Source organism: Chiloscyllium punctatum, chromosome 23 (genome assembly GCF_047496795.1).
Source record: "Chiloscyllium punctatum isolate Juve2018m chromosome 23, sChiPun1.3, whole genome shotgun sequence".
Taxonomy (NCBI): Eukaryota; Metazoa; Chordata; class Chondrichthyes; order Orectolobiformes; family Hemiscylliidae; genus Chiloscyllium; species Chiloscyllium punctatum.
Window position 1 is genome coordinate 7,736,275 of NC_092761.1, and position 68,553 is coordinate 7,804,827.

Genomic DNA, 68,553 nt, shown 5'->3' on the forward strand with positions numbered 1-68,553 from the left:
TTATGGATGTGTTGGGGAGGGAGGGTTTCTTGTGGTTTATGTCACATTTTCCTCGGGAATTCCGACCTTCCCATTTGTTATTCCAGCTCCAATTATTTTCATAAATCCCTGAATACAGGGACACATTTGAAAATCTCACTGGGTCCCTGATCAAACGGGTCCCTTTGCCTCCAGGCTGATGGATAATGGGTTTGTCTTCCTTCCTCACAGTTAACGTAGTGACCATCTACGTCCTGCTTTATAAAGATTGTGGATTGTCTCCATGTGTCAGACGTTACCTGGGGGCCATGGCAGCGGCGGATCTCCTGGTCATTATCCTCGACCTGATCCTGAGACACATTCCCATTGTTTTTCGGGAACAATTTTATTTCCTGGAGTACTCCGTCCCCGTGTGTAATATCCACGGGGTCCTGCTTTATGCAGCCACTGACTGCTCCGTCTGGTTCACCGTCACTTTCACCTTTGATCGGTTTGTGGCCATTTGTTGCCAGAAGCTGAAAAGTAAATATTGCAGTGAGAAAACGGCGGCTGTGGTTCTGGGAGCAGTGACTGTGCTGAGCTGTTTAAAGAACATTTCCTGGTATTTTATGCTCGAGGCTCGGTATTTGCTGGTGAACTTCCCCTGGTTTTGTGATATAACAGACGCTGTTCTATCCTCCAGTGTCTGGATCACATTCGAGTTCCTCCACCACATTCTAACCCCGTGTGTCCCATTTCTCCTGATTCTGCTGCTCAATGTTCTCACCATCAGACACATTTCAGTGACCAGCAGAGCCCGCAGGAGACTCCGCGCTCACACCAATGGGGACGCTCAGTCTGACACAGAAATGAGAAACCGAAAAAAATCCATCATTTTACTGTTTGTGATCTCGGCCAATTTCATCCTGTTATGGTCAATGTTAATGCTGTATTCTATATGGTACCGGATGTGGTATATTGGGTATGAGTCTGTGTATCTCGATTACTTTGTACGGGAATTGGGCTTCATGCTGCAGCTCCTCAGTTGCTGCACAAACACCGCGATTTATGCCGTGACCCAGACTAAGTTCAGGCAGCAGCTGAAGAATGTGCTGAAATATCCCTTCACCCAAATCCATCCATCAATCAAATTCCCTCATTAATCAATCCATCCGGGATTTTCTCATTTCAGTTCAGTGTTTCAGCGATGGAGCAGCCTGTCGCTCTGGTAACAGACTGAGGGTAGCACTGGTTTGTCCATCCTTATCCCACAGGGGGGTAACAGGGAAACATTTCAATGTTTCTCACAACTCAGGGGCCAGTGAGAAAAGGCACCATCCCACTGACTGTACCAACACTTCCATTTGTAACCAATAAAAATGTTGATTAAAGCATGCCGAGCAGCAGAGTGACCGATGATGTGTGTCTTTGTGTTGGAGAAGCTGAGCTGGAGAGAGACACACTCAGCCCCAAGTCCTGGTCCTCAGGGAAGGGGAGGGCACCGCGCCCTGAGCTCAGGAGCTGGGTTTAACTCCCTCTGACACCCCCCCCCATTCCAACCTGGCCTCCCCAATTCCTCACCCCCACTTTTCCTCCTCAATTCTCTCCCTCTCTCCCTTCCTGCACAATCTCTCTTTCTCACCACCTCTCCCTTTCACTCTCTCTGGTCCCCACTCAGACAGCCCCCAACCCCGGTTTCTCCACCTGCCTCCACTATTCTTTCTGCCTCACTCTCCCCTCTCTCTCTCACACCCACAACATGAGTTTATCCACCTGCCTCCATTCTTCTCTCTCCCCCTCACCCTCACTCTCTCTCTCTCTCTCCTGCCGTCTCTATCTCCTTCTCACAATTCTGGCTCTACCCCATTTTCCCCACCTCCCACTTCCCACATCTCTCGATCATCTCACACCCACACGCACCCCCCCTCCCCCCCGCCACAAGCAGACTCACCACCAACCTGCAGTCTCTGGGTCAGAGGGAGAGGGAAGGACCAGGGAGACTGAGTGTGTCAGAGAGAGAGATTAAGGGCGGGACAGAAGGGAGAGAAATTCAGTTAGAGAGAAATGGCTTTTGATGGGGAGAGAGAGAGACCAAGATAGGGGGATCGAGAGTGAGAGAAGATGGAGAGAGAGCGAAGGAGCAGGGAAAGACTGAGAGAGAGAGAGAGAGGGAAGGGAGAGATAAGGTGAGGGAGCGAGGGAGAGAGAGAGAAATAGGGGAGGACATAATGAGAGAGGGGTCAGAGAGAGAGGGGACAGAGAGAGAGGGGGGCAGAGAGAGAGCGAGAGTGAGAGGGGGGCAGAGAGAGAGAGGGGGACAGAGAGAGAGGGAGACAGAGAGAGAGGGGAACAGAGAGAGAGGGGACAGAGAGAGAGGGGGACAGGGGGAGAGAGGGACAGAGAGAGAGGGGGGAGAGAGAGGGTAACAGAGAATGTGGAGGACAGAGAGAGAGGGAGACAGAGAGAGAGGGAGACAAAAAGAGAGGGGGAACAGAGAGAGAGGGGAACAGAGAGAGAGGGGGAAGAGAGAGAGGGGGGCAGAGAGAGAGGGGGTCAGAGAGAGAGGGGGGCAGAGAGAGAGGGGACAGAGAGAGAGGGGGGCAGAGAGAGAGCGAGAGTGAGAGGGGGGCAGAGAGAGAGGGGGACAGAGAGAGAGGGAGACACAGAGAGAGGGGAACAGAGAGAGAGGGGAACAGAGAGAGGGGGGACAGAGAGAGAGGGGGACAGGGGGAGAGAGGGACAGAGAGAGAGGGGGAGAGAGAGGGTAACAGAGAATGTGGAGGACAGAGAGAGAGGGAGACAGAGAGAGAGGGAGACAAAAAGAGAGGGGGAACAGAGAGAGAGGGGAACAGAGAGAGTGGGGGACAGAGAGAGGAGGGACAGAGAGAGAGGGGGACAGAGAGAGCGGGGGACAGAGAGAGAGGGGGACAGAGAGAGAAGGGGACAGAGAGAAAGGGGAACAGAGAGAGAGGGGGGACAGAGAGAGGGGGGCAGAGAGAGAGGGGGGCAGAGAGAGAGAGACAGAGAGAAGGGGACAGAGAGAGGGGACAGAGAGAGAGGGGGACAGAGAGAGAGGGGACAGAGAGAGAGGGGACAGAGAGAGAGAGAGGGGAACGGAGAGAGAGGGGGGCAGAGACAGCGGGGGCAGAGAGAGAGGGGAGCAGAGAGAGAGTGGACGGGGGGGCAGAGAGGGGGACAGAGAGAGGGGGGACAGAGAGAGAGGAGGGAGAGAGAGAGAGGGGGAGAGAGAGGGGGGCAGAGAGAGAGGGGGGCAGAGAGAGAGAGACAGAGAGAAGGGGACAGAGAGAGGGGACAGAGAGAGGGGGACAGAGAGAGAGGGGGCAAAGAGAGAGGGGGGCAGAGAGAGAGGGGGCAGAGAGAGTGGGAGTCAGAGAGAGGAGGGACAGAGAGAGAGGGGACAGAGAGAGAGGGGGACAGAGAGAGAAGGGGACAGAGAGAGAGGCGAACAGAGAGAGAGGGGACAGAGAGAGAGGGGACAGAGAGAGGGGGACAGAGAGAGGGGGCAGAGAGAGCGGGGGCAGAGAGAGGGGGGCAGAGAGAGAGGGACAGAGAGAGTGGGGGACAGAGAGAGAGGGGGGCAGAGAGAGAGGGGGCAGAGAGAGAGAGGTCACAGAGCGAGGGGGGCAGTGAGAGCGCGAGAGGGAGAGGGGAGAGAGAGAGGGGGAGATAGAGAGAGAGGGGAACACAGAGAGAGGGGAACACAGACAGAGTGGGGCAGATAGTGGGGGGGACAGAGAGAGGGGGAGACAGAGAGAGGGGGGACAGAGAGACGGGGGGAAAGGAAGAGAGGGGGGACAGAGAATGTGGGGACAGAGAGAGAGGGATACCCAGAGAGGGGGTCAGAGTGAGGGAAGGATAGAGAGAGAGGGGGACAGATAGAGGGGGCAGAGAGAGAGGGGGACGGGGGGGGGGGGACAGAGAGAGGCGGGGGACAGAGAGAGGGAGGACAGAGAGAGAGGGGGACAGAGAGAGAGGAGGACGGGGGGGACAGAGAGAGGCGGGGGACAGAGAGACGGGGACAGAGAGAGAGGGGGACAGAGAGAGAGGGAGAGAGGCAGACAAAGAGAGAGGGGACAGAGAGAGGGGTGGACAGAGAGGGGAAGGCAGAGAGAGGGGGGACAGTGGAGGGGATAGAGAGGGGGGCAGGGGGGGTCGAATGAGGGGGGTACGGGGCGGGGGGATAGAGAGGGGGGACAGAGAGAGGGCGACAGAGAGAGAAGTGGACAGAGAGAGGGCAGGACAGAGAGAGATGGGACAGAGAGAGAGGGGTCAGAGAGAAGGCGACGGGGGGGACAGTGGGAGAGAGGATGGACAGAGAGAGGGGGGACAGAGAGAGGGGGGACAGAGAGAGGGGGGACAGAGAGAAGGGGTGGAGAGGGAGAGAAGGGGACAAAGAGAGAATGAGGCAGAGAGAGGGGGGTCAGAGAGAGGGTGACAGAAAGAGGGACACAGAGAGTGGGGGAGATAGAGGGGGACAGAGAGAGAGTGAGTAAGATAGAGTGGGACAGAGTGAGTGGCGGTCAGAGAGAGAGGAGGACAGAGAGGGGGCAGAGAGTGAGGGGAACAGAGAGAGGGGAAAAGATAGAGGCAGTTGGGAGGGAGTGGGAGGACAGGGAGAGGGCGACAGAGAGAGGGGCACAGAGAGTGGGGGAGATAGAAGGGGACAGAGAGGGGACAGAGAGAGAGGGGCAGAGAGAGTGGGACAGAGAGAGGGGGTCAGACAGAGGGGGACAGAGAGAGAGGGGAACAGAGAGAGGGGGACAGAGAGAGGGGGACAGAGAGAGGGGGGACAGAGAGAGGGGGAAGTAGAGGGGGTGAAAGAGAGGGGGACAGAAAGAGGGGGAGGTAGAGGAGGTCAGAGAGAGGGGGACATTGGGAGGGGCACATAGAGTGCGGGAGGTAGAGGGGATCAGAGAGGGGGGACAGAAAGAGGGGGAGGTAGAGGAGGTCAGAGAGAGGGGGACATTGGGAGGGGCACAGAGAGTGCGGGTGGTAGATGGGATCAGAGAGGGGGGACAGAGAGAGGGGCACAGAGAAAGGCGCACAGAGAAAAGGGGGCAGAGAGAGGGGGACAGAGAGAAGGGGAGATAGAGGGGGTCAGAGAGAGAGGGACGGAAAAGGCGGAGGTAGAGGGGGTCAGAGAGAGGGGGACAGAGGGGGATAGAGAGTGGGGGACAGAGAATGGGGGTCAGAGAAAGGGGTACAGAGTGGGGGTGAGAGAGGGGGTCAGAGAGTGGGGGTTAGGGGGGACAGAGAGAAAGGGGACAGAGAAAGTGGGGGACAGAGAGGGGGGACAGAGAGGGTGGGGGACAGAGAGAGAGGGGGACAGAGAGAGAGGGACAGAGAGAGGGGGAGTAGAGAGAGTGTGGCAGAGAGAGGCGGACAGAGTGGGGGTGAGAGAGGGGGGACAGAGAGACGGGGTTCAGAGAGAGAGGGGGACAGAAAGAGAGGGGCAGAGAGAGGGAGCAGAGAGAGGGGGCAGAGAGAGGCGGACAGTGTGGGGGTGAGAGAGGGTGGTACAGAGAGAGAGGGGACAGAGAGAGAGGGAGACAGAGAGGGACAGAGAGAGGGGGGAAAGAGGGGGGGACAGAGAGAGGTGGACAGAGAGTGGGGGGACAGAGAGAGGTGGACAGAGAGAGAAGGACAGAGAGAGGGGGACAGAGAGGGGACACAGAGAGAGAGGGGATAAAGAGAGAGGGCGTAGAGAGAGAGGGGGACAGAGAGAGAGGGGGACAGAGAGAGAGGGATACAGAGAGAGAGAGGGGGAAAGAGAGGGTTGGGGGAAGAGAGAGGGGGGACAGTGAGGGGGAGACAGAGAGAGGGGGACAGAGAGAGAGGGACAGTGAGAGGTGGGCAGAGAAAGGGGGGCAGAGAGTGGGGAAAGATAGAGGCGGGTGGGAGGGAGAGGGGGGACAGGGAGAGGGCGACAGAGAGAGGGGCACAGAGAGTGGGGGAGATAGAAGGGGACAGAGAGGGGACAGAGAGAGAAGGGGCAGAGAGAGTGGACAGAGAGAGGGGGTCAGAGAGAGAGGGGGTCAGAGAGAGAAGGGGACAGAGAGAGGGGGAAAGATAGAGGAGGGTGGGAGGGAGTGGGAGGACAGGGAGAGGGCGACAGAGAGAGGGGCACAGAGAGTGGGGGAGATAGAAGGGGACAGAGAGGGGACAGAGAGAGAGGGGCAGAGCGAGTGGGACAGAGAGAGGGGGTCAGACAGAGGGGGACAGAGAGAGAGGGGAACAGAGAGAGAGGGGGACAGAGAGAGAGGGGGACAGAGAGAGGGGGGACAGAGAGAGGGTGAAGTAGAGGGGGTGATAGAGAGGGGGACAGAAAGAGGGGGAGGTAGAGGAGGTCAGAGAGAGGGGGACATTGGGAGGGGCACAGAGAGTGCGGGAGGTAGAGGGGATCAGAGAGGGGGGACAGAAAGAGGGGAGGTAGAGGAGGTCAGAGAGAGGGGGACATTGGGAGGGGCACAGAGAGTGCGGGTGGTAGAGGGGATCAGAGAGGGGGGACAGAGAGAGGGGCACAGAGAAAGGCGCACAGAGAAAAGGGGGCAGAGAGAGGGGCGCAGAGAGAAGGGGAGATAGAGGGGGTCAGAGAGAGGGGGACGGAAAAGGCGGAGGTAGAGGGGGTCAGAGAGAGGGGGACAGAGGGGGACAGAGAGTGGGGGACAGAGAATGGGGTCAGAGAAAGGGGTACAGAGTGGGGGTGAGAGAGGGGGTCAGAGAGTGGGGGTTAGGGGGGACAGAGAGAGAGGGGACAGAGAAAGTGGGGGACAGAGAGGGGGGACAGAGAGGGTGGGGGACAGAGAGAGAGGGGGACAGAGAGAGTGTGGCAGAGAGAGGCGGACAGAGTGGGGGTGAGAGAGGGGGGACAGAGAGACGGGGGACAGAGAGAGAGGAGGACAGAAAGAGAGGGGCAGAGAGAGGGGGCAGAGAGAGGGGGCAGAGAGAGGCGGACAGTGTGGGGGTGAGAGAAGGTGGTACAGAGAGAGAGGGGACAGAGAGAGAGGGAGACAGAGAGGGACAGAGAGAGGGGGGAAAGAGAGGGGGGGACAGAGAGAGGTGGACAGAGAGTGAGGGGACAGAGAGAGGTGGACAGAGAGAGGGGGACAGAGAATGGGAGGACAGAGAGAGAGGGGACAGAGAGAGGGGGACAGAGAGAGGTGGACAGAGAGAGAAGGACAGAGAGAGGGGGACAGAGAGGGGACACAGAGAGAGAGGGGATAAAGAGAGAGGGCGTAGAGAGAGAGGGGGACAGAGAGAGAGGGGGACAGAGAGAGAGGGATACAGAGAGAGAGGGGGGGAAAGAGAGGGTTGGGGAAGAGAGAGGGGGACAGTGAGGGGGAGACAGAGAGAGGGGGACAGAGAGAGAGGGACAGTGAGAGGTGGGCAGAGAAAGGGGGGCAGAGAGTGGGGAAAGATAGAGGCGGGTGGGAGGGAGAGGGGGGACAGGGAAAGGGCGAAGAGAGAGGGGCACAGAGAGTGGGGGAGATAGAAGGGGACAGAGAGGGGACAGAGAGAGAGGAGTAGAGAGAGTGGACAGAGAGAGGCGGTCAGAGAGAGAGGGGGTCAGAGAGAGAAGGGGACAGAGAGAGAAGAGGACAGAAAGAGGGGAGCAGAGAGACAGGGGGGCAGAGAGAGGGGGCAGAGAGATGGAGGAACAGAGAGAGGGAGAAAGAGAGAGGCGGGTGTGAGGGAGAGGGGAACAGAAAGAGGGGCAGGTAGCGGGGGTCAGTGTGTGGGGGACGGAAAGAGAGTGGTACAGAGTGGGGTGAGAGAGGGGGTCAGAGAGTGGGGGAGAGAGAGGGGTACAGAGTGGGGTGGGAGAGGGGTTCAGAGAGTGGGGGGATGGAGATAGTAGGGGACAGAGAGAGTGGGGGACAGAAAGAGAGGGGTACAGAGTGGGGTGAGAGAGGGGGTCAGAGAGTGGGGGAGAGAGAGGGGTACAAAGTGGGGTGGGAGAGGGGATCAGAGAATGAGGGGATGGAGATAGTAGGGGACAGAGAGAGTGGGGAACAGAGAGAGTGGGGGACAGAGAGAGAGGGGGACAGAAAGTGAGTGCGACAGAGCGGGGGGCAGAGAGGGGGGAGAGAGAGAGGGGGAGAGAGTGACAGGGCAGAGAGAGAGGGGGACAGAAAGAGGGGGACAGAGAGAGAGGCAGGTGGGAGAGAGAGAGGTGGTCAGAGACAGGCTGGTGGGATAGAGCGTGCGACAGAGAGAGGGGGGCAGAGAGAGAGAGGGGGCCAAAGAGGGGGGGATAGAGGGAAGCGGATGGGAGATGGGGGGGGCAGCGAGAGGGCGACAGACAGAGTGGGGCAGAGAGCCGGGGTGAGAGAGGCGGGTGGGCGAGAGAGGGGGACAGAGAGAAGGTGACAGACAGATGGAGACGGACAGAGGGGGACAGACGGAGGGGAACAGAGAGAGGCGGGTGGGAAAGAGAGGGGGACAGAGAGGGAGGATCAGAGACAGGGGGACAGAGAGAGGGGGACAGAGAGAGCGTGATAGAGAGAGAGTGTGACAGAGAGAGGGGGACAGAGGGAGGGGGACAAAGAGACGGTGACAGAGAGAGCGTAGAAAGCGGGCGACAGAGTTAGAGGGACAGAGAGAGGGGGGACAGAGAGAGGGGGGACAGAGAGAGGGGGAAGTAGAGGGAGTGAAAGAGAGGGTGACAGAAAGAGGGGGAGGTAGAGGGGGTCAGAGAAAGTGGGGGACAGAGAGAGGGGGGACAAAGAGAGGGGGGACAGAGAGGGGGATAGAGAGAGCGGCACAGAGAAAGGCACACAGAGAAAGGGGGGCATAGAGAGGGGCGCAGAGAGAAGGGGAGATAGAGGGGGTCAGAGAGAGGGGGACGGAAAAGGCAGAGGTAGAGGGGGTCAGAGAGAGGGGGGATAGAGGGGGACAGAGGGTGGAGGACAGAGAATGGGGGTCAGAGAAAAGGGTACAGAGTGGGGGTGAGAGAGGGGTTCAGAGAGTGGGGGGATGGAGGGGGGGCAGAGAGAGAGGGGACAGAGAAAGTGAATTACAGAGAGAGGGGGACAGAGAGGGGGTGAGAGAGGGGGTCAGAGAGTGGGGGGATGGAGCGGGGGTCAGAGAGAGAGAGGGGACAGAGAAAGTGGGGGACAGAGAGAGGCGGACAGAGAGGGTGGGGGACAGAGAGAGAGGGGGACAGAAAGAGAGGGACAGAGAGAGTTGGGCAGAGAGAGGGGGGCAGAGAGAGGCGGACAGAGTGGGGGTGAGGGGGGACAGAGAGAGGGGGGACAGAGAGAGAGTTGGACAGAAAGAGAGGGGCAGAGAGAGAGGGCAGAGAGAGGGGGCTGAGAGAGTCGGACAGTGTGGGGGTGAGAGAGGGGGAGACAGAGAGATGGGGGACAGAGAGAGAGGGAGACAGAGAGGGACAGAGAGAGGGGGGAAAGAGAGGGGGGGACAGAGAGACGAGGACAGAGTGTGGGTGGACAGAGAGAGGGGACAGAGAGAGTTGGACAGAGAGAAGGGGACAGAGAGAGAAGGACAGTGAGTGGGGGACAGAGAGGGGGACAGATAGAGAGGGGATAGAAAGAGAGGGGACAAAGAGAGAGGGCGACAGAGAGAGAGGGGGACAGAGAGAAAGAGGGGGCAAGAGAGGGTTGGGGGAAGAGAGAGGGTGGACAGTGAGGGGGGGGACAGAGAGAGGTGGACAGAGAGAGTGGGACAGCGAGAGCGGGGCAGAGAGAGGGGGGACAGAGAGGGGGGAGACAGAGAAATGGGGTGACAGAGAGAGAGGGGGGACAGAGAGAGGGGGACGGGGGACAGGGAGAGGGGGAAAGAGAGAGGAGGGGACAGAGAGAGGGGACAGAGAAAGGGGGCAGAGAGAGGGGGACAGAGAGTGGGGGACAGAGAGAGGGGGGCAGAGAGAGAAGGACAGAGAGAGGGGGACAGAGAGAGAAGGACAGCGAGAGGGGGGTCAGAGAGAGGGGGACAGAGAGGGGGGGAGACAGAGAAAGGGGGTGACAGAGAGAGAGGGGGGTCAGAGAGAGGGCACAGAGAAAGGGGGCAGAGAGAGAGGGACAGAGATTGGGAGACAGAGAGAGGGTGATAGAGAGCGGAGGACAGAGAGAGGAAGGGGTGTCAGAGAGAGGGGGCAGAGAGGGTGGATAGATAGAGGCAGGACAGGGGGGGGCAGAGAGAGGAGGGCAGAGAGAGGGTGACAGAGAGAGAGGACAGAGAGTGGGGGAGATAGAGGTAGCGAGAGAGAGGGGGACAGAGAGAGAGGGACAGAGAGAGAGGGGGACAGAGAGAGAGGGGACAGAGAGAGGGGGGTAGAGAGAGGGGGACAGAGAGAGCGGGTCAGAGAGAGGGCAACAGAGAGAGGGTGACAGGGAGTGGGGAGATACGGGGGACAGAGAGAGAGGGGTAGAGAGAGTTGGAGAGAGTGAGGGGACAGAGAGAGGGCGACCGAGAGAGGGCGACAGAGAAAGGAGGACAGAGAGTGAGAGGGGAAGAGAGAGAGTGAGGGGACAGAGAGAGGGTGACAGAGATCGGGGGACAGAGAGAGGGGGAGGTAGAGGGCATCACAGAGAGGGGGACAGAAAAAGTCGGAGGTAGAGGGGTTTAGAGGGAGGGGTGATAGAGGGGGACAGAGAGTGGGCGATGGAGAGAGTGGGGGACATAGAGAGGGGGAACAGAGAGGGGGGGGAAAGAGAGAGGGGGGACAGAGAGAGGGGGACAGAGAGAGGGCGAGATAGAGGGGGACAGAGAGAGAGAGGGGGGGAGAGAGAGAGGGGACAGAGAGAGGAAACAGAGAGAGGGGGCAGAGAGTGGGGGACAGAGAGGAGGGGTACAGAGTGGGGGTGAGAGAGGAGTTCAGAGAGTGGGGGATGGAGAGAGTGGGGGACAGAGAGAGAGAGGGGACAGAGAGAGTCGGAAAGTGAGAGGGGCAGAGGGATGGGACAGAGAGAGGTGGACAGAGAGAGAGGGGGACAGAGAGAGAGGGAAAGCGAGACGGGGGGGGCAGAGAGAGGGGGGACAGAGAGGGGGGGAGACAGAGAAAGGGGGTGACAGAGAGAGAGGGGGACAGAGAGTCGGGGACGGGGGACAGAGAGAGGAGGATAGAGAGAGGGGGGGACAGAGAGTGGGGGACAGAGAGAGGAAGGGGTGTCAGAGAGAGGGGGCAGAGAGGGTGGATAGATAGTGGCAGGACAGAGGGGGGGACAGAGAGAGGAGGGGAGAGAGAGGGTGACAGAGAGAGAGGGGGACAGAGAGAGAGGGACAGAGATAGAGGGGGACAGAGAGAGGGGGCAGAGAGAGAGGGGACAGACAGAGAGGGGGTAGGGAGAGGGGGACAGAGAGAGCGGGTCAGAGAGAGAGCAAAAGAGAGAGGGGGACAGGGAGTGGGGAGATACGGGGGACAGAGAGAAAGGGGTAGAGAGAGTTGGAGAGAGTGAGGGGACAGAGAGAGGGCGACAGAGAGAGGGCGACAGAGAAACGTGGATAGAAAGTGAGAGGAGAGCAGAACGAGAGAGAGGGGACAGAGAGAGGGTGACAGAGATGGGGGGACAGAGATACGGCGAGGTAGAGGGGGTTAGAGAGAGGGGTGATAGAGGGAGACAGAGAGTGGGGGGATGGAGAGAGTGGGGGACAGAGAGGGGGGAACAGAGATAGAGGGGGAAAGAGAGAAGGGGGACAGAGAGGGTGGGGGACAGAGAGAGGGTGGGGACAGAGAGAGGGGGGACAGAGAGAGAGGGGCAGAGGGAGGGAGGGAGAGAGAGGGGGACAGAGAGAGGGGGACAGAGAGAGGGCGAGATAGAGGGGGACAGAGAGAGAGGGGGGTACAGAGAGAGGGCGACAGAGAGAGGGGGCAAAGAGTGGGTGACAGAGAGTAGGGGTACAGAGTGGGGGTGATAGAGTAGTTCAGAGAGTGGGGGGATGGAGAGAGTAGGGGACAGAGAGAGAGGGGACATAGAGGGGGGGAATGAGAGAGAGGGACAGAGGGAGGGGGCCAGAGAGAGGGGGACAGGGAGAGGGGGACAGAGAGAGAGGGACAGCGAGAGGGGGGCGCAGAGAGAGGGGGGACAGAGAGGGGGGAGACAGAGAAAGGGGGTGACAGAGAGAGAGGGGGGACAGAGAGAGATGGGACGGGGACAGAGAGAGGGGGATAGAGAGAGGGGGGGACAGAGAGAGGGGACAGAGAAAGGGGTCAGAGAGAGTGGGACAGAGAGTGAGGGACAGAGATAGGGTGATAGAGAGAGGAGGACAGAGAGAGGAAGGGGTGTCAGAGAGAGGGGGCAGAGAGGGTGGATAGATAGAGGCAGGACAGAGGGGGTGGACAGAGAGAGGAGGGCAGAGAGAGGGTGACAGAGAGAGAGAGGACAGAGAGTGGGGGAGATAGAGGTGGCGAGAGAGAGGGGGACAGAGAGAGAGGGACAGAGAGAGAGAGGGGGACAGAGAGAGGGGGGCAGAGAGAGAGGGGGCAGAGAGGAGGGGACAGAAAGAGAGGGGGACAGAGAGAGAGGAGACAGAGAGAGAGGGGACAGAGAGAGAGGGGGTAGGGAGAGGGGGACAGAGAGAGCGGGTCAGAGAGAGGGCAACAGAGAGAGGGGGACAGGGAGTGGGGAGATACGGGGGACAGAGAGAGAGGGGTAGAGAGAGTTCGAGAGAGTGAGCGGACAGAGAGAGGGCGACAGAGAGAGGGCGACAGAGAAACGGGGACAGAGAGTGAGAGGGAACAGAGAGAGAGAGGGAACAGAGAGAGGGTGACAGAGATGGGGGGACAGAGAGAGGGGGAAGTAGAGGGGGTCACAGAGAAGGGGACAGAAAATGTCGGAGGTCGAGGGGGTTAGAGAGAGGGGTGATAGAGGGGGACAGAGAGTGGGGGGATGGAGAGAGTGGGGGACAGTGAGATGGGGAACAGAGAGAGAGGGGGAAAGAGAGAGAGGGGCAGAGGGAGGGGGGCAGAGAGAGTGGGACAGAGAGAGGGGGACAGAGAGAGAGGGACAGCGAGAGGGGGGGCAGAGAGAGTGGGGACAGAGAGGGGGGGACAGAGAAAGGGGGTGACAGAGAGAGAGGGGGACAGAGAGAGGGGGACGGGAGACAGAGAGAGGGGGATAGAGAGAGTGGGGGACAGAGAGAGGGGACAGAGAAAGGGGGCAGAGAGAGGGGGACAGAGAGTGGGGGACAGAGAGAGGGTGATAGAGAGAGGAGGACAGAGAGAGGAAGGGGTGTCAGAGAGATGGGGCAGAGAGGGTGGATAGATAGAGGCAGCACAGAGGGGGGGACAGAGAGAGGAGGGCAGAGAGAGGGTGACAGAGAGAGAGGACAGAGAGTGGGGAGATAGAGGTGGTGAGAGAGAGGGGGAGAGAGAGAGAGGGACAGAGAGAGAGGGGGACAGAGAGATGGGGCAGAGAGAGAGGGGACAGAGAGGAGGGGACAGAGAGAGAGGGGGACAGAGAGAGAGAGGAGACAGAGAGAGAAGGGACAGAGAGAGAGGGGGTAGGGAGTGGGGGACAGAGAGAGCGGGTCAGAGAGAGGGCAACAGAGAGAGGGGGAGAGGGAGTGGGGAGATACGGGGGACAGAGAGAGAGGGGTAGAGAGAGTTGGAGAGAGTGAGGGGACAGAGAGAGGGCGACAGAGAGAGGGCGACCGAGAAAGGGGGACAGAGAGTGAGAGGGGAACAGAGAGAGAGGGAACAGAGAGAGGGTGACAGAGATGGGGGGACAGAGAGAGGGGAGGTAGAGGGGTTCACAGAGAGGGGGACAGAAAAAGTCGGAGGTAGAGGCGGTTAGAGAGAGGGGTGATAGAGGGGGACAGAGAGTGGGGGGATGGAGAGAGTGGGGGACAGAGAGAGGGAGAACAGAGAGAGATGGGGAAAGAGAGAGGGGGACAGAGAGGGTGGGGGACAGAGAGAGGGGGGACAGAGAGAGAGGGGCAGAGGGAGGGAGGCAGAGAGAGGGGGACAGAGAGAGGGCGAGATAGAGGGGGACAGAGAGAGAGAGAGATGGGGACAGAGAGAGGAGGACAGAGAGAGATGGGTCAGAGAGAGGGGGCAGAGCGTGGGGGACAGAGAGGAGGGGTACAGAGTGGGGGTGAGAGAGGAGTTCAGAGAGTGGGGGGATGGAGAGAGTGGGGGACAGAGAGAGAGGGGACAGAGAGAGAGAGGGAGAGAGAGAGAGGGGCAGAGGGAGGGGGGCAGAAAGAGGGGGACAGAGAGAGGGGGATAGAGAGAGGGTGAGATAGAGGGGGACAGAGAGAGGGGTTCAGAGAGAGGCGGGTGGGAGAGAGCGCAGGACAGAGAGAGAGAGGGGGGGACAGAGAGAGGGGGACAGAGAGAGAGGCGGGTGGGAGAGTGCGTGGGACAGAGCGAGAGGGGGACAGAGAGAGAGGGGACAAAGGGGGGACAGAGAGAGTTGCGACAGAGAAGGGGGATAGAGAGAGGGGGATAAAGAGAGGGGGATAGAGAGAGGGGGACAGAAAAAGTCAGAGGTTGAGGGGGTCAGAGAGAGGGGGAGATAGAGGGCGACAGAGTGAGGAGGACAGAGAGAGGGCCACAGAGAGTGGGGGACAGAGAGTGAGGGACAGAGAGAGGGGTATAAAGTGGAGGTGAGAAAGGGGGTCAGAGACTGGGGGGATGGAGAGAGTTGGGGACAGAGAAAGAGGTGACAGGTGATAGACAGGTGGGATAGAGGGAGGGGGACAGAGTGACAGGGGGACAGAGAGAGGGGGCAGAGGGAGGGCGACAGAGAGAGGGGGACAGAGAGAGTAGACAGAGAGAGGCGGGAGGGGAACAAAGAGTGGGTCAGACAGAGTGAGTCAGAGAGAGGGGGACAGAGAGAGGCGGGTGGGATAGAGCGCGGGACAGAGAGAGGGGGGCAGAGAGACCGTGACAGAGAGAGGGTGACAGAGATGGGGGGACAGAGAGAGGGGGAGGTAGAGGGGGTTAGAGAGAGGGGTGATAGAGGGAGACAGAGAGGGGGGGATGGAGAGAGTGGGGGACAGAGAGGGGGGAACAGAGATAGAGGGGGAAAGAGAGAGGGGGACAGAGAGGGTGGGGGACAGAGAGAGGGTGGGGGACAGAGAGAGGGGGGACAGAGAGAGAGGGGCAGAGGGAGGGAGGCAGAGAGAGAGGGACAGAGGGAGGGGGACAGAGAGAGGGCGAGATAGAGGGGGACAGAGAGAGGGGGACAGAGAGAGGGGGCAGAGAGTGGGGGACAGAGAGTAGGGGTACAGAGTGGGGGTGATAGAGCAGTTCAGAGAGTGGGGGGATGGAGAGAGTGGGGGACAGAGAGAGATGGGACATAGAGGGGGAATGAGAGAGAGGGGCCGAGGGAGGGGGGCAGAGAGAGGGGGACAGAGAGAGGGGGACAGAGAGAGAGGTACAGCGAGATGGCGGGGCAGAGAGAGGGGGGACGGAGAGGGGGGAGACAGAAAAAGGGGTTTACAGAGAGAGAGGGGGACAGAGAGAGATGGGACGGGGGACAGAGAGAGGGAGATAGAGAGAGGGGGGGACAGAGAGAGGGGACAGAGAAAGGGGGGCAGAGTTAGGGTGATAGAGAGTGGAGGACAGAGAGAGGAAGGGGTGTCAGAGAGAGGGGGCAGAGAGGGTGGATAGATAGAGGCAGGACAGAGGGGGTGGACAGAGAGAGGAGGGCAGAGAGAGGGTGACAGAGAGAGAGGACAGAGAGTGGGGGAGATAGAGGTGGCGAGAGAGAGGGGGACAGAGAGAGAGGGACAGAGAGAGAGGGGGTCAGAGAGAGGGGGCAGAGAGACGGGGGCAGAGAGGCGGGGACAGAGAGAGGGGGAGATAGAGAGAGAGGAGACAGAGAGAGAGGGGACAGAGAGAGAGGGGGTAGGGAGAGTGGGACAGAGAGAGCGGGTCAGAGAGAGGGCAACAGAGAGAGGGGAACAGGGAGTGGGGAGATACGGGGGACAGAGAGAGAGGGGTAGAGAGAGTTCGAGAGAGTGAGGGGACAGAGAGAGGCGACAGAGAGAGGGCGACAGAGAAACGGGGACAGAGAGTGAGAGGGGAACAGAGAGAGAGAAAGGAACAGAGAGAGGGTGACATAGATGGGGGGGTAGAGAGAGGGGGAAGTAGAGGGGGTCACAGAGAGGGGGACAGAAAAAGTCGGAGGTCGAGGGGGTTAGAGAGAGGGGTGATAGAGGGGGACTGAGAGTGGGGGGATGGAGAGAGGGGGGCAGAGAGAGAGGAGACAGAGAGAGAGGGGACAGAGAGAGAGGGGGTAGGGAGAGGGGGACAGAGAGAGCGGGTCAGAGAGAGGGCAACAGAGAGAGGGGAACAGGGAGTGGGGAGATACGGGGGACAGAGAGAGAGGGGTAGAGAGAGTTCGAGAGAGTGAGGGGACAGAGAGAGGGCGACAGAGAAACGGGGACAGAGTGCGAGAGGGGAACAGAGAGAGAGAGGGAACAGAGAGAGGGTGACAGAGATGGGGGGTAGAGAGAGGGGGAAGTAGAGGGGGTCACAGAGAGGGGGACAGAAAAAGTCGGAGGTCGAGGGGGTTAGAGAGAGGGGTGATAGAGGGGGACTGAGAGTGGGGGGATGTAGAGAGTGGGGGACAGAGAGAGGGGGAACAGAGAGAGAGGGGGAAAGAGAGGGGGGACAGAGAGGGTGGGGGACAGAGAGAGGGGTCAGAGAGAGGGAGGGGTAGAGGGAGGTATGCAGAGAGAGAGGGGGACAGAGAGAGGGGGACAGAGAGATAGCGAGATAGAGGGGGACGGAGAGAGAGAGAGGGGGGGACAGAGAGAGAGGGACAGAGAGATTGGGACAGAGAGAGAGGGGGAAAGAGAGAGAGGGGCAGAGGGAGGGGGCAGAGAGAGTGGGACAGAGAGAGGGGGACAGAGAGAGAGGGACAGCGAGAGGGGGGGCAGAGAGAGTGGGGACAGAGAGGGGGGGACAGAGAAAGGGGGCAGAGAGAGGGGGACAGAGAGTGGGTGACAGAGAGAGGGTGATAGAGAGAGGAGGACAGAGAGAGGAAGGGGTGTCAGAGAGAGGGGGCAGAGAGGGTGGATAGATAGAGGCAGGACAGAGGGGGGGACAGAGAGAGGAGGGCAGAGAGAGGGTGACAGAGAGAGAGAGGACAGAGAGTGGTGGAGATAGAGGTGGCGAGACAGAGGGGGAGAGAGAGAGAGGGACAGAGAGAGAGGGGACAGAGAGATGGGGCAGAGAGAGGGGACAGAGAGGAGGGGACAGAGAGAGAGGGGGACAGAGAAAGGAGACAGAGAGAGAAGGGACAGAGAGAGAGGGGGTAGGGAGTGGGGGACAGAGAGAGCGGGTCAGAGAGAGGGCAACAGAGAGAGGGGGACAGGGAGTGGGGAGATACGGGGGACAGAGAGAGAGGGGTAGAGAGAGTTGCAGAGAGTGAGGGGACAGAGAGAGGGCGACAGAGAGAGGGCGACAGAGAAAGGGGGACAGAGAGTGAGAGGGGAACAGAGAGAGAGAGGGAACAGAGAGAGGGTGACAGAGATGGGGGGACAGAGAGAGGGGGTTAGAGAGAGGGGCGATAGAGGGGGACAGGGAGTGGGGGGATGGAGAGAGTGGGGGACAGAGAGAGGGAGAACAGATAGAGATGGGGAAAGAGAGAGGGGGACAGAGAGGGTGGGGGACAGAGAGAGGGGGGACAGAGAGAGGGGGACGGAGAGAGGGCGAGATAGAGGGGGACAGAGAGAGAGAGAGATGGGGACAGAGAGAGAGGGACACAGAGAGGGGGTCATAGAGAGGGGGCAGAGAGTGGGGGACAGAGAGGAGGGGGACAGAGTGGGGGTGAGAGAGGAGTTCAGAGAGTGGGGGGATGGAGAGAGTGGGGGACAGAGAGAGAGGGGACAGAGAGAGAGGGGGAAAGAGAGAGAGAGGGGCAGAGGGAGGGGGGCAGAAAGAGGGGGACAGAGAGAGGGGGACAGAGAGAGGGGGTCAGAGAGAGGCGGGTGGGAGAGAGCGCGGGACAGAGAGAGAGAGAGGGGGGGACAGAGAGAGGGGGACAGAGAGAGAGGCGGGTGGGAGAGTGGGTGGGACAGAGCGAGAGGGGAACAGAGAGAGAGGGGACAAAGGGGGGGACAGAGAGAGGGGCGACAGAGAGAGGGGGATGGAGAGAGGGGGATAAAGAGAGGGGGACAGAGATAGCGTGACAGAGAGAGAGCGTGACAGAGAGAGAGGGGGACAGAGGGAGGGGGGACAGAGATATGGTGACAGAGAGGGCGTAGAGAGAGTGCGACAGAGTTAATGGGGAGAGAGAGAGGGGGAGTTAGAGAGGGGAAGTGAGAGAGGGAGAGAGAGGGGGGGACAGAGAGAGGGGGACAGAGGGAGGGGGACAGAGAAGGGGCAGTGAGAGGGTGACAGAGAGAGGGAGACAGAGAGAGGAAGGCAGCGAGAGAGGGTGAGAGAGAGACGCAGACAGAGAGAGGGGACATCGAGTGGGGGAGATGGACGGGATCAGAGAGAGGGGGACAGAGAGTGGGTCAGATAGAGGGGGTCAGAGAGGGGATGACAGAGAGAGAGGGACAGAGAGAGTAGGACAGAGAGAGGCGGGTGGGATAGACCGCGGGACAGCGGGGGCAGAGAGAGGGGGACAGAGAGAGAGGCGTGTGCGAGAGAGTGGGTCAGAGAGAAGCGGGTGTGAGGGAGAGTGGGACAGAGAGTGGGTCTGATAGAGGGGGTCAGAGAGAGGGGGGCAGAGAGAGGTGGACAGAGAGAGAGGTGGATAGAGAGAGGGACAGAGAGAGGGGGACAGAGACAGAGGGGGACAGAGAGAGTGGGACAGAGAGACGGGGACAGAGAGAGTGGGACAGAGAGATGGTTACAGAGTGGTGGTGAGAGAGGGGGTCAGAGAGTGGGGGGATGGAGAGTGTGGGGCACAGTGATACAGTGATACAGAGAGGGTGGGGGGCAGAGAGGGACAGGGCAGAGAGAGGGCGAAGAGAGGGGGGACAGAGAGCGGGGGAGAGTGAGCGGGGACAGAGAGAGGGGGACAGACAGACGGGGACAGAGAGAGGGGGGCAGAGAGACGGGGACAGAGAGACGGGACAGAGAGTCGGGGAGATAGAGGGGGTCAGAGAGAGGGCGTCAGAGAGAGAGGGGGACAGAGAGAGAGGGGGACAAAGAGGGGGGATAGAGGGAGACGGGTGGGAGAGAGAGGGGGACAGAGAGAGGGGGACAGAGAGAGGGGGGTCAGAGAGAGGGGGACAGAGAGGGGGACAGAGAGATGGTTACAGAGTGGTGGTGAGAGAGGGGGTCAGAGAGTGGGGGGATGGAGAGAGTGGGGCACAGTGATACAGGGGACAGAGAGGGTGGGGGGCAGAGAGGGTGGGGGGCAGAGAGGGAGGGCGACAGAGAGAGTGGGACAGAGAGTGGGTCAGATAGAGTGGGACAGAGAGAGAGGGACAGAGAGAGGGGGACAGAGAGAGGCGTGTGGGGGACAGAGAGTGGGTCAGACAGAGGGGGGCAGAGAGAGGAGGATAGAGAGTGGGTCAAATAGAGGGGGTCAGAGAGGGGGGGGACAGAGAGAGAGGGACAGAGAGAGGGGGAAAGAGAGAGGCGGGTGGGATAGAGCGAGGGACAGGGGGGGCAGAGAGAGGGGGACAGAGAGAAGTGGGTGGGAGGGAGAGTGGGACAGAGAGTGGGTCTGATAGAGGGGGTCAGAGAGAGAGGCGTGTGCGAGAGAGAGGGGGTCAGAGAGAGGCGGGTTGGATAGAGCGCGGGACAGAGAGGGGGGACAGAGAGAGGGGGACAGAGAGAGAGGCGTGTGCGAGAGAGAGGGGGTCAGAGAGAGGCGGGTGGGAGGGAGAGCGGGACAGAGATAGAGGGGGAGAGAGAGAGGAGGACAAAGAGGGGCGATAGAGGGAGGCGGGTGGGAGAGAGAGGGGGCAGAGAGAGTGGGACCGAGAGAGGGCGACAGACGGGGGGAGAAGAAAGCGGAGGTGAGAGAGAGGCGGGTGGGAGAGGGAGGGTCAGAGAGAGAGGGCGACAGAGAGAGTGGGACAGAGAGTGGGTCAGGAAGAGGGGGTCAGAGAGGGGGGGACAGAGAGAGAGGGACAGAGAGAGGGGGACAGAGAGAGGCGTGTGGGGGACAGAGAGAGGGTCAGACAGAGGGGGGCAGAGAGAGGAGGATAGAGAGTGGGTCAGATAGAGGGGGTCAGAGAGGGGGGGACAGAGAGAGAGGGACAGAGAGAGGGGGACAGAGAGAGGCGGGTGGGATAGAGCGCGGGACAGGGGGGGCAGAGAGAGGGGGACAGAGAGAGAGGCGTGTGCGAGAAAGTGGGTCAGAGAGAAGCGGGTGGGAGGGAGAGTGGGACAGAGAGTGGGTCTGATAGAGGGGGTCAGAGAGAGGGGGACAGAGAGAGGATGACAGAGAGAGAGGGGGACAGAGAGAGGGACAGAGAGAGGGGGACAGAGACAGAGGGGGACAGAGAGAGGGGGACAGAGAGAGGGGGACAGAGAGAGGCGTGTGGGGGACAGAGAGTGGGTCAGACAGAGGGGGTCAGAGAGAGGGGGACAGAGAGGGGGTCAGATAGAGGGCGTCAGAGAGGGGATGACAGAGAGAGAGGGACAGAGAGAGGGGGACAGAGAGAGGCGGGTGGGATAGACCGCGGGACAGCGGGGGCAGAGAGAGGGGGACAGAGAGAGAGGCGTGTGCGAGAGAGTGGGTCAGAGAGAAGCGGGTGTGAGGGAGAGTGGGACAGAGAGTGGGTCTGATAGAGGGGGTCAGAGAGAGGGGGGCAGAGAGAGGTGGACAGAGAGAGAGGGGGATAGAGAGAGGGACAGAGAGAGGGGGACAGAGACAGAGGGGGACAGAGAGAGTGGGACAGAGAGACGGGGACAGAGAGAGTGGGACAGAGAGATGGTTACAGAGTGGTGGTGAGAGAGGGGGTCAGAGTGTGGGGGGATGGAGAGTGTGGGGCACAGTGATACAGGGGACAGAGAGGGTGGGGGGCAGAGAGGGACGGGGCAGAGAGAGGGCGAAGAGAGGGGGGACAGAGAGCGGGGGAGAGTGAGCGGGGACAGAGAGAGGGGGACAGACAGACGGGGACAGAGAGAGGGGGACAGAGAGACGGGGACAGAGAGACGGGACAGAGAGTCGGGGAGATAGAGGGGGTCAGAGAGAGGGCGTCAGAGAGAGAGGGGGACAGAGAGAGAGGGGGACAAAGAGGGGGGATAGAGGGAGACGGGTGGGAGAGAGAGGGGGACAGAGAGAGGGGGACAGAGAGAGGGGGGGACAGAGAGAGGGGGACAGAGAGGGGGACAGAGAGAGTGGGACAGAGAGATGGTTACAGAGTGGTGGTGAGAGAGGGGGTCAGAGAGTGGGGGGATGGAGAGAGTGGGGCACAGTGATACAGGGGACAGAGAGGGTGGGGGGCAGAGAGGGAGGGGGCAGAGAGAGGGCGAAGAGAGGGGGGACAGAGAGCGGGGGAGAGTGAGGGGGGACAGAGAGAGGGGGACAGACAGACGGGGACAGAGATAGGTGGACAGAGAGACGGGGACAGAGAGACGGGGACAGAGAGAGAGGGGGACAAAGAGGGTGGATAGAGGGAGACGGGTGGGAGAGAGAGGGGGACAGAGAGAGGGGGACAGAGAGAGGGGGACAGAGAGAGGGGGGGACAGAGAGAGGGTTGACAGAGAGAGGGGGACAGAGAGAGTGGGACAGAGAGATAGTTACAGAGTGGGGGTGAGTGAGGGGGTCAGAAAGTGGGGGGATGGAGAGAGTGGGGCACAGTGATACAGGGGACAGAGAGGGTGGGGGGCAGAGAGGGAGGGGGCAGAGAGAGGGCGAAGAGAGGGGGGACAGAGAGCGGGGGAGAGTGAGGTGGGACAGAGAGAGGGGGACAGACAGAGGGGGTCTGAGTGAGTGGGACAGAGAGAGGGCCTCAGAGAGAGTGGGACAGATAGAGGGGGGACAGAGAGAGAGGTGGACAGAGAGAGAGGGGGTCAGAGAGACGGGGGACAGAGAGGGGGGTTAGAGAGAGGGGGATAGAGAGAGGAGACAGAGAAAGGAGGGTAGAGAGAGAGGTGGGTGTGAGGCGGAGGAGTCATAGAGAGGCGGGTGGGAGGGAGAGCGGGACAGAGAGAGAGGGAACCGAGAGAGAGGAGAACAAAGAGGGGGGATAGAGGGATGAGGGTCGGAGAGAGGGGGGCAGAGAGAGGTGGACAGAGAGAAGGCGACAGAGAGAGTGGGTCAGATAGAGGGGGGACAGAGAGAGAGGGGGACAGAGAGAGGGGGGACAGAGAGGGGGGGACAGAGAGAGAGGTGGACAGAGAGAGAGGGGAACAGAGAGAGGGGGGACAGAGAGACGGGGGACAGAGAGACGGGGGACAGAGAGATGGGGGACAGAGACACGGGGGGACAGAGAGAGGGGGGACAGAGAGAGGGGTGACAGAGAGAGGGGGGGGACAGAGAGAGAGGGGGACAGAGAGAGAGGAGGACAGACAGGGAGGGGGACAGACAGAGAGGGGGAAAGAGACAGGGGGACAGAGAGAGGGGAACAGAGAGAGGGGGGGATAGAGAAGGACAGAGAGAGGAGGGGTCAGAGAGAGAGCGACAGAGAGTGGGACAGAGAGTGGGTCAGATAGATGGGGTCAGAGAGAGGTGGACAGAGAGAGGGGGATAAAGATAGAGGGGGCACAAAGAGGGCGACAGAGAAAGGGCGACATAGAGACAGGGGGTCAGAGAGAGGCAGTGTCAGAGAGGGGGACAAATAGGATGGACAGAGAGAGAGGGACAGAGAGAGGGGTTCAGAGAGAGAGGGGGGAACAGAGAGAGAGAGAGAGGGGACAGAGAGAGGGGGACAGAGAGAGGGGGGACAGAGGGAGGGGGAGGTAGAGGGGGTCAGAGAGAGGGGTAGTTAAAGGGGGACAGAGATTGGGGCCAGAGAGTGGGGGAAAGAGAGAGGGGTACAGAGTGGGGGTGAGAGAGGGGGTCAGAGGTGGTGGGATGTAGAGAGTGGGGGACAGAGAAGGGGGTACAGAGAGAGTGGGGAACAGAGAGATGGGGACAGAAAGGAGGGACAGAGAGAGAGAGGGGCGGAGAGGGGGGCAGAGAGAGGGAGACAGAGAGAGGGGGACAGAGAGAGGGCGAGATAGAGGGGGACAGAGAGAGGTGGTCAGAGAGAGGCGGACAGAGTGAGGAAGCAGAGAGAGCGGGGGACAGAGTGAGAGGGTCCGAGAGAGTCGGGTGGGAGAGAGCGCGGGACAGAGAGAGAGAGGGGGACAGAGAGAGGGGCACAGAGAGAGAGAGGCGGGTGGGAGAGAGAGGGGGTCAGAGAGAGGTGGGTGGGAGAGGGCGTGGGACAGAGCAAGAGGGGAACAGAGAGAGAGGGGGACAAAGAGGGGGGACAGAGGGAGACATGTGGGAGAGAGAGGGGGACAGAGTGTGGGGGACAGAGAGAGGGGCGACAGAGAGAGGGGCGACAGAGAGAGGGGGGTAGAGAGAGGGGGATAGAGAGAGGGGGACAGAAAAAGTCGGAGGTAGAGGGGGTCAGAGAGAGGGGGAGATAGAGGGCGACAGAGTGAGGAGGACAGAGAGAGGGGGACAGAGTGTGGGGGAAAGAGACTGGAGGACAGAGAGATGGGTATAGAGTGGGGGTGAGAGAGGGGGACAGAGAGAGAGGGGGACAGAGACAGAGGGGGACAGAGAGAGAGGGGGACAGAGAGGGGGGGACAGAAAGAGGGGAACAGAGACGGGTGATAGAGGGAGGGGGACAGAGAGAGAGGGGGACAAAGAGTGGGTCAGAAAGAGGGGGTCAGAGAGAGGGGGACAGAGAGAGGGGGCAGAGGGAGGGGGCAGAGGGAGGGTGACAGAGAGAGTGGGACAGAGAGTGAGGGGGACTGAAAGAGGGCGACAGAGAGAGGGGGACAGAGAGAGGGGGACAGAGAGAGGCGGGTGGGAGAGAGCATGGGAGAGAGAGAGGGGAACAGGGAGACGGGTGGGAGAGAGAGGGGGCAGAGAGTGGGTCAGACAGAGGGGGTCAGAGAGAGTGGGACAGAGAGAGGCGGGTGGGAGAGAGCGCGGGGCAGAGAGAGAGGGGGGGACAGAGAGAGGGGAACAGAGACGGGTGATAGAGGGAGGGGGACAGAGAGAGAGGGGGGCAAAGAGTGGGTCAGACAGAGGGGGTCAGAGAGAGGGGGACAGAGAGAGGGGGCAGAGGGAGGGGGCAGAGGGAGGGTGACAGAGAGAGTGGGACAGAGAGAGGGGGGGACTGAAAGAGGGCGACAGAGAGAGGGGGACAGAGAGAGGGGGACAGAGAGAGGCGGTGGGAGAGAGCATGGGAGAGAGAGAGGGGAACAGGGAGACGGGTGGGAGAGAGATGGGGCAGAGAGTGGGTCAGACAGAGGGGGTCAGAGAGAGTGGGACAGAGAGAGGCGGGTGGGAGAGAGCGCGGGGCAGAGAGAGAGGGGGGGACAGAGAGAGGGGGACAGAGAGAGAGAGAGAGGCGGGTGGGAGAGAGGGGGGCAGGGAGAGTAGGACAGGGAGAGGGCGACAGATGGGGGGGAGAGACCGTGGGAAAGAGAGAGAGGGGGACAGAGAGGGGGGACAAAGAGTGAGTGGGGGACAGAGAGGGACTGGGCAGAGAGAGAGGGACAGAGAGAGGGGGACAGACAGAGGGGAACAGAGGGAGGGGGACAGAGAGAGGTGGACAGAGTGAGTGGGACAGAGAGACGGGGACAGAGAGACGGGGACAGAGAGACGGGGAGATAGAGCGGGACAGAGAGAGGAGGTCAGAGAGAGGCGGGTGGGAGAGAGCATGGGAGAGATAGAGGGGTCAAGGAGACGGGGGCAGAGAGTGGGTCAGAAAGAGGGGGCAGAGAGAGTGGGACAGAGAGAGGGGGGACAGGGGGGGGACAGAGAGAGGGGGACAGAGAGAGAGAGAGAGGCGTGTGGGAGAGAGGGGGGCAGGGAGAGTAGGACAGGGAGATGGCGACAGACGGGGGGGAGAGAGCGTGGGAAAGAGAGAGAGGGGGACAGAGAGGGGGGACAAAGAGTGAGTGGGGGACAGAGAGGGACTGGGCAGAGAGAGGGGGACAGAGAGAGGGGGACAGACAGAGGGGAACAGAGGGAGGGGGACAGAGAGAGGTGGACAGAGTGAGTGGGACAGAGAGACGGGGACAGAGAGACGGGGACAGAGAGACGGGGAGATAGAGCGGGACAGAGAGAGGGGGTCAGAGAGAGGCGGGTGGGAGAGAGCATGGGAGAGAGAGAGGGGTCAAGGAGACGGGGGCAGAGAGTGGGTCAGAAAGAGGGGGCAGAGAGAGTGGGACAGAGAGAGGGGGGACAGGGGGGGGACAGAGAGAGGGCGACAGAGAGAGGGCGACAGAGAAAGGGCGAAAGAGAGAGAGGGGACAGAGAGAGGGGGACAGAGAGAGAGATGGGTGTGAGAGAGAGGGGTGAGGGAGAGGCGGGTGGGAGGGAGAGTGGACAGAGAGAGAGGGGAACAGAGAGAGGGGGGAACAAAGGGGGGGATAGAGGGAGGTGGGTGGGAGAGAGAGGGGGACAGAGAGAGGGCGACAGACAGTGGGGTCAGAGACCGGGGAGAGAGAGAGGCGGGTGGGAGAGATAGGGGGTCACAGAGATGGGGACAGAGAGAGGGGGCAGAGAGAGGGCGACAGAGATAGGGCGACAGAGAGAGCGGGACAGAGAGAGTGGGTCAGATAGAGGGGGGACAGAGAGAGAGGAGGACAGAGATAGAGGGACAGAGAGAGAGGGGGTCAGAGAGAGGGGGTGTCAGAGAGGGGGACAGAGAGGGAAGGACAGAGAGAGAGGCGGGTGGGAGAGAGAGGGGGTCAGAGAGAGAGGCGGGTGGGAGAGTGCGTGGTACAGAGCGAGAGGGGAACAGAGAGAGAGGGGGACAAAGAGGGGGATAGAGGGAGATGGGTTGGAGAGAGAGGGGGACAGAGAGTGGGTCAGACAGAGGTGGACAGAGAAAGGGAGACAGAGAGAGGGGAGAAAGAGAGGAGGACAGAGAGAGGGGGACAGAGTGTGGGGGACAGAGAGTTGGGGACAGAGAGTGGGGGACGGAGAGAGGGGGACAGAGAGAGGGGGACAGAGATTGTGGGACAGAGTGTGTGGGACAGAGAGAGGGGGGGACAGAGAGTGGGGAAGATGGAGGGCGACAGAGAGGGGGACAGAGAGAGGGGGGAAAAAGAGAGGGGGACAGAGAGAGATGGGGACAAAGAGGGGGGAGAGGGAGATGGGTGGGAGAGAGTGGGGGGACAGAGAGTGGGTGAGATAGATGGGGTCAGAGAGAGGGGGACAGAGTGAGTGGGACAGGGAGAGAGGGATAGAGAGAGGGGGTCAGAGAGAGGGGGGTGGGAGAGAGCGCGGGACAGAGAGAGAGAGGGGGACAGAGGGAAAGGGACAGAGAGAGAGGCGGGTGGGAGAGAGAGGGGGTCAGAGAGAGGCGGGTGGGAGGGAGAGGGGGACAGAGAGAGGGCGACAGAGAGAGTGGGCCAGAGAGAGGGGGAACAGAGAAATGGGCGACAGAGAAATGGGGGACAGAGAGAGCGCGACAGAGAGAGTGGGTCAGATAGAGGGGGGACAGAGAGAGAGAGGAGGACAGAGATAGAGGGACAGAGAGAGAGGGGGTCAGAGAGAGGGGGTGTCAGAGAGGGGGACAGAGAGGGAAGGACAGAGAGAGAGGCGGGTGGGAGAGAGAGGGGGTCAGAGAGAGAGGCGGGTGGGAGAGTGCGTGGTACAGAGCGAGAGGGGAACAGAGAGAGAGGGGGACAAAGAGGGGGATAGAGGGAGATGGGTTGGAGAGAGAGGGGGACAGAGAGTGGGTCAGACAGAGGTGGACAGAGAAAGAGGGACAGAGAGAGGGGAGAGGGAGAGCAGGACAGAGAAAGGGGGACAGAGTGTGGGGGACAGAGAGTTGGGGACAGAGAGTGGGGGACGGAGAGAGGGGGACAGAGAGAGGGGGCAGAGATAGGGAGCACAGAGAAGGGGGGACAGAGAGAGGGGGACAGAGAGAGAGAGAGGCGGGTGGGAGAGAGAGGGGGTCCGAGAGAGGGGAATCAGATAGAGCCGGACTGAGAGAGAGGGGGACAGAGAGAGGGGGACAGAGAGAGGGGGAGATAGAGGTGGTCAAAGGGAGGCGAACAGCGAGAGGGACACAGAGAGTGAGAGAGATAGAGGGGGTCAGAGCGAATGGTACAGAGACCGTGGTACAGAGAGTGGGGGAGATAGAGGGGAAAAGAGAGAGGGGGAGGTAGAGCGGGTCAGAGAGAGGGGGACAGAGAGAGGGGCACAGAGAGTGGGAGAGATAGAGGGGGACAGAGAGAGGGGGGTCCGAGGGGGGGACGGGGGGACAGAGGGAGGGGACAGAGAGGGGGACAGAGAGGGGGGACAGAGAGAGGGGGGAACAGTGATGGGGGGACAGAGAGAGGGGGGGACAGAGAGAGGGTGGGAACAGAGAGTTGGGGGGACAGAGGGAGCGGGGAACAGAGAGAGCGCGATAGAGAGAGGGCGACAGAGAGTGGAGGAGATAGAGTAGGTCAGAGAGTGGGGTACAGAGAGAGTGTGACAGAGAGAGAGGGGGACAGAGAGAGGGGGATTAGTGGGGGACAGGGGGAAGGGGACAGAGAGTGGGGGACAGAGAGAGGGGGACAGAGAGAGCGGCACAGAGAGGGGCACAGAGAGTGGGGCACAGAGAGTGGGGGAGATAGAGGGGGACAAAAAGAGGGGGACAAAAAGAGGGGGAGGTAGAGTGCGTCAGAGAGAGGGAGACAGAGAGAGGGGCACAGACAGTAGGGGAGATAGAGGGGGCCAGACCAAAGGCAAGAGAGGTCCAGACAGTGGGAGAGATAGAGGGGGACAGAGAGGGGGACAAAATTAGGGGGAGATAGAGGGCGTCAGAGAGAGAGGTAAGAGTGTGGGGGAGATAGAGGGGGACGGAGAGAGAGAGGGGGGCAGAGGGGGGGTGACAAAGGGAGGGGACGGGGGGGACAGAGGGCAGGGACAGAGAGGGGGGACAGAGAGAGGGTGACAGAGAGAGGGGCACAGAGAGTGGGGGAGATAGAGGGGTTCAGACACAGAGGTGGACAGTGAGAGAGGGGGGCAGAGAAATAGTGACAGAGAGAGGGTGACAGAGAGAGGGGGACAGAGAGAGAGGATGACAGAGAGAGAGGGGGACAGAAAGAGAGGGGGACAGAGAGAGGGCGATAGAGAGAGGGTGACAGAGAGTGGAGGAGATAGAGTAGGTCAGAGAGTGGGGGACAGAGAGAGGGGGATTAGTGGGGGACAGAGGGAAGGGGACAGAATGGTGGACAGATAGGGGGGACAGAGAGAAAAGGGGCAGAGAGAGAGGGGTACAGAGAGAGAGGGGCAGAAAGAGATGGGGCAGACAGAAGGGGACAGAGTGAGGGGGCAGAGAGAGAGAGAGAGTCAGAGAGGGGGACAGAGAGACGGGGATATAGAGGGGGACAGAGAGTGGGGGACAGAGAAAGGAGTACAGAGTGGGGGTGAGAGAGGGAATCAGAAAGATGGGGGCAGAGATAGGGCGACAGAGAGAGGGGGACAGAGAGTGGGGGGGACGGAGAGTGGGGGGGACGGAGAGAGGTGGGGACAGAGAGAGAGGGGAACAGAGAGAGAGGGGGACAGAGAGAGTGGGACAGAGAGATATGGGGACAGAGAGAGCTGTGGACAGAGAGAGAAAAACAGAGAAAGAGGGGGTCAGAGAGAGGCGGGTGGTAGGGAGAGTGGGACAGAGAGAGGGCGACAGAAAGAGGGGGACAGAGAGAGGCGGGTGGGAGAGAGCATGGGAGAGAGAGGGGGGGACAGGGAGAAGGGTGGGAGAGAGAGGGGGCAGAGAGTGGGTCAGACAGAGGGGGTCAGAGAGAATGGGACAGAGAGAGGCGGGTGGGAGAGAGCGCGGGACAGAGAGTGGGGGGGCAGAGAGAGTGGGACAGAGAGAGAGAGAGGCGGGTGGGAGAGAGGGGGCAGGGAGAGTAGGACAGGGAGAGGGCGAGAGACGGGGGGCAGAGAGCGTGGGAAAGAGAGAGAGGGGTCAGAGAGGGGGACAGAGAGTGAATGGGGGACAGAGAGGGACGGGGCAGAGAGAGGGGGACAGACAGAGGGGAACAGAGAGAGGGGGACAGAGATGGGGGACAGAGAGCGGAGGAGAGTGAGAGGGGACAGAGAGAGGGGTACAGAGAGAGGGGGACAGAGTGAGTGGGACAGAGAGACGGGGACAGAGAGACGGGGACAGAGAGACGGGGAGATAGAGCGGAACAGAGAGAGGGGGTCAGAGAGAGGCGGGTGGGAGAGAGCATGGGAGAGAGAGGGGGACAAGGAGACGGGTGGGAGAGAAAGGGGGGAGAGAGTGGGTCAGACAGAGGGGTTCAGAGAAAGTGGGACAGAGAGAGGGGGGGACAGAGAGGGGGGGACAGAGAGAGGGCGACAGAGAGAGGGCGACAGAGAAAGGGCGAAAGAGAGAGAGGGGGACAGAGAGAGGGGGACAGAGAGAGAGGTGGGTGTGAGAGAGAGGGGTCAGAGAGAGGCGGGTGGGAGGGAGTGTGGACAGAGAGAGAGGGGAACAGAGAGAGGGGGGAACAACGGGGGGGATAGAGGGAGGTGGGTGGGAGAGAGAGGGCGACAGAGATAGGGCGACAGAGAGAGGGCGACAGAGAGAGTGGGTCAGATAGAGGGGGGACAGAGAGAGAGGAGGACAGAGAGAGAGGGACAGAGAGAGAGGTGGTCAGAGAGAGGGGGTGTCAGAGAGGGGGACAGAGAGGGGGACAGAGAGAGAGAGGCGGGTGGGAGAGAGAGGGGGTCAGAGAGAGAGGAGGGTGGGAGAGTGCGTGGGACAGAGCGAGAGGGGAACAGAAAGAGAGGGGGACAAAGAGGGGGATAGAGGGAGATGGGTTGGAGAGAGAGGGGGACAGAGAGTGGATCAGACAGAGGTGGACAGAGAAAGGGGGACAGAGAGAGGGGAGAGAGAGAGGAGGACAGAGAGTAGGGGACAGAGAGTGGGGGACGGAGAGAGGGGGACAGAGAGAGTGGGACAGAGAGTGTGGGACAGAGATTGTGGGACAGAGAGAGGGGAGGGAAAGAGAGGGGGGAAGATAGAGGGCGACAGAGAGGGGGACAGAGAGAGGGGGGAAAGAGAGAGGGGGACAGAGAGAGATGGGGACAAAGAGGGGGGAGAGGGAGATGGGTGGGAGAGAGTGGGGGGACAGAGAGTGGGTGAGATAGATGGGGTCAGAGAGAGGGGGACGGAGAGAGTGGGACAGAGAGAGGGGGATAGAGAGAGGGGGTCAGAGAGAGGCGGATGGGAGGGAGAGGGGGACAGAGAGAGGGCGACAGAGAGAGTGGGTCAGAGAGAGGGGAACAGAGAGAGAGGGTGACAGAGAGAGGGGGACAGAGAAATGGGCGACAGAGAAATGGGGGACAGAGTGGGGAGGACAGAGAGAGGGGGGACAGAGAAAGGGGGGACAGAGAGAGAGGGGGACAGAGAGAGAGGGGGACAGAGAGAGAGGCGACAGAGACAGGGGGACAGAGAGAAGGGAACAGAGAGAGGGGGACAGAGAGGAACAGAGAGAGAGGGGGACAGAGAGAGAGGTGGTCAGATAAAGAGCGACAGAGAGAGTTTGGGACAGAGAGAGGGGGGAAAGAGAGTGGGGGGACAGAGAGTGGGGGAGGTAGAGGGGTTCAGAGACAGGGGAACAGAGAGAGAGGGGGACAGTGAGAGGAGGAGGGGGTTCAGAGAGGGTTGGGACAAAGAGGATGGACAGATAGTGGCGGGATAGAGGGGGGGACAGAGAGAGGGGGAACAGCTAGAGGGAGGGAAAGAGAGAGAGGGGGGACTGAGAGATGGTGACAGACAGGTTGCAGAGAGAGGGCGACAGAGAGAGGGGGACAGAGATAGGGGAGAGAGAGAGGGGGAACAGAGAAAGGGGGAGAGAGAGAGAGGGGGAACAGAGAGAGGGGGAGAGAGGGAGGTGGAGAGAGGGAGGGGGAACAGAGAGACGATGACAGAGATGGGGGAGAGAGAGGGGGACAGGGCGAGGAGGGACACAGAGAGGGGGACAGAGGGGGGGGGCAGAGAGACAGTGACAGAGAGGGGGCGGAGAGAGGGCGACATAGAGAGGGGTCAGAGAGAGGGGGGGCAGATAGAGGGGACAGGGAGTGGGGGACAGAGAGAGAGGGGGGACAGAGAGAGGGGGACAGAGAGAGGGGACAGAGAGAATGGGGGACAAAGAGGGGGGATAGAGGGTGATGGGTGGGAGAGAGGGGGTGAAACAGTGGGTCAGACAGTGGGGATCAGAGAGAGGGCGACAGAGAGGGGGACAGAGAGTCGGGGAGAGAGAGGGGGGAGAGAGGGAGGCGGGTGGGAGGGAGAGCGGGTCAGAGAGAGGGGACAGAGGGGGGGCAGAGAGCGGGGGTGAGAGAGAAGCGGGTGGGAGAGAGGGGGTCAGAGAGAGAAGGGGAAAGAGTGAGAGGCGTACAGAGAGGGGGACAGACAGAGAGGGGAAAAGAGTGAGAGGCGTACAGAGACGGGGTCAGAGAGAGGGGGATAGAGAGAGGGGGGACAGAGGGAGGGGGGACAGAGGGAGAGGAACAGAGAGAGGGGGACAGAGAGAGGGGGGACAGAGGGAGGGGGGACAGAGGGAGAGGAACAGAGGGAGGGGGTCAGAGAGAGAGCGGGAGGTCAGAGAGAGGGGGTCAGAGAGAGGGGGACAGAGAGAGAGGGTCAGAGAGAGTTGGGACAGAGAGTGGGGGACAGAGTGAGAGGGACAGAGAGAGAGGGGGACAGAGAGAGGGGGGGAAGAGAGAGGGCGACCGAGAGAGTGTGACAGAGAGAGTGTGCCAGAGAGAGGGGGGAACAGAGAGAGGGGGACAGAAAGAGGGGGAGGTAGAGGGGTTCAGAGAGAGGGGGACAGAGACAGGGGCAGATAGAGGGGGTCAGAGAGAGGGGGACAGAGGGAGGGGCACAGAGAGTGCAGGAGGTAGAGGGAGTCAGAGAGAGGGGGACAGAGATAGGGGCACAGAGAGTGGGGGAGATAGAGGGGGACAGAGAAAGAGGGTATAGAGAGAGAGAGGGGCAGAGAGAGTGGGACAGAGTGAGGGGGGCAGAGAGAGAGGGGAAAGAGAGAGAGGGAATAAGAGAGAGGGGGAGATAGAGGAGGTCAGAGAGAGGGGGTGTCAGAGAGGGGGACAGAGAGGGGGACAGAGAGAGAGAGGCGGGTGGGAGAGAGAGGGGGTCAGAGAGAGAGGAGGGTGGGAGAGTGCGTGGGACAGAGCGAGAGGGGAACAGAAAGAGAGGGGGACAAAGAGGGGGATAGAGGGAGATGGGTTGGAGAGAGAGGGGGACAGAGAGTGGATCAGACAGAGGTGGACAGAGAAAGGGGGACAGAGAGAGGGGAGAGAGAGAGGACAGACTAGGGGACAGAGAGTGGGGGACGGAGAGAGGGGGACAGAGAGAGGGGGACAGAGAGTGTGGGACAGAGAGTGTGGGACAGAGAGAGGGGAGGGAAAGAGAGGGGGGAAGATAGAGGGCGACAGAGAGGGGGACAGAGAGAGGGGGGAAAGAGAGAGGGGGACAGAGAGAGATGGGGACAAAGAGGGGGGAGAGGGAGATGGGTGGGAGAGAGTGGGGGGACAGAGAGTGGGTGAGATAGATGGGGTCAGAGAGAGGGGAACAGAGAGAGAGGGTGACAGAGAGAGGGGGACAGAGAAATGGGCGACAGAGAAATGGGGGACAGAGTGGGGAGGACAGAGAGAGGGGGGACAGAGAAAGGGGGGACAGAGAGAGAGGGGGACAGAGAGAGAGGGGGACAGAGAGAGAGGCGACAGAGACAGGGGGACAGAGAGAAGGGAACAGAGAGAGGGGGACAGAGAGGAACAGAGAGAGAGGGGGACAGAGAGAGATGGGGACAAAGAGGGGGGAGAGGGAGATGGGTGGGAGAGAGTGGGGGGACAGAGAGTGGGTGAGATAGATGGGGTCAGAGAGAGGGGAACAGAGAGAGAGGGTGACAGAGAGAGGGGGACAGAGAAATGGGCGACAGAGAAATGGGGGACAGAGTGGGGAGGACAGAGAGAGGGGGGACAGAGAAAGGGGGGACAGAGAGAGAGGGGGACAGAGAGAGAGGGGGACAGAGAGAGAGGCGACAGAGACAGGGGGACAGAGAGAAGGGAACAGAGAGAGGGGGACAGAGAGGAACAGAGAGAGAGGGGGACAGAGAGAGAGGTGGTCAGATAAAGAGCGACAGAGAGAGTTTGGGACAGAGAGAGGGGGGAAAGAGAGTGGGGGGACAGAGAGTGGGGGAGGTAGAGGGGTTCAGAGACAGGGGAACAGAGAGAGAGGGGGACAGTGAGAGGAGGAGGGGGTTCAGAGAGGGTTGGGACAAAGAGGATGGACAGATAGTGGCGGGATAGAGGGGGGGACAGAGAGAGGGGGAACAGCTAGAGGGAGGGAAAGAGAGAGAGGGGGGACTGAGAGATGGTGACAGACAGGTTGCAGAGAGAGGGCGACAGAGAGAGGGGGACAGAGATAGGGGAGAGAGAGAGGGGGAACAGAGAAAGGGGGAGAGAGAGAGAGGGGGAACAGAGAGAGGGGGAGAGAGGGAGGTGGAGAGAGGGAGGGGGAACAGAGAGACGATGACAGAGATGGGGGAGAGAGAGGGGGACAGGGCGAGGAGGGACACAGAGAGGGGGGACAGAGGGGGGGGGCAGAGAGACAGTGACAGAGAGGGGGCGGAGAGAGGGCGACATAGAGAGGGGTCAGAGAGAGGGGGGGCAGATAGAGGGGACAGGGAGTGGGGGACAGAGAGAGAGGGGGGACAGAGAGAGGGGGACAGAGAGAGGGGACAGAGAGAATGGGGGACAAAGAGGGGGGATAGAGGGTGATGGGTGGGAGAGAGGGGGTGAAACAGTGGGTCAGACAGTGGGGATCAGAGAGAGGGCGACAGAGAGGGGGACAGAGAGTCGGGGAGAGAGAGGGGGGAGAGAGGGAGGCGGGTGGGAGGGAGAGCGGGTCAGAGAGAGAGGACAGAGGGGGGGCAGAGAGCGGGGGTGAGAGAGAAGCGGGTGGGAGAGAGGGGGTCAGAGAGAGAAGGGGAAAGAGTGAGAGGCGTACAGAGAGGGGGACAGACAGAGAGGGGAAAAGAGTGAGAGGCGTACAGAGACGGGGTCAGAGAGAGGGGGATAGAGAGAGGGGGGACAGAGGGAGGGGGGACAGAGGGAGAGGAACAGAGAGAGGGGGACAGAGAGAGGGGGGACAGAGGGAGGGGGGACAGAGGGAGAGGAACAGAGGGAGGGGGTCAGAGAGAGAGCGGGAGGTCAGAGAGAGGGGGTCAGAGAGAGGGGGACAGAGAGAGAGGGTCAGAGAGAGTTGGGACAGAGAGTGGGGGACAGAGTGAGAGGGACAGAGAGAGAGGGGGACAGAGAGAGGGGGGGAAGAGAGAGGGCGACCGAGAGAGGGTGACAGAGAGAGTGTGCCAGAGAGAGGGGGGAACAGAGAGAGGGGGACAGAAAGAGGGGGAGGTAGAGGGGTTCAGAGAGAGGGGGACAGAGACAGGGGCAGATAGAGGGGGTCAGAGAGAGGGGGACAGAGGGAGGGGCACAGAGAGTGCAGGAGGTAGAGGGAGTCAGAGAGAGGGGGACAGAGATAGGGGCACAGAGAGTGGGGGAGATAGAGGGGGACAGAGAAAGAGGGTATAGAGAGAGAGAGGGGCAGAGAGAGTGGGACAGAGTGAGGGGGGCAGAGAGAGAGGGGAAAGAGAGAGAGGGAATAAGAGAGAGGGGGAGATAGAGGAGGTCAGAGAGAGGGGGTGTCAGAGAGGGGGACAGAGAGGGGGACAGAGAGAGAGAGGCGGGTGGGAGAGAGAGGGGGTCAGAGAGAGAGGAGGGTGGGAGAGTGCGTGGGACAAAGCGAGAGGGGAACAGAAAGAGAGGGGGACAAAGAGGGGGATAGAGGGAGATGGGTTGGAGAGAGAGGGGGACAGAGAGTGGATCAGACAGAGGTGGACAGAGAAAGGGGGACAGAGAGAGGGGAGAGAGAGAGGACAGGGAGTAGGGGACAGAGAGTGGGGGACAGAGTGAGAGGGACAGAGAGAGAGGGGGACAGAGAGAGAGGGGGGGAAGAGAGAGGGCGACCGAGAGAGGGTGATAGAGAGAGTGTGCCAGAGAGAGGGGGGAACAGAGAGAGGGGGACAGAAAGAGGGGGACGTAGAGGGGTTCAGAGAGAGGGGGACAGAGACAGGGGCAGATAGAGGGGGTCAGAGAGAGGGGGACAGAGGGAGGGGCACAGAGAGTGCAGGAGGTAGAGGGAGTCAGAGAGAGGGGGACAGAGATAGGGGCACAGAGAGTGGGGGAGATAGAGGGGGACAGAGAAAGAGGGTATAGAGAGAGAGAGGGGCAGAGAGAGTGGGACAGAGTGAGGAGGGCAGAGAGAGAGGGGAAAGAGAGAGAGGGAATAAGAGAGAGGGGGAGATAGAGGAGGTCAGAGAGAGGGGGGACAGAGAGGGGTGGGACAGAGGGGGGGGGAAAGAAAGGGGGTGGGACAGAGGGGGGGGGAAGAGAGGTGGGAACAGAGAGAGAGCGGGGCAGAGATAGAGGGTCAGAGAGAGCTGGGGCAGACAGAGGGAGACAGAGTGAGGGGGGCAGAGTGAGGGCGGCAGAGAGAGAGGGGGCAGAGAGATAGTGAAAAGAGAGTGGGGGACAGAGAGAGGGGTACAGAGTGGGGGAAAGAGAGGGAGTCAGAGACAGGAGGACAGAGAGATTGGGACAGAGAGAGAGGTGGACAGAGAGAGAGGGGGACAGAGAGAGAGGTGGACAGAGAGGGTGGGACAGAGAGAGGAGCACAGAGTGTGGGCGAGATAGCGGGGCTCAGAGAGAGGAGGACATAGAGGTGGACATAGGACGGGGGACAGAAAGGGGGTGGACAGAGAGTTGGGGGGACTGAGAGTGGGGGGGGCAGGAAGGTAGAGAGAAGGGGGCAGAGAGGGGGGGACAGAGAGGGGGGACAGAGAGAGATGGGGACAGAGAGAGGGGGGACAGAGAGAGGGCGACAGAGAGAGTGTCACAGAGAATGGGGGAGATAGAGGGGGTCAGAGAAAGGGGACAGAGAGAGGGTGATATACAGGGGGACTACGAGAGAAGGAGTCAGAGACAGAGGGGTACAGTGAGAGAGGAGGTAAGAGAAGTGGCGACAGAGAGAGGGTGACAGAGAGAGTGGGGGACAGAGAGAGAGGGGGCAGAGAGAGGGCGACAGAGAGAGGGGGACAGAGAGAAAAGGGGGCAGAGAGAGAGGGGGACAGAGAGAGAGGGGAAGATAGAGATGGGGCAGACAGAAGGGGACAAAGTGAGGGGGGCAGAGAGAGAGACGGTCAGAGAGGGGGACAGAGAGACGGGGATATAGAGGGGGACAGAGAGAGTGGGACAGAGAGTGAGGGACAGAGAGAGGAGTACAGAGCGGGGGAGAGAGAGGGAATCAGAGAGATGGGGGCAGAGAGAGGGCGACAGAGAGAGAGGAGGACAGAGAGAGGGGGGGACGGAGAGTTGGGGGGGGACGGAGAGAGGTGGGGACAGAGAGAGAGGGGAACAGAGAGAGAGGGGGACAGAGAGAGTGGGACAGAGAGAGATGGGGACAGAGAGAGCTGTGGACAGAGAGAGAAGGACAGAGTGAGAGGAGGTCAGAGAGAGAGGAGGACAGAGAGAGAGGAGGACAGAGAGAGGCAGGTGGAAGGGAGAGAGGGGCAGAGAGAGGGCGACAGAGAGAGGGGCACCGAGAGTGGGGGAGATAGAGGGGGTCAGAGAGAGGGGGAGACAGACAGTGGGGAGATGGAGAGAGTGTGGGACAGAGGGAGAGAGAGGGGGTCAGAGAGGGGGGCAGGGAGAGACGGAGCAGAGAGAGGGCGAAAGAGAGGGGCGCAGAGAGCGGGGTAGAGATAGAGGGGACAGAGAGAGGGGGACAGAGATAGGGGGACAGAGAGAGGCCGACAGAGAGAGGAGGCAGAGAGCGAGGGGGACAGAGAGAGGGGGACAGATAGAGGGGGACAGAGAGAGAGGCGGTGGGAGAGAGAGGGGGACAGAGAGAGGTGGGTGGGAGAGAGAGGCGGGTGGGAAAGAGAGGGCGACAGAGAGAGGGGGAAAGAGAGAGGGGCACAGAGAGAGGGGGACAGAGAGAGGGGGCACAGAAAGGGGGACACAGAGAGTGGGGCACAGAGAGGGGGGCACAGAGAGGGGGACAGAGAGGGGGACAGAGAGGGGGACTGAGAGAGAGAGGGGGACAGAGAGAGAGAGAGGGAGGAACAGAGAGAGTGGGGGACAGAGCGGGGGGGGAAGAGAGAGGCGGGTGGAAGGGAGAGGAGGGCAGAGAGAGGGCGACAGAGAGAGGAACACAGAGAGGGTGGAGATAGCGTGGCACAGAGAGAGGAGGACAGAGAGAGGGGGCCAGAGAGAGGGAGGGACAGAAAGAGGGGTGTACAGAAAGAGGGGGGACAGAGAGAGGGGGACAGAGGGGGGGGGGACAGAGGGGGGCAGAGAGAGTGGGGGACAGAGAGGGGGGGGACAGAGAGAGAGGGACAGAGAGAGAGAGAGGCGGGTGGGAGAGAGAGGGAGTCAGAGAGATGCTGGTGGGAGAGAGAGGGGGACAGAGAGAGAGGGGGAACTGAGAGAGAGACGGACTGAGAGAGAGGGGGACAGAGAGAGGGGGAAAGAGAAAGGGGAGATAGAGGTTGACAAAGGGAGGGGGACAGAAAGAGTGGCACAGAGAGAGGGGTAAATAGAGGGGTTCAGAGCGAAGGGTACAGAGATAGTGGTACAGCGAGTGGGGGAGATAGAGGGGGACAGAGAGTGGGACAACAAGAGTGGGGGTTGAGGGGGTCAGAGAGAGGGGAGGATAGAGGGGGGCAGAGAGAGAGAGGGGCAGAGAGGGGGACAGAGAGAGTGGGACAGAGAGTGAGGGACAGAGAGAGATGGGGACAGAGAGAGCTGTGGAAAGAGAGAGAAGGACAGAGTGAGAGGAGGTCAGAGAGAGAGGAGGACAGAGAGAGAGGAGGACAGAGAGAGGCAGGTGGAAGGCAGAGAGGGGCAGAGAGATGGCGACAGAGAGACGGGCACCGAGAGTGGGGGAGATAAGGGGGTCAGAGAGAGGGGGAGACAGACAGTGGGGAGATGGAGAGAGTGTGGGACAGAGGGAGAGAGAGGGGTCAGAGAGGGGTGCAGGGAGAGACGGAGCAGAGAGAGGGCGAAAGAGAGGGGCGCAGAGAGCGGGGTAGAAATAGACGGGACAGAGAGAGGGGGACAGAGAGAGGGGGACAGAGAGAGGCCGACAGAGAGAGGAGGCAGAGAGCGAGGGGGACAGAGAGAGGGGGACAGAGAGAGGTGGGTGGGAGAGAGAGGCCGGTGGGAGAGATGGGCGACAGAGAGAGGGGGAAAGAGAGAGGGACAGAGAGGGGGACTGAGAGAGAGAGGGGGACAGAGAGAGAGAGGAACAGAGAGAGTGGGGGACAGAGAGAGAGAGGGGGACAGAGAGAGAGGGGGACAGAGCGGGGGGGGAAGAGAGAGGCGGGTGGAAGGGAGAGGAGGGCAGAGAGAGGGCGACAGAGAGAGGAGCACAGAGAGGGGGGAGATAGCGGGGCACAGAGAGAGGGGGACAGAGAGAGGGGGACAGAGAGAGGGAGGGACAGAAACAGGGGTGGACAGAAAGGGGGGGGCAGAGAGAGGTGGGACAGAGAGAGGGGGGACAGAGGGGGGCAGAGAGAGTGGGGGACAGAGAGGGGGGGACAGAGAGAGAGGTGGGTGGGAGAGAGAGGGAGTCAGAGAGAGGCTGGTGGGAGAGAGAGGGGGACAGAGAGAGGGGGAACAGAGAGAGACGGACTGAGAGAGAGGGGGACAGAGAGAGGGGGACAGAGAAAGGGGAGATAGAGGTTGACAAAGGGAGGGGGACAGAGAGAGTGGCACAGAGAGAGGGGTAGATAGAGGGGTTCAGAGCGAAAGGTACAGAGATAGTGGTACAGCGAGTGGGGGAGATCGAGGGGGACAGAGAGTGGGACAAAAAGAGGGGGGGTTGAGGGGGTCAGAGAGAGGGGAAGATAGAGGGGGACAGAGAGAGAGGTGTAGACGGGGGGGGCAGAGAGAGAGGGGGTACAGAGAGAGTGGCACAGAGAGTGGAGGAGATAGAGGGGGTAAGAGAGAGGCGGACAGAGAGAGGGTGATATAGAGGGGGACAGCAAGAGAAGGGGTCAGAGACAGAGGGGACAGTGAGAGAGAGGGGGGCTGAGAAATGGTGACAGAGAGAGGGTGACAGAGAGAGAGGGGAAAGAGAGAAAGGGGACAGAGAGAGAGAGGGGGGCAGACAGAGGGGGGGACAGAGAGAGAGGGGGTCAGAGGGGTGGAACAGAGGGGGGGACAGAGAGGTGGGGGGACAGAGAGAGCGGGGGGGAGAGAGAGGGCAGAGAGAGGCGGGGAACAGAGAGAGACGGGCACAGAGAGAGAGTGGGACAGAGAGAGGGGGACAGAGAGAGAGGGTAACAGGGAGGGGGACAAAGATGGGGGAAAGAGAGAGGGGGGAAGAGAGAGAGGTGGGTGGAAGGGAGAGGAGGGCAGAGAGAGGGCGACAGAGAGAGAGGCACAGAGAGTGTGGGGAGATAGCGGGGCTCAGAGACAGGGTGACAGAGAGAGAGGGCGATATAGAGTGGGGGACAGAGAGATGGGTACAGAGTGGAAGAGAGAGAGGAGGTCAGAGAGAGGGGGGACAGAGAGAGCCGGACTGAGAGAGTGGGGGGATGGAGAGAGTGGGGGAGAGAGAGAGGGGGGGAGTTAGAGAGAGGGGCAGAGAGTGAGGGAGCAGAGACAGGACGACAGAGTGGGTGGCAGAGAGCAGGGAAGAGAAAGAGGGGACAGAGAGAGTGGGATAGAGAAGGTGGGACAGAGAGTGGGGGGGACAGGGAGTGTGGGGACAGAGAGAGGCGGGGACAGAGAAAGGGGGACAGAGAGAGAGAGAGAGGCGGGTGGGAGAGAGAAGAGTTCCGAGTGAGGCTGGTGGGAGAGAGAGTGGGACAGAGAGAGGGGGGACAGAGAGAGCCGGACTGAGAGAGAGGCGGACAGAGAGAGGGTGATATAGAGGGGGACAGCAAGAGAAGGGGTCAGAGACAGAGGGGACAGTGAGAGAGAGGGGGGCTGAGAAATGGTGACAGAGAGAGGGTGACAGAGAGAGAGGGGAAAGAGAGAAAGGGGACAGAGAGAGAGAGGAGGCAGACAGAGGGGGGGACAGAGAGAGAGGGGGTCAGAGGGGTGGAACAGAGGGGGGGACAGAGAGGTGGGGGGACAGAGAGAGCGGGGGAGAGAGAGAGGGCAGAGAGAGGGGGGAACAGAGAGAGACGGGCACAGAGAGAGAGGGGGCCAGAGAGAGGGGGGATAGAGAGAGGGTGGACAGAGAGAGTGGGACAGAGAGAGGGGGACAGAGAGAGAGGGTAACAGGGAGGGGGACAAAGATGGGGGAAAGAGAGAGGGGGAAGAGAGAGAGGTGGGTGGAAGGGAGAGGAGGGCAGAGAGAGGGCGACAGAGAGAGAGGCACAGAGAGTGTGGGGAGATAGCGGGGCTCAGAGACAGGGTGACAGAGAGAGGGCGATATAGAGTGGGGGACAGAGAGATGGGTACAGAGTGGAAGAGAGAGAGGAGGTCAGAGAGAGGGGGGACAGAGAGAGCCGGACTGAGAGAGTGGGGGGATGGAGAGAGTGGGGGAGAGAGAGAGGGGGGGAGGTAGAGAGAGGGGCAGAGAGTGAGGGAGCAGAGACAGGACGACAGAGTGGGTGGCAGAGAGCGGGGAAGAGAAAGAGGGGACAGAGAGAGTGGGATAGAGAAGGTGGGACAGAGAGTGGGGGGGACAGGGAGTGTGGGGACAGAGAGAGGCGGGGACAGAGAAAGGGGGACAGAGAGAGAGAGAGAGGCGGGTGGGAGAGAGAAGAGTTCCGAGTGAGGCTGATGGGAGAGAGAGTGGGACAGAGAGAGGGGGGACAGAGAGAGCCGGACTGAGAGAGAGGGGGAGAGGGAGAGAGGGAGTGACAGAGAGAGGGGGAGATAGAGGTGGTCAAAGGGAGGTGGACAGAGAGTGTGGCACTCAGAGTGGGGGAGATAGAGGGGGTCAGAGACAGGGGGATAGAGGCAGGGGGATATAGAGGGGGACAGAGAGAGGTGGGACAGAGAGTGGGGGACAAAGAGTGGGGGAGAGACAGTGGGGGGAGACAGTGGGACAGAGAGAGGGGGACAGAGGCAGGGGGGTATAGCGGGGGACAGAGAGCGGGGAACAGAGAGTGGGGGACAAAGAGTGGGGAGAAGGTGAGAGTGGGGGACAGAGAGGGGGGCAGAGAGATGGAGCAGAGAGAGGGCGACAGAGAGGGGTTTCAGAGAGCGGGGGAGAGATAGAGGGGACAGAGATAGGGTGACAGAGAGAGGGGGCAGAGATAGGGAGCACAGAGAGGGGGGGACAGAGAGAGGAGGACATAGAGAGAGAGAGAAGCGGGTGGGAGAGAGAGGGGGTCCGAGAGAGGGGGATCAGATAGAGCCGGACTGAAAGAGAGGGGGACAGAGAGAGGGGGACAGAGAGAGGGGGAGATAGAGGTGGTCAAAGGGAGGTGGACAGAGAGTGTGGCACAGTGAGTGGGGGAGATAGAGGGGGCCAGAGAGAGGGGGACAAAGAGAGGGGCACAGAGAGTGGGGGAGATAGAGGGGGTCAGAGAGAGAGGTGGGGCAGAGAGGGGGGTGACAGAGGGAGGAGACGGGGGGCACAGAGGGCGGGGACAGAGAGAGGGCGACAGAGAGAGGGGCACAGAGAGTGGGGAAGATAGAGGGGGTCAGAGAGAGGGGGATAGATAGAGGGTGATATAGAGGGGGACACCGAGAGAGGGGGTCAGAGAAAGAGGGGCACAGTGAAAGAGAGGGGAAGAGAAATGGCGACAGAGAGAGGGTGACTTAGAGAGAGGGGGACAGAGAGAGAGGTGGACAGAGAGTGGGGGCGTTGGAGGGGGTCAGAGAGAGGGGGTCAAAAAGAGCGGGTCAGAGAGTGCGGGACAGAGAGAGGGGGACAAAGAGAGAGAGGGGGACAGAGATAGAGGTGAAAGAGAGAGGCGGGTGGAAGGGAGAGGGGGCAGAGAGAGGGCGACAGATAGAGAGGCACAGAGAGTGGGGGAGATAGAGGGGATCAGAGAGAGGGGGACAGAGGCAGGGGTATATAGAGGGGGACAAAGAGAGGGGGACAGAGAGTGGGGGACAAAGAGTGGGGAGATGGTGAGAGTGGGGGACAGAGAGGGGGGCAGAGAGACGGAGCAGAGAGAGGGCGACAGAGAGGGGTTTCAGAGAGCGGGGGAGAGATAGAGGGGACAGAGAGAGGGTGACAAAGAGAGGGGGCAGAGATAGGGGTCACAGAGAGAAGGGGCAGAGATAGAGAGCACAGAGAGGGGGGGACAGAGAGAGGGGGACAGAGAGAGAGAGAGGCGGGTGGGAGAGAGACGGGGTCCGAGAGAGGGGGATCAGATAGAGCCGGACTGAGAGAGAGGGGGACAAAGAGAGGGGGACAGAGAGAGGGGAAGATAGAGGTGGTCAAAGGGAGGCGAACAGCGAGAGGGACACAGAGAGTGAGAGATATAGAGGGGGTCAGAGCGAATGGTACAGAGAGAGTGGTACAGAGAGTGGGGGAGATAGAGTGGGAAAGAGAGAGGGGGAGGTAGAGTGGGTCAGAGAGAGGGGGACAGAGAGAGGGGCACAGAGAGTTGGAGACAAAGAGTGGGGAGATGGTGAGAGTGGGGGACAGTGAACGGAGCAGAGAGACGGAGCAGAGAGAGGGCGACAGAGAGGGGTTTCAGAGAGCGGGGGAGAGAGAGAGGGGACAGAGATAGGGTGACAGAGTGAGGGGGCAGAAATAGGGAGCACAGAGAGGGGGGGACAGAGAGAGGGGGACTGAGAGAGGGGGAGATAGAGGTGGTCAAAGGGAGGCGAACAGCGAAAGGAACACAGAGAGTGAGAGAGATAGAGGGGGTCAGCGTGAATGGTACAGATAGAGTGGTACAGAGAGTGGGGGAGATAGAGGGGGAAAGAGAGAGGGGGAGGTAGAGTGGGTCAGAGAGAGGGGGCAGAGAGTGGGGCACAGAGAGTGGGAGAGATAGAGGGGGACAGAGAGAGGGGAGTCAGAGGGGGGGACGGGGGACAGAGGGAGGGGACAGAGAGGGGGGGGACAGAGAGGGGTTACAGAGTGAGGGGGGAACAGAGACAGGGGGGACAGAGAGAGGGCGGGACAGAGAGACGGGGGAACAGAGCTGGGGGGACAGAGAGAGGGGGGACAGAGAGAGGGTGATAGAGAGAGGGCGACAGAGAGGGGAGGAGATAGAATAGGTCAGAGAGTGGGGGACAGAGAGAGGGTGACAGAGAGAGAGGGGGACAGAGAGAGGGGGAATAGTGGGGGGGCAGAGGGAAGGGGACAGAGAGTTGGGGACAGAGAGAGGAGCACAGAGAGAGGGGCACAGAGAGGGGCACAGAGAGTGGGGCACAGACAGTGGGACAGAGGGGGGTTTAGAGGAGGTAGAGGTGGTCAGAGGGAGGGGGGCAGAGAGTGGGGTACTGAGAGTGGCGGAGATAGAGGGGGACAAAAAGAGGGGGAGGTAGAGGGCATCAGAGAGAGGGGGACAGAGAGAGGTGCACAGAGAGTGGGGGAGATAGAGGGGGACAGAGAGAGAGAGGGGGGGCAGAGGGGAGGTGGCAGAGGGAGGGGACGGGGGGACAGAGGGCGGGGTCAGAGAGGGGGGACAGAGAGAGGGCGACAGAGAGAGGGGCACAGAGAGTGGGGGAGATAGAGGGGGACTGAGAGAGGGGGACAGAAAGAGGGTGATATAGAGGGGGACAGCGAGGGAGGGGTTCAGACACAGAGGGGGACAGTGAGAGACGGGGGCAGAGAAATGGTGACAGAGAGAGTGTGACAGAGAGAGGGGGGGACAGAGAGAGAGGGTGACAGAGAGAGGGGGGGACCGAGAGAGAGGGGGACAGAAAGAGAGGGGGACAGAGAGAGGGCGATAGAGAGAGGGTGACAGAGAGTGGAGGAGATAGAGTAGGTCAGAGAGTGGGGTACAGAGAGAGGGTGACAGAGAGAAAAGGGGGCAGAGAGAGAGGGGCAGAGAGAGATGGGGCAGACAGAAGGGGACAGAGTGAGGGGGGCAGAGACAGAGAGGGTCAGAGAGGGGGACAGAGAGACGGGGATATAGAGGGGGACAGAGAGTGAGGGACAGAGAGTGAGGGACAGAGAGAGGAGTACAGAGTGGGGGAGAGAGAGGGAATCAGAGAGATGGGGCAGAGAGAGGGCGACAGAGAGAGAGGGGGACAGAGAGTGGGGGGGATGGAGATGGGGGGGTGCGGAGAGAAGTGGGGACAGAGAGAGAGGGGACAGAGAGAGTGGGACAGAGAGAGATGGGGACAGAGAGAGATGTGGACAGAGAGAGAAGGACAGAGAGAGAGGAGGTCCGAGAGAGAGGAGGACAGAGAGAGAGGAGGACAGAGAGAGGCAGGTGGAAGGGAGAGAGGGGCAGAGAGAGGCCGACAGAGAGAGGGGCACCGAGAGTGGGGGAGATAGAGGGGGTCAGAGAGAGGGGGAGACAGTCAGTGGGGAGATGGAGAGAGTGTGGGACAGAGAGAGAGAGAGAGAGGGGTCAGAGTGGGGTGCAGGGAGAGACGGGGCCGAGAGAGGGCGAAAGAGAAGGGCGCAGAGAGCGGGGAGAGGTAGAGGGGACAGAGAGAGGCCGACAGAGAGAGGAGGCAGAGAGCGAGGGGGACAGAGAGAGGGGGACAGAGAGGGGGACAGAGAGAGAGGGGGGACAGGGAGAGAGTAACAGAGAGGGGGGGACAGAGAGAGAGGCGGTGGGAGAGAGAGGGGGACAGAGAGAGGTGGGTGGGAGAGAGAGGCGGGTGGGAAAGAGAGGGCGACAGAGAGAGGGGGAAGAGAGAGAGGGGCACAGAAAGAGGGGGACAGAGAGAGGGGGCACAGAAAGGGGGACACAGAGAGTGGGGCACAGAGAGGGGGGCACAGAGAGGGGGACAGAGAGGGGGACAGAGAGGGGGACAGAGAGAGAGGGGGGACAGAGAGAGAGTAACAGAGAGGGGGGGACAGAGGGAGAGGGGGACAGGGAGAGAGGGGGACAGAGCGAGGGGTGGGAAAGAGAGAGGCGGGTGGAAGGGAGAGGAGGGCAGAGAGAGGGCGACAGAGAGAGGAGCACAGAGTGGGGGGAGATAGCGGGGCTCAGAGAGAGGGCGACAGAGAGAGGGGCACAGAGAGTGGGGAGATAGCGGGGCGCAGAGAGAGGGGGACAGAGAGAGTGGGACAGAGAGAGGGAGGGACAGAAACAGGGGTGGACAGAAAGAGGGGGGGACAGAGAGAGGGGGGGACAGAGAGAGGGGGGACTGAGCGGGGCTGAGAGATTGGGGGACAGAGAGGGGGGGACAGAGAGAAAGGGAGAGAGAGAGAGGGGCGGGTGGGAGAGAGAGGGGGTCAGAGAGGGGCTGGTGGGAGAGAGAGGGGGACAGAGAGAGGGGGAACAGAGAGAGGGGGAACAGAGAGAGACGGACTGAGAGAGAGGGAGACAGAGAGAGGGGGAACAGAGAGAGACGGACTGAGAGAGAGGGGAACAGAGAGAGAGGAGGACAAAGAGGGGGGATAGCGAGGCGGGTGGGAGAGAGAGGGGCACAGAGAGAGGGGCACAGAGAGAGGGGGACAGAGAGAGGGGGCAGAGAGGGGGGTACTGAGAGTGGGGGAGATAAAGGGGGACAAAAAGAGGGGGACAATAAGAGGGGGAGGTAGATGGGGTCAGAGGGAGGGGGACAGAGAGAGGGGCACAGAGAGTGGGGGAGATAAAGGGGGACAGAGAGAGAGGGGACAGAGAAAGGGAGGACAGAGAGATGGGGAGACAGAGAGAGGGGGGACAAAGAGGGCGTGAATAGAGAGAGGTGCGTACAGAGAGTGGGGGGAAGAGAGAGGTGGGTACAGGGGGGGACAGAGAGAGAGCGGTGCAGAGAGAATGGGGCAGAGAGAGAGAGAGAGGGGGGCAGAGAGAGATGAGAGCAGAGAGAGATGGGGCAGAGAGAGATTGTGGCAGACAGAGGGGGACAGAGTGATAGGTATTGAGAGAGAGGGGGGGCAGAGAGAGAAAAAGAGACTGGGGGAACAGAGAGAGGGCTACAGAGTGGGGAAAAGAGAGGGAGTCAGAGAGAGGGTGACAGATAGAGGAGGACAGAGAGAGAGGGGGACAGAGACAGAGGGGGACAGAGAGAGAGGGGAACAGAGACAGAGGGGGACAGAGAGAGAGGCAGGTGGAAGGGGGAGCATAGAGTGGGGGAGATTGCAGGGCTCAGAGAGAGGGGGACAGAGAGAGGGGGATATAGAGGGGGACAGAGAGTGTGGGACAGAAAGAGGGGTACAGAGTGGGGGAGTGAGAGGGGGACAGAGAGAGGGGGACAGAGAGTGGGGGAATGGAGAGTGTGGTGGACAGAGAGAGAGAGAGAGAGGGGGGGGTCAGAGAGAGGGGCAGAGAGAGACGGAGCAGAGAGAGGGCGACAGAGAGGGGTTTCAGAGAGCGGGGTAGAGATAGAGGGGACAGAGAGAGGGTGACAGAGAGAGGGGGCAGAGATAGGGGTCACAGAGAGGGAGGAACAGAGAGAGGGGGACAGAGAGAGAGAGAGGCAGGTGGTAGAGAGAGGGGGTCCGAGAGAGGGAGACAGAGAGGTGGTCAAAGGGAGGCGAACAGCGAGAGGGGCACAGAGAGTGAGAGAGATAGAGGGGGTCAGAGCGAATGGTACAGAGAGAGTGGTACAGAGAGTGGGGGAGATAGAGGGGGACAGAGAGAGTGGGAGGTAGACTGGGACAGAGAGAGGGGGACAGAGAGTGGGTCACAGAGAGTGGGGGAGATAGAGGAGGACAGAGAGAGGAGGGTCAGAGGGGGGGACGGGGGGACAGAGGGAGGGGACAGAGAGGGGGGACAGAGAGGGGGGACAGAGAGACGGGGGAACATAGATAGGGGGGTCAGAGAGAGGGCGGGACAGAGAGAAGGTGGGAACAGAGAGTGGGGGGACAGAGAGAGGGTGGACAGAGAGAGAGCGATAGAGAGTGGGCGACAGAGAGTGGAGGAGATAGAGGGGGAAAGCGAGAGAGGGTGACAGAGGAGAAGGGGACAGAGAGAGGGGGATTAGTGGGGGACGAGAGAGAGGGGGACAGAGAGTTTGGGACAGAGAGAGGGGGACAGAGAGAGGGGGACAGAGAGGGGGGTCAGAGAGAGGGGGATAGAGAGAGGTGCAAAGAGAGAGGGGCACAGAGAGTGGGGCACAGAGAGTGGGACAGAGAGGGGGTTACTGAGTGGTGGAGATAGAGGGGGCAGAAAGAGGGGTAGGTAGAGGGGGTCACAGAGAAGTGGGCAGATACAGCGGCACAGAGAGCGGGAGAGATAGAGGGGACAGAGAGAGGGTGGACAGAGAGAGAGGGGGGACAGAGAGCGAGGGGACAGAGAGAGAGGGACAGAGAGAGAGGCGGTGGGAGAGAGAGGGGGGGCAGAGAGAGGGGGACAGAGAGAGGGTGAGATAGAGGTGGTCAAAGGGAGGGTGACAGAGAGAGGGGCACAGAGAGTGGGAGAGATAGAGGGGCTCAGAGCGAATGGTACAGACAGAGTAGTATAGAGAGTGGGGGAGATAGAGGGGGACAGAGAGGGAGGACAAAAAGAGGGGGAGGTAGAGGGGGTCAGAGAGAGGGGGACAGAGAGAGGGGCACAGAGAGTGGGGGAGATAGAGGGGGACAGAGAGAGACAGGGTGGGCAGAGGGGGGACAGAGAGGGGGGACAGAGAGAGGTGGGTGGAAGGGAGAGGGGTGCAGTGAGAGAGGGCGACAGAGAGAGGGGCACAGAGAGTGGGGGACAAAGAGTGGGGAGATGGAGAGAGTGGGGGACTGAGAGAGAGAGGGGGACTGAGAGAGAGAGAGGGGTCAGACAGAGGGGCAGAGAGAGACGGAGCAGAGAGAGGGCGACAGAGAGGAGGGCAGAGAGCTGGGTAGAGATAGAAGGGACAGAGAGAGGGGGACAGAGAGAGGGGGACAGAGAGAGAGGGACAGAGAGGGTGGACAGAGAGTGGGGTGGGGGGACAGAGAGAGGGGTACAGAGAGAGATGCGGTTGGTGAGAGAAGGGGTCTGAGAGAGGCGGGTGGAGAGAGAAGGCGACAGAGATAGGGGAAACAGAGAGTGCCGGACTGAGAGAGAGGGGGACGGGGGGGGGGACAAAGAGGGGGGAATAGCGAGGCGGGAGGAAGAGAGAGGGGGACAGAGAGAGAGGGGGACAGAGAGGGGGCACGGTGAGGGGGGCACGGAGAGGGGGGCACAGAGAGGGGGGCACAGAGAGGGGGGCACGGAGAGGGGGACAGAGAATGGGACCGAGAGGGGGGTACTGAGAGTCGGGGGGATAGAGGAGGACAAAAAGAGGGGGAAAAAGAGGGGGAGGTACAGATGGTCAGAGGGAGGGGGACAGATAGTGGGGTACTGAGAGTGGGGGAGATAGAGGGGGACAAAAAGAGGGGGAGGTAGAGGGGGTCAGAGGGAGGGGTAGAGAGAGGGGGTACTGAGAGTGGGAAAGATAGAGGAGGACAAAAAGAGGGGGAGGTAGAGGGGGTCAGAGGGAGGGGGACAGAGGGGAGGAGAGAGAGAGGGGGGACAGAGAGAGAGGCGGGTGGAAGGGAGAAGGGGCAGTGAGAGGGCGACAGAGAGAGGGCACAGAGAGTGGGCGAGATAGAGGGGGACAGAGAGTGGGGGACAAAGAGTGGGGAGATGGAGAGAGTGAGGGACAGAGAGAGAGAGGGGTCAGGCAGGGGGGCAGAGACAGACGGGGCAGAGAGCGGGGTAGAGATAGAGGGGGACAGAGAGAGGCCGACACAGAGAGTGGACAGAGAGAGGGGGGGACAGAGACAGAGTGGACAGAGAGAAGGGCGGACAGAGAGAGGGGGACAGAGAGAGATGTGGTGGAAGAGAGAGGGGATCTGAGAGAGGCGGGTGGGAGAGAGAGGGGGACAGAGATAGGGGGAACATAGAGAGCCGGATTGACAGAGAGGGGGACAGAGAGAGAGGGGGACAAAGAGGGGGGATAGCGAGGCGGGTGGGAGAGAGAGGGGGACAGAGAGAGGGGCACAGAGAGTAGGGGAGATAGAGGGGGGCAGAGCGAAGGGTACAGAGAGAGAGGTCCAGGCAGTGGGGGAGATAGAGGGGGACAGAGAGGGGGACAAAAAGAGGGGAAGTTAGAGGGCGTCAGAGAGAGGGGGACAGAGAGAGCTGCACAGAGAGTGGGGGAGATAGAGGGGGATAGAGAGAGAGAGGGGGCGGGGGGGGTGACAGAGGGAGGGGACAGGGGGGGACAGAGGGCGGGACAGAGAGGGGGGAAAGAGAGAGGGCGACAGAGAGAGGGGCACAGAGATTGGCGGAGATAGAGGGGGTCAGAGAGAGGAGGACAGAGAGAGATGCACAGAGAGTGGGGGAGATAGAGGGGGTCAGAACGAGAGTGGATAGAGAGAGAGGAGGATACAGAGAGAGGGGACAGAAAAAGAGGGGGACAGAGAGAGAAGGGGGAAAGAGAGAGGCAGGTGGAAGGGGGAGGGGGGCAGAGAGAGGGCGACAGAGAGAGAGGCACAGAGAGTGCGGGAGATAGAGGGGGTCAGAGACAGGGGGACAAAGAGTGGGGAGATGGTGAGAGTGGGGGACAGAGAGAGAGAGGGGTCAAAGTGGGGGCAGAGAGGGGGGCAGAGAGCTGGGTACAGAGAGAGGGGACAGAGAGAGATGGGACAGAGAGAGGGGGGGACAGAGAGAGGGGGACAGAGAGAGAGGCGGTGGGAGAGAGAGGGCGACAGAGATAGGGGGAACGGAGAGAACCGGACTGAGAGAGAGTGGAACAGAGAGAGAGGAGGAAAAAGAGGGGGGATAGCGAGGCGGGACAGAGGATGGGGGACAGAGAGGGGGGAAGATAGAGGGGGTCAGAGAGAGGGGGACAGAGATAGGGGCAAAGCGAGTGGGGGAGATAGAGGGGGACAGAGAGGGGGTACAGAGAGGGGAGGAGAGAGAAGTGGTCAAACGGAGGCGAACAGCGAGAGGGGCACAGAGAGTGAGAGAGATAGAGGGGGTCAGAGCGAATGGTACAGAGAGAGTGGTACAGAGAGTGGGGGAGATAGAGGGGGACAGAGCGAGGGGAGGTAGACTGGGTCAGGGAGAGGGGGACAGAGAGTGGGGGAGATGGAGGGGGACAGAGAGAGGGGGAGTCAGAGGCGGGAACGTGGGGGACAGAGGGAGGGGACTGAGAGGGGGGACAGAGAGGGGGGGACAGAGAGACGGGGGAACATAGATAGGGAGGTCAGAGAGAGGGCGGGACAGAGAGAAGGTGGGAACAGAGAGTGGGGGGGACAGAGAGAGGGTGGACAGAGAGAGAGAGCGATCGAGAGTGGGCGACAGAGAGTGGAGGAGATAGAGGGGGTCAGAGAGAGGGGGACAGAGAGAGGGTGATATAAAGGGGGACAGCGAGAGAGGGTGACAGAGGAGAGGGGGAGAGAGAGGGGGGATTAGTGGGGGACAGAGAGAGGGGGACAGAGAGTGTGGGACAGAGAGAGGGGGGCAGAGAGAGGGGGACAGAGAGAGAGGGACAGAGAGAGGTGCACAGAGAGAGGAGCACAGAGAGTGGGTCACAGAGAGTGGGATAGAGAGGGGGTTACTGAGTGGGGGAGATAGAGGGGGACAGAAAGTGGGGTAGGTAGAGGGGGTCGGAGAGAAGTGGACAGATACAGCGGCACAGAGAGTGGGAGAGATAGAGGGGGACAGAGAGAGAGGGGACAGAGAGAGAGGGGGGACAGAGAGAGAGGGGGACAGAGAGAGAGGGGACAGAGAGAGAGGCGGTGGAAGAGAGAGGGGGACAGAGAGAGGGGGACAGAGAGAGGGGGAGATAGAGGTGGTCAAAGGGAAGGGGACAGAGAGAGGGGCACAGAGATTGGGAGAGATAGAGGGGATCAGAGCGAATGGTACAGAGAGAGTAGTACAGAGAGTGGGGAAGATAGAGGGGGACAGAGAGGGAGGGCAAAAAGACGGGGAGGTAGAGGGGGTCAGAGAGTGGGGAACAGAGAGAGGGGCACAGAGAGTGGGGGAGATAGAGGGGGACAGAGTGAGACAGGGGGGCAGAGGGGGGGGGACAGAGAGGGGGGACAGAGAGAGGTGGGTGGAAGGGAGAGGGGTGCAGTGAGAGAGGGCGACAGAGAGAGGGGCACAGAGAGCGGGGGACAAAGAGTGGGGAGATGGAGAGAGTGGGGGACTGAGAGAGAGAAGGGGTCAGATAGGGGGGCAGAGAGAGACGGAGCAGGGAGAGGGTGACAGAGAGGAGGGCAGAGAGCGGGGTAGAGATAGAGGGGAAAAAGAGAGGGGGACAGAGAGAGGCGACAGAGAGAGGGGACAGAGAGAGGGTGGACAGAGAGAGGGGGTGACAGAGGGAGGGGGACAGAGCGAGGGGGACAGAGAGAGGCCGACAGAGAGAGGGAACAGAGAGAGCGTGGACAGAGAGAGGGGGTGACAGAGGGAGGGGGACAGAGCTAGGGGGACAGAGAGAGATGCGGTGGGTGAGAGAAGGAGTCTTAGAGAGGCGGGTGGGAGAGAGAGGGCGACAGAGATAGGGGGAACAGAGAGAGCCGGACTGAGAGAGAGGGTGACAGACAGAGGGGGACAGAGAGTGGGGCACGGAGAGGGGGGCACGGAGAGGGGGGCACAGAGATGGGGGGACGGAGAGGGGGGCACGGAGAGGGAGACAGAGAGGGGGACAGAGAGGGGGGTACTGAGAGTCGGGGAGTTAGAGGGGGACAAAAAGAGGGGGGAAAGAGGGGGAGGTAGAGATGGTCAGAGGGAGAGGGACAGATAGTGGGGTACTGAGAGTGGGGGAGATAGAGGGGTACAAAAAGAGGGGAAGGTAGAGGGGGTCAGAGGGAGGGGGAGATTGAGGGGGACAGGGAGAGAGGGGGCAGAGGGGGGGACAGAGGGGGGGACAGAGGGGGACACGGGGGGGAGAGAGAGAGGGGGGGACAGAGAGAGGCGGGTGGAAGGGAGAGGGGGGCAGAGAGAGGGGGACAGAGAGTGGGGGACAAAGAGTGGGGAGATGGAGAGAGTGAGGGACAGAGAGAGAGAGAGGGGATCAGACAGGGGGGCAGAGAGAGACGGAGCAGAGACAGGGCGACAGAGAGGGGGGCAGAGAGCAGGGTAGAGATAGAGGGGACAGAGAGAGGGGGGGACAGAGACAGAGTGGACAGAGAGAGAGGGGACAGAGAGACGGGGACAGAGAGAGATGTGGTGGGAGAGAGGGGGGTCTGAGAGAGGTGGGTGGGAGAGAGAGGGGTAGAGAGATAGGGGGAACAGAGAGAGCCGGACTGAGAGAGAAGGGGACAGAGAGAGAGGGGGACAAAGAGGCGGGATAACGAGGCGGGTGGGAGAGAGACGGGGACAGAGAGAGGGGACAGAGAGAGGAGACAGAGAGAGGGGGACAGAGAGAGGGGGACAGAGAGTGGGGAACAGAGAGCGGGGCACAGAGAGAGGGGGCAAAAAGTGGGGAGATGGAGAGAGTGGGGGACAGAGAGAGTGAGGGGGTCAGAGAGGGGGATACTGAGAGTGGGGAGATAGACGGGGACCAAAAGAGGGGGACAAAAAGAGGAGGAAGTAGAGGGGGTCAGAGGGAGGGGAAGAGAGAGGGGAGTACAGAGAGTGGGGGAGATAGAGGGGGACAAAAAGAGTGGGAGGTAGAGGGGGTCAGAGCGAGGGGGACAGAGAAAGGTGCACAGAGAGTGGGGGAGATAGAGGGGGACAGAGAGAGAGGGGACAGAGAGAGAGAGGGGGGTCAGAGTGAGAGAGATGCCGGTGGGAGAGAGAGGGGGACAGACATAGGGGGAACAGAGAGAGGGGGAGATAGATGTGGTCAAATGGAGGGGGACAGAGAGAGAGGCACAGAGAGTGAGAGAGATAGAGGGGGTCAGAGCAAATGGTACAGAGAGAGTGGTACAGAGAGTGGGGGAGAGAGAGGGGGACAGAGAGGGGGACAAAAAAAATGGGGAGGTAGAGGGGGTCAGAGAGAGAGGGACAGAGAGAGGGGCAAAGCGAGTGGGGGGGACAGAGAGTGGGGTACAGAGAGGGGGGGACAGAGAGGGGGGGACAGAGGGGGGGGACAGTTGGAGGTGGGACAGAGAGGGAGGGACAGAGAGAGCCGGGTGGAAGGGAGAGGGCGACAGAGAGAGGGGCACAGAGAGGGGGAAGATAGGGGGGTCAGAGAGAGGGGGACAGAGAGAGGGGCACAGAGAGAGGGGGACAAAGAGTGGGGGACAAAGAGTGGGGAGATGGAGAGAGTGGGGGACAGAGAGAGTGAGGGGGTCAGAGAGGGGATACTGAGAGTGGGGAGATAGACGGGGACAAAAAGAGGGGGACAGAAAGAGGGATATGTAGAGGGGGTCAGAGAGAGGTGGACAGATAGTTGGGCACAGAGAGTGGGGGAGGTAGAGGGGGACACAGAGAGAGGGTACAGAGAGAGAGGGGGGGACAGAGAGAGAGAGAGAGAGAGAGACCGTTGGGAGAGAGAGGGTGTCCGAGAGAGGCTGGTGGGAGAGAGAGAGGGGGACAGAGAGAGGGGGAACAGAGAGAGGGGGAGATAGATGTGGTCAAAGGGTGGGGGACAGAGAGAGGGCACAGAGAGTGAGAGAGATAGAGGGGGTCAGAGCGAATGGTACAGAGAGAGTGGTACAGAGAGTGGGGGAGACAGAGGGGGACAGAAAGGGGGACAAAAACAGGGGGAGGTAGAGGGGTCAGAGAGAGGGGGACAGAGAGAGGGGCAAAGCGAGTGGGGGAGATAGAGGGGGACAGAGAGGGGGTACAGAGAGGGGGGGTACAGAGGATGGGGGACAGAGAGTGGGGACAGAGACGGGGGTATAGAGAGGGTGGTACAGAGAGGGGGGTTCAGAGTTGGGGTACAGCGAGGGGGGACAGAGAGGGGGCGACAGAGAGAGGGAGACAGAGATAGGGTGGACAGAGAGAGAGGTGGGACAGAGAGAGGGGGGACGGGGGGACAGGAGGGGTGTCAGGGGGCCAGAGGAGGGGGACAGAGAAGAGGGGACAGAGAAGGGGGAACAGAAAAGGTGGCAGAAAGGGGGGTATATAGAGGGGGGTACAGAGAGGGGGACAAAGAGAGAGGGGGGACAGGGAAAGTGGGGCACAGAGAGAGAGAGAGCGGGACAGAGAGAGAGCGGGACAGAGAGAAAGAGAGAGAGAGGCAGAGAGAGATGGGGACAGACGGAGGGGGACAGAGTGAGAGGGGCAGAGAGAGAGGGGGGACAGAGAGAGGCGGGGACGGGGGGGGGTTAACAGAGAGAGAGAGAGGGAGAGAGCGGGACAGAGAGAGAGGGACAGAGAGAGAGAGGGGCAGAGAGAGAGGGGGCAGAGAGAGAGAGGAAAGAGGAGAGGGGACAGACAGAGAGAGAGAGGGGGTCAGAGTGAGGGGGCAGAGAGAGAGAGGGGGACAGAGAGAGAGGGGGTCAGAGAGAGAAAGAGATAGAGAGAGAGAGGGGACAGAGCGGGGAGGGACAGAGAGAGGGTGTCAGAGAGAGGGGGGACAGAGAGAGAGAGGCACAGAGAGAGAGGAGGACAGGGAGAGAGGGGTGGGACAGAGAGAGGGGAGACAGAAAGGGGGCGACAGGGGGGTGCAGAGGGTGGGGGGTCAGAGAAGGAAAAACAGAGAAGCGGGGGACAGAGAAGGGAGGACAGAGAGAGAGGTGGGACAGAGAGAGAGAGTGGGACAGAGAGAGAGTGGCAGAGAGAGATGAGGCAGACGGAGAGGGACAGAGGGACAGGGGCAGAGAGAGAGGGGAAAGAGAGGGTGGGAAGAGAGGTGGGGGGACAGAGAGAGGGAGTGACAGAGAGAGAGGGGAACAGAGAGAGGGGGGAACAGAGAGAGCGGGACAGAGAGAGAGGGCAGAGAGAGAGGGGCACAGAAAGAGGGGCACAGAGAGGGGGCACAGAGAGGGGGGCACAGAGAGGGGGGCACAGAGAGGGGGCACAGAGAGGGGGGTTCAGAGAGGGGGACAGAGAGTGTGACGGGGGGGGGTACTGAGAGTGGAAGAGATAGAGGGGGACAAAAAGAGGGGAGATAGAGGGGGTCAGAGGGAGGGGTAGAGAGAGGGGGGTACAGAGAGTGGGGAAGATAGAGTGGGACAGAGAGAGAGGTGCAGAGAGAGTGGGGACAGAGAGAGAGAGAGGGGCAGAGAGAGGGGGGACAGAGAGAGAGAGTGGGACAGAGAGAGAGTGGCAGAGAGAGATAGGGCAGACGGAGAGGGACAGAGGGAGACGGGCAGAGAGAGAGGGGAAAGAGGGGGGGAAGAGAGAGGTGGGGGGACAGAGAGAGGGAGTGACAGAGAGAGAGGGAGACAGAGAGAGGGGGGAACAGAGAGAGCGGGACAGAGAGAGAGGGCAGAGAGAGAGGGGCACAGAAAGAGGGGCACAGAGAGGGGGCACAGAGAGGGGGGCACAGAGAGGGGGGCACAGAGAGGGGGCACAGAGAGGGGGGTTCAGAGAGGGGGACAGAGAGTGTGACGGGGGGGGTACTGAGAGTGGAAGAGATAGAGGGGGACAAAAAGAGGGGAGATAGAGGGGGTCAGAGGGAGGGGTAGAGAGAGGGGGGTACAGAGAGTGGGGGAGATAGAGTGGGACAGAGAGAGAGGGGCAGAGAGAGTGGGGACAGAGAGAGGCAGAGAGAGGGGCAGAGAGAGGGGGGACAGACAGAGAGAGAGGGGGGGTCAGAGAGAGAGGGGGACAGAGAGAGAGAGGGGGACAGAGAGAGAGGGGGGACAGAGAGAGACGGGATAGAGTGTAGAGGAGATAGAGGGAGTCAGAGAGAGGGGGGTCAGAGAGAGGAGGAACAGAGGGGGGGGCCAGTGAGAGGGGGGCAGCGAGGGGGGACTCGGGGGGAGAGGCGCGGTGAGGGGGCACAGAGAGAGGCGGGTGGGAGAGAGAGTGGGGGCAGAGAGAGGGGGACAGAGAGAGAGAGGGGGGCGACAGAGAGAGGGGCGTGGGAGAGAGGGGGGCGACAGAGAGAGACGGGCGACAGAGGGGGAGACAGGAGGGGGTTGGGGTCAAAGGGGGACAGAGAAGGGGAGACAGAGAAGGGGGGCAGAGAAGGGGGACAGTGGGGGGAAAGAGGGGGCAGAGAGGGGGGTACAGAGAGGGGGGTACAGAGAGGGGGGTACAGAGAGGGGGGTACAGAGAGGGGGGTTCAGAGATGGGGGTACAGAGAGGGGGAACAGAGAGGGGGCGACAGAGAGAGGAAGACAGAGATGGGGGGACAGAGAGAGAGGTGGGACAGAGAGGGGGGAGGGGGGACAGGAGGGGTTCGGGGGGACAGAGGAGGGGGACAGAGAAGAGGGGGACAGAGAAGGGGGCAGAGAGGGGGGTTACATGGGGGGGGTACAGAGAGGGGGACAAAGAGAGGGGGGGCAGTGAGAGAAGGAGATAGAGAGAGAGAGGGGACAGAGGGGGGAGGGACAGAGAGAGGGGGGTCAGAGAGTGGGGGGACAGAGAGAGAGGGGCACAGAGAGAGAGGAGGAAAGAGAGAGAGGAAGAGAGAGAGGGTGACAGAGAGAGGGGAGGGACAGAGAGAGGGGAGACAGAGACGGGGGGGACAGAGGGGGGGGACAGAGGGTGGGGGGACAGAGAAGGGTGGACAGAAAAGCGGGGGACAGAGAAGGGGAGACAGAGAAGGGGGGGACAGAGAGGGGGGACAGAGAGGGGGGTACAAGGGGGCAGAGAGAGAGGTGGGAGAGAGAGAGAGCGGGACAGAGAGAGAGAGGGGCAGAGAGAGATGGGGGCAGACGGAGGGGGACAGAGATAGAGGGGCAGAGAGAGAGGGGCAGAGAGAGAAGGAGATAGAGAGAGAGGGGACAGAGAAGGGGAGGGACAGAGAGAGGGAGTCAGAGAGAGGGGGCACAGAGAGGGGGGCACAGAGAGGGGGCACAGAGAGGGGGCACATAGAGGGGCAGAGAGAGAGGGGCAGAGAGAGAAGGAGATAGAGAGAGAGGGGACAGAGAGGGGGAGGGACAGAGAGAGGGGGTCAGAGAGAGGGGGCACAGAGAGAGAGGGGCACAGAGAGAGAGAGGGGCACAGAGAGAGAGGGGGAGAGAGAGAGGGTGACAGAGAGAGGGGAGGGACAGAGAGAGGGGAGACAGAGAGGGGGGGTGACAGAGGGCGGGGACAGAGGGTGGGGGACAGAGAAGCGGGGACAGAAAAGCGGGGGACAGAGAAGGGGGGACAGAGAAGGGGGGACAGAGAAGGGGGGGACAGAGAAGGGGGTACAGGGGGCAGAGAGAGGGGGGACAGAGAGAGAGGTGGGACAGAGAGAGAGAGAGAGAGCGGGACAGAGAGAGCGGGACAGAGAGAGAGAGGGGGCAGAGAGAGATGGGGCAGACGGAGAGGGACAGAGTGAGAGGGGCAGAGAGAGACGGGGCAGAGAGAGAGGGGAAAGAGAGGGGGGCAAGAGATAGGTGGGGGGACAGAGAGAGGGTGTGACAGAGAGACAGGGGGAGAGAGAGAGGGGGGACAGAGAGAGCGGGACAGAGAGAGAGGGTAGAGAGAGAGGTGCACAGAAAGAGGGGCACAGAGAGGGGGCACAGAGAGGGGGGCACAGAGAGGGGGGCACAGAGAGGGGGACAGACGGTGTGACAGAGAGGGGACTATTGAGAGTGGGGGAGATAGAGGGGGACAAAAAGAGGGGGACAAAAAGAGGGGGAGGTAGAGGGGGTCAGAGGGAGGGGTAGAGAGAGGGGCGTACAGAGAGTGGGGGAGATAGAGGGGGACAGAAAGAGGGATCAAAAAGAGGAGGAGGTAGGGGGGTCAGAGGGAGGGGGAGAGAGAGAGGGGCACAGAGAGTGGGGAGATAGAGGGGGACAGAAATAGGAGTAGGTAGAGGGGGTCAGAGAGAGGTGGACAGATAGGGAGGCACAGAGAGTGGAGGAGATAGAGGGGGACAGAGAGAGAGGGGACAGAGAGAGGGGGGACAGAGAGAGAGGGGGGTCAGAGAGAGAGAGGGGGGACAGAGAGAGGGGGACAGAGAGAGGAGGGGACAAGGGGGTGGACAGAGAGAGATGGGACAGAGTGTAGAGGAGATAGAGGCAGTCAGAGAGAGGAGCGTCAGAGAGAGGGGGAACAGAGAGGGGGGTCAGGGAGAGGGGGACAGAGAGAGAGGCACAGAGAGTGGGAGAGATAGAGGGGGTCAGAGAGAGAGGGGACAGAGAGAGAGGGGGGCAGAGAGAGAGGGGGCAGAGAGAGAGGGGACAGAGAGAGTGGGAGAGAGAGGGGGACAGAGAGAGGGGGACAGAGAGAGAGGGAGATAGAGGTGGTCAAAGGGAGGGGGACAGAGAGAGCGGCACAGCGAGTGGGAGAGATAGAGGGGATCAGAGCGAATGGTACAGAGAGAGTAGTACAGAGAGTGGGGGAGATAGAGGGGGACAGAGAGGGAGGACAAAAAGAGGGGGAGGTAGATGGGGTCAGAGAGAGGGGAACAGAGAGAGGGGCACAGAGAGTGGGGGAGATAGAGGGGGACAGAGAGAGACGGGGGGGACAGAGAGGGGGGACAGAGAGAGGTGGGTGGAAGGGCGAGGGAGGCAGTGAGAGAGGGCGACAGAGAGAGGGGCACAGAGAGTGGGGGACAAAGAGTGGGAAGATGGAGAGCGTGGGGGACAGAGAGAGAGAAGGGGTCAGAGAGGGGGGCAGAGAGAGACGGAGCAGGGAGAGGGCGACAGAGAGATGGGCAGAGAGCGGGGTAGAGATAGAGGGGAAAAAGAGAGGGGGACAGAGAGAGGCGACAGAGAGAGGGGACAGAGAGAGGGTGGACAGAGAGAGGGGGTGACAGAGGGAGGGGGACAGAGCGAGGGGGACAGAGAGAGATGCAGTGGGTGAGAGAAGGGGTCTGAGAGAGACGGGTGGGAGAGAGAGGGCGACAGAGATAGGGGGAACAGAGAGAGCCGGACTGAGAGAAGGGGTGACAGACAGAGGGGACAGAGAGAGAGGGACAGAGAGGGGTCACGGAGAGGGGGGCATGGAGAGGGGGGGCACGGAGAGGGGGGTTCGGAGAGTGGGACAGAGAGGGGTGGTACTGAGAGTCGGGGAGTTAGAGGGGGACAAAAAGAGGGGGGAAAAGAGGGTGAGGTAGAGATGGTCAGAGGGAGGGGGACAGATAGTCGGGTACTGAGAGTGGGGGCGATAGAGGGGGACAAAAAGAGGGGGAGGTAGAGGGGGTCAGAGGGTGGGGGAGATTGAGGGGGACAGAGAGAGAGGGGGGGACAGAGGGGGGGACGGGGGGACAAATGGGGGACACGGGGGGGAGAGAGAGAGGGGGGACAGAGAGAGGCGGGTGGAAGGGAGAGGGGGCAGAGAGAGGGGCACAGAGAGAGGGGTACAAAGAGTGGGGAGATGGAGAGAGTGGGGGACTGAGAGAGAGTGGGAGAGACGGGGGGGGCAGAAAGAGACGGAGCAGAGACAGGGCGACAGAGAGGGGGGCAGAGAGCGGGGTAGAGATAGAGGGGACAGAGAGAGGGGGACAGAGAGAGGCCGACAGAGAGAGTGGACAGAGAGAGGGGGGGGACAGAGACAGAGTGGACAGAGAGAGGGGGGGACAGAGAGAGGGGGACAGAGAGAGATGTGGTGGGAGAGAGAGGGGGTCTGAGAGAGGCGGGTGGGAGAGAGAGGGGGACAGAGATAGGGGGAACAGAGAGAGCCGGACTGAGAGAGATGGGGACAGAGAGAGAGGGGGACAAAGAGGGGGGTTAAAGAGGCGGGTGGGAGAGAAAGTGGGACAGAGAGAGGGGGACAGAGAGAGGGGACAGAGAGAGGGGGACAGAGAGAGGGGGACAGAGAGTGAGGGACAGAGAGTGGAGAACAGAGAGAGGGGCACAGAGAGAGGGGGCAAAAAGTGGGGAGATGGAGAGAGTGGGGGACAGAGAGAGTGAGGGGGTCAGAGAGGGGGATACTGAGAGTGGGGAGATAGACGGGGACAAAAAGAGGGGGACAAAAAGAGGGGGAAGTAGAGGGGGTCAGAGGGAGGGGTAGAGAGAGGGGGGTACAGAGAGTGGGGGAGATAGAGGGGGACAAAAAGAGTGGGAGGTAGAGGGGGTCAGAGCGAGGGGGACAGAGAGAGAGAGAGAGGGGGGTCAGAGTGAGAGAGTGGCCGGTGGGAGAGAGAGAGGGGGACAGACATAGGGCGAATAGAGAGAGGGGGAGATAGATGTGGTCAAAGGGAGGGGGACAGAGAGAGGGGCACAGAGAGTGAGAGAGATAGAGGGGGTCAGAGCGAATGGTACAGAGAGAGTGGTACAGAGAGTGGGGGAGATAGAGGGGAACAGAGAGGGGGTCAAATAAAGGGGGAGGTAGAGGGGGTGAGAGAGAGAGGGGCAGAGAGAGGGGCAGAGCGAGTGGGGGAGATAGAGTGGGACAGAGAGGGGGGTACAGAGAGGGTGGGACAGAGAGGGGGGACAGAGGGGGGGGACAGAGAGGGGGGGACAGAGGGGGGGACAGAGAGAGGGGGCACAGATAGAGGGGGGACAGAGAGGGAGGGACAGAGAGAGGCGGGTGGAAGGGAGAGGGCGACAGAGAGAGGGGCACAGAGAGAGGGGTACAAAGAGTGGGGAGATGGAGAGAGTGGGGGACTGAGAGAGAGTGGGAGTCAGAGAGGGGGGCAGAGAGAGACGGAGCAGAGAGAGGGCGACAGAGAGGGGGGCAGAGAGCGGGGTAGAGATAGAGGGGACAGAGAGAGGGGGACAGAGAGAGGGGCACTGAGAGAGGGGCACAAAGAGTGGGGGACAAAGAGTGGGGAGATGGAGAGTGTGGGGGACAGAGAGAGTGAGGGGTTCAGAGAGGGGGATACTGAGAGTGGGGAGATAGACGGGGACAAAAAGCGGGGACAACAAGAGGGGGAAGTAGAGGGGGTCAGAAGGAGGGGTAGAGAGAGGGGGTAGAGAGAGTGGGGGAGATAGAGGGGGACAGAAAGAGGGGGAGGTAGAGGGGGTCAGAGCGAGGGGGACAGATAGAGAGGCACAGAGAGTGGGGGAGATAGAGGGGGACAGAGAGAGAGGGTACAGAGAGAGAGGGGGGGACAGAGAGAGAGAGAGAGAGGCCGTTGGGGGAGAGAGGATGTCCGCGAGAGGCTGGTGGGAGAGAGAGGGGGACAGAGATAGGGGGAACAGAGAGAGGGGGAGATAGATGTGCTCAAAGGGAGGGGGACAGAGAGAGGGGCCCAGAGAGTGAGAGATATAGAGGGGGTCAGAGCGAATTGTACAGAGTGTTACAGAGAGTGGGGGAGATAGAGGGGGACAGAGAGAGAGGGGACAGAGAGAGAGAGGGGGTCAGAGTGAGAGAGAGGCCGGTGGGAGAGAGAGGGGGACAGACATGGGGGAACAGAGAGAGGGGGAGATAGATGTGGTCAAACGGAGGGGGACAGAGAGAGGGGCACAGATAGTGAGAGAGATAGAGGGGGTCAGAGCGAATGGTACAGAGAGAGTGGTACAGAGAGTGGGGGAGATAGAGGGGGACAGAGAGGGGGTACAGAGAGGGGGGACAGAGGATGGGGACAGAGAGGGGGGAGACAGAGAGGGGGTACAGAGAGGGCGGGTACAAAGAAGGGGGTTCAGAGAGGGGGTGCAGCGAGGGGGGACAGAGAGGGGGCTACACAGAGAGGGATACAGTGATAGGGTGGACAGAGAGAGAGGTGGGACAGAGAGAGGGGTGACGGGGGGACAGGAGAGGTGTCAGGGGGACAGAGTAGGGGGACAGAGACGGGGTGACAGAGAAGGGGGGCAGAGAAGGGGGCAGAGAGGGGGGTACATAGAGGGGGGTACAGAGAGGGGGACAAAGAGAGAGGGGGGACAGGGAGTGTGGGGCACAGAGAAAGAGAGAGCGGGACGGGGGGAGACAGAGAGAAGGGGGACAGATAGAGGGGGGACAGAGAGAGGGGGACAGAGAGAGGCGGGTGGAAGGGAGGGGGTCTGAGAGAGGGCGACAGAGAGAGGGGCACATAGATTGGGGTAAAAAGAGTGGGGAGATGGAGAAAGTGGGGGACTGAGAGAGAGAGTGCGTCAGAGAGGGGGGCAGAGAGAGAAGGAGCAGAGAGAGGGCGACAGAGAAGGGGGCAGAGAGCGGGGTGGAGATAGAGGGGACAGAGAGAGGGGGACAGAGAGAGAGAGGGGTTCAGAGAGGGGGGCAGAGAGAGAAGGAGCAGAGAGAGGGCGACAGAGAGGGGGGCAGAGAGCGGGGTAGAGATAGAGGGGACAGAGAGAGGGGGATAGAGAGAGGGGGGACAGAGAGAGGGGGACAGAGAGAGGGGGACAGAGAGAGAGGGGGACAAAGAGGGGGGATAGCGAGGCGGGTGGGAGAGAGAGGGGGACAGAGAGAGTGGCACGGAGAGGGGGGCACAGAGAGCCGGGCACGGAGAGGGGGACAGAGAGGGGGGTACTGAGAGTGGGGGAGATAGAGGGGGACAAAAACAGGGGGAGATAGAGGGGGTCAGAGGGAGGGGGACAGAGAGTGGGGTACTGAGAGTGGAAGAGATCGAGAGGGACAAAAAGAGGGGAGATAGAGGGGGTCAGAGGGAGGGGTAGAGAGAGGGGGGTACAGAGAGTGGGGGAGATAGAGGGGGACAGAGAGAGAGAGGGGCAGAGAGAGAGGGGGACAGAGAGGGGGGTGCAGAGAGAGACGGGACAGAGTGTAGAGGAGATAGAGGGAGTCAGAGAGAGGGGGGTTAGAGAGAGGAGGAACAGAGGGGGGGCCAGTGAGAGGGGGCAGCGAGACGGGGACACGGGGGGGGGCCGCAGTGAGGGGGTACAGACAGAGACGGGTGGGAGAGAGAGTGGGGGCAGAGAGAGGGGGACAGAGAGAGAGGGGGGTACAGAGAGAGGGGCGTGGGAGAGATGGGCGCGACAGAGAGAGACGGGCAACAGAGGGGGAGACAGGAGGGGGGTTGGGGGTGCAGGGGTAGACAGAGAGGGGAGACAGAGTGGGGGACAAAGGGGGGACAGAGAAGGGGAGACAGAGAAGGGGGCAGAGAAGGGGGGACAGAGAGGGGGGACAGAGGCGGGGACAGAGGGGGCAGAGAGGGGGGTACAGAGTGGGGGGTACGGAGAGGGGGGTACAGAGAGGGGGTGACAGAGAGGGGGGTTCAGAGAGGGGGGTACAGAGAGGGGGGGCAGAGAGGGGGCGACAGAGAGAGGGAGACAGAGATAGGGTGGACAGAGAGAGAGGTGGGACAGAGAGAGGGGGGACGGGGGGACAGGAGGGGTGTCAGGGGGACAGAGGAGGGGGACAGAGAAGGGGGGATAGAGATGGGGGGCAGAGAGGGGGGTACATAGAGGGGGACAAAGAGAGAGGGGGGGCAGGGAGAGTGGGGCACAGAGAGAGAGAGAGCGGGACAGAGAGAGAGCGGGACAGAGAGAGAGAGGGGCAGAGAGAGATGGAGGCAGACGGAGGGGGACAGAGTGAGAGGGGCAGAGAGAGAGGGGGGACAGAGAGAGGTGGGGACAGAGAGAGAGGGGCGGACAGAGAGAGAGAGAGAGCGGGACAGAGAGAGAGGGGCCGAGAGAGAGGGGGCAGAGAGAGAGAGGAAAGAGGAGAGGGGACAGACAGAGAGAGAGAGAGGGGGTCAGAGTGAGGGGGCAGAGAGAGAGGGGGACAGAGAGGGGGGGACAGAGAGAGAGGGGGACAGAGAGAGAAAGAGATAGAGAGAGGGGACAGAGGGGGGAGGGACAGAGAGAGGTGGGTCAGAGAGAGGGGGGAGAGAGAGAGAGGGGCACAGAGAGAGAGAGGAGGAAAGAGAGAGGGGGGAGAGAGAGAGGGTGACAGAGAGAGGGGAGGGACAGAGAGAGGGGAGACAGAAAGGGGGGGACAGAGGGTGGGGGGTCAGAGAAGGAAAAACAGAGAAGCGGGGGACAGAGAAGGGGGGGACAGAGAGAGAGGTGGGACAGAGAGAGAGAGAGATGGACAGAGAGAGAGAGTGGCAGAGAGAGATGGGGCAGACGGAGAGGGACAGAGTGAGAGAGGAAGAGAGAGACGGGAAAGAGTGGGGGAAGAGAGAGGTGGGGGGACAGAGAGAGGGAGTGACAGAGAGAGAGGGGGACAGAGAGAGGGGGGAACAGAGAGAGCGGGACAGAGAGAGAGGGCAGAGAGAGACGAGCACAGAAAGAGGGGCACAGAGAGGGGGCACAGAGAGGGGGACTGAGAGTGTGACAGAGGGGGGGTACTGAGAGTGGAAGAGATAGAGGAGGACGAAAAGAGGGGAGATAGAGGGGGTAAGAGGGAGGGGTAGAGAGAGGGGGTTACAGAGAGTGGGGGAGATAGAGGGGGACAGAGAGAGGGGCAGAGAGAGGGGGACAAAGAGAGAGAGAGAGGGGCAGGGAGAGGGGGGACAGAGAGAGAGAGGGGAGCAGAGAGAGAGGGGGACAGATAGAGAGGGGACAGAGAGAGAGGGGGGACAGAGAGAGGGGGGACAGAGAGAGACGGGACAAAGTGTAGAGGAGATAGAGGGAGTCAGAGAGAGGGTGGTCAGAGAGAGGAGGAACAGAGGGGGGGCCAGTGAGAGGGGGGCAGCGAGAGGGGGACACGGAGGGGGCGCAGTGAGGGGACAGAGAGAGAGGCGGGTGGGAGAGAGAGTGGGGGCAGAAACAGGGGGAAAGAGAGAGAGGGGGGCGACAGAGAGAGGGGATTGGGAGAGAGGGGGGCGACAGAGAGAGACAGGCGACAGAGGGGGAGACAGGAGGGGTGTTGGGAGGGCAGGGGTAGACAGAGAGGGGAGACAGAGTGGGGGACAAAGGGGGGACAGAGAAGGGGAGACAGAGAAGGGAGGCAGAGAAGGGGGGACAGAGAGGGGGGACGGGGGGGGACAGAGGGGGCAGAGAGGGGGGTACAGAGAGGGGGGTACAGAGAGGGGATCCAGAGAGGGGGTTTCAGAGAGGGGGGTACAGAGAGGGGGGACAGAGAGGGGTCGACAGAGAGGGGGCGACAGAGAGAGGGAGACAGAGATAAGGGGGACAGAGAGAGAGGTGGGAAAGAGAGAGGGGGACGGGGGGGACAGGAGGTGTGTCGGGGGGACAGATGAGGGGGACAGAGAAGGGGGGACAGAGAAGGGGGGACAGAGAAGGGGGGCAGAGAGGGGGGTACATAGAGGGGGGTACAGAGAGGGGGACAAAGAGAGAGGGGGACAGAAAGAGTGGGGCACAGAGAGAGAGAGCGGGACAGAGAGATAGCGGGACACAGAGAGAGAGAGGGGCAGAGAGAGATGGGGCAGACGGAGGGGGGCAGAGTGAGAGGGGCAGAGAGAGAGAGGGGGGGACAGAGAGAGAGAGAGCGGGACAGAGAGAGCGGGACAGAGAGAGAGGGGCAGAGAGACAGGGGGCAGAGAGAGAGGAAAGAGGAGAGGGGTCAGACAGAGAGAGAGAGAGAGAGGGGGCGGACAGTGTGAGGGGGCAGAGAGAGAGAGGGGACAGAGAGAGAGGGGGACAGAGAGAGAAGGAGATAGAGAGAGAGGGGACAGAGAGGGGGATGGACAGAGAGAGGGGGGTCAGAGAGAGGGGGGACAGAGAGAGAGGGGCACAGAGAGAGAGGAGGACAGAGAGAGAGGGGGGAGAGAGAGAGGGTGACAGAGAGAGGGGAGGGACAGAGAGAGGGGAGAGAGAGGCGGGGGTGACGCGGGGGGACAGAGAAGGGGGGACAGAAAAGCGGGGGACAGAGAAGGGGGACAGAGAAGGCGGGACAGAGAGGGTGGGACATAGAGGGGGGTACAGGGGGGCAGAGAGAGGGGGAGAGAGAGAGAGGTGGGACAGAGAGAGAGAGAGCGGGACAGAGAGAGCGGGACAGAGAGAGAGAGGGGCAGAGAGAGATGGGGGCAGACGGAGGGGGACAGAGAGAGGGGCAGAGAGAGAAGGAGATAGACAGAGAGAGGGAACAGAGAGTGGGAGGGACAGAGAGGGGGGGTCAGAGAGAGGGGGGACAGAGAGAGAGGGGCACAGAGAGAGAGGAGGACAGAGAGAGAGGGGGGGAGAGAGAGAGGGTGACAGAGAGACGGGAGGGACAGAGAGAGGGGAGACAGAGAGGGGGGGACAGAGGGCGGGGACAGAGGGTGGGGCCACAGAGAAGCGGGGACTGAAAAGCGGGGGACAGAGAAGGGGGGGACAGAGAAGGGGGGACAGAGAAGGGGGTACAGGGGAGCAGAGAAAGGGGGACAGAGAGAGAGAGGGGCAGAGAGAGATGGGGGCAGACGGAGGGTGACAGAGTGAGAGGGGCAGAGAGAGACGGGGCAGAGAGAGAGGGGAAAGAGAGGGGGGGAAGAGAGAGGTGGGGGGACAGGGAGAGGGAGTGACAGAGAGCGAGGGGGACAGAGAGAGGGGGGACAGAGAGAGCGGGACAGAGAGAGAGGGTAGAGAGAGAGGGTAGAGAGAGAGGGGCACAGAAAGAGGGGCACAGAGAGGGGGCACAGAGAGGGGGGCATAGAGAGGGGGGCACAGAGAGGGGGACAGAGGGTGTGATAGAGAGGGGGCTACTGAGAGTGGGGGAGATAGCGGGAGACAAAAAGAGGGGGACAAAAAGAGGGGGAGGTCGAGGGGGTTTGAGGGAGGAGGACAGAGAGTGGGGTACAGAGAGTGGGAGAGATAGAGGAGGACAAAAAGATGGGAACAAAAAGAGAGGGAGGTAGAGGGGGTCAGAGGGAGCGGTAGAGAGAGGGGCGTACAGAGAGTGGGGGAGATAGAGGGGGGCAGAAAGAGGGATCAAAACGAGGGGGAGGTAGAGGGGGTCAGAGGGAGGGGGACAGAGAGAGGGGCACAGAGAGTGGGGGAGATAGAGGGGGACAGAAATAGGAGTAGGTAGAGGGGGTCATAGAGAGAGGTGGACAGATAGAGAGGCACAGAGAGTGCGGGAGATAGAGGGGGACAGAGAGAAAGGGGACAGAGAGAGAGGGGACAGAGAGAGAGAGGGGGGCAGAGAGAATGGGGGACAGAGAGAGGAGGGGACAGGGAGGGGGGGGACAGAGAGAGACGGGACAGAGTGTAGAGGAGATAGAGGCAGTCAGAGAGAGGAGCGTCAGAGAGAGGGGGAACAGAAAGGGGGGCCAGAGAGAGGGGGACAGAGAGAGGGGGACAGAGGGGTGGGCACAGTGAGGGGGTACAGAGAGAGGCGGGTGGGAGAGAGTGGGGACAGAGAGAGGGAGACAGAGAGAGAGGGGGAGAGAAAGAGGGGGGGACAGAGAGGGGGGGACAGAGAGAGTGGGGCGACAGAGACAGTCGGGCGACAGAGGGGGTGACAGGAGGGGGTTCAGGGGGGACGGGGTAGACGGGGGGACAGAGGGGGGATAGAGGGGGGACAGAGAAGGGGGGACAGAGAAGGGGGCAGAGAAGGGGGGACAGAGAGAGGGGGGACAGAGAGAGGGGAACAGAGGGCGGCGGGGGGGACAGAGGGGGGCAGATTGGGGGGTACAGAGAGGGGGGTACAGAGAGGGGTGTGCAGAGATGGGGGGTACAGAGTGGGGGGACAAAGAGAGGGGGGACAGAGAGAGTGGGGACAGAGAGAGGGTGGGAAGGGGGGACAGGAGGGATGTCGGGGGGTACGGAGGGGGACAGAGGGTGGGGGGACAGAGAAGGGGGGACAGAGATGGGGGTACAGAGAGGGGGGTACAGAGAGGGGGTACAGAGAGGGGGGACAGAGAGAGATGGGGGAGAGAGAGAGGGGCACAGAGAGAGAGAGCGGGACAGAGAGAGAGCAGGACAGAGAGAGAGAGGAGCAGAGAGAGATGGGGGCAGACGGAGGGGGACAGAGTGAGAGGGGCAGAGAGAGAAGGGGCAGAGAGAGGGGAAAGAGGAGAGGGGACAGACAGAGAGAGAGAGGTGGGACAGAGTGAGGGGGGCAGAGAGAGAGGGGGACAGAGAGAGAGAGGGGTGGACAGAAAGAGAAGTAGATAGAGAGAGAGGGGGACATAGAGAGGGGGGACAGAGAGAGATGGGCACAGAGAGAGAGAGGAGGACAGAGAGAGAGGGGGGCAGAGAGAGGGCGACAGAGAGGGGGGGACAGAGAGAGAGGGGGACAGAGAGGGGGAGACAGAGAGGTTGGCAGAAAGAGGCATCAGAGAGAGGGGGATAGAGAGAGAGGAGGACAGAGAGAGAGGGGGGCAGAGAGAGGGCGACAGAGAGGGGGGACACAGAGAGAAGGAGCAGAGAGGGATGGGGACAGAGAGAAGGGTGCAGTGAGAGAGGGTGTCAGAGAGAGGTGTACAGAGAGTGGGCGACAGAAAGTGGGGGGTCAGAGTAAGAGGGGGACAGAGAGGGGGCAGAGCGGGGGGCGGGGGGGCAGGGAGGGGGAGCAGATGGGGGGACAGAGAGAGGGGGCAGTGAGAGAGGGGGGCAGTGAGAGAGGGGGGCAGAGAGAGGGGACAGAGAGGGGGGCAGAGCGGGGGGCAGGGGGGGCAGAGAGGGGGGAGCAGAGGGGGGGACAGAGAGAGGGGGACAGAGAGAGGGGGACAGAGATAGAGGGGTACAGAGTGTGGGGAGATAGAAGGGGACAGAGAGAGAAGAGAAGGGGACAGAGAGAGAGAGGAG